The following is a 56,617-nucleotide window of genomic DNA, read 5'->3' as shown; positions in this document are numbered from 1 at the left end:
GGAGGATCCTGTGTGGTGGGATTCAAATAGGCGATGCATATTTAAATGCTACTTTAAATATGCCAATTGGCTTTGCATCCTTTCTGGGTGTGATCCGTTTCGCACCATTAGAAAGAGGCCGGGAGGATCACAAACTGTTTGGTGCCTGACACGGAACTGATTTTTAGGCCCTCACACTATTCTCCAGGATAGACGTGGTTGGAGAATCGCCCCCACAGTGTCAGTGCAGGAGGCAGTGAATATTATTGGTGGTGGATGGGGTACTGGTCAATCATGCTTCTTTACCCTCAGTCATTTCATCCTATCATTTTCTCCTTCTACCTTCTCCATTACATACTCATCCCTCTGAATATCGGTTTTCCATGGCCAGCTCCTTCAGTCCCATTAATTTTTCCAGCACTTTTAAAAATAATACAATTCCTTCAATTCCTCCTTCTTACTAGGTCCTTGGTTCCCTAGCATTTCTGGGAAGTTATTTGGGTCTTCTTCCATTAAGATGTAACGAAAGTAGTTGTTTAATTGCACTGCCTTTTCCTTGTTCTCTAAATTTTCCCATTTCAGACTGTAAGGGATCTATTCTGAGGTGGCACAGTGGTTAGCACTGCTGCCTCACAGCGCCAGGGACCCAGGTTGGGTCACTGTCCGTGCGGAGTTTGCACGTTCTCCCCATGTCGGTGTGGATTTCCTCCAGGTGCTCCGGTTTCCTCCCACAGTCCGAAAGACCTGCTGGTTAGGTGCATTTTTTTTTGTTTTTATACTTTTCCAATTCAATCAAATCAAGTCCAATTCAGAATCTCAACAAGTTGAGACATTTCCGATCCAGGCTGACAAGACAGGGCATGCAATCCTCTACCCTGTCTTGGGCCTGATCTACATGAGCCAAGCTGATTGGAGCAGGCGGAGAATTCCTCCAAATTCTCCTTCAGTGTACCCAAACAGGCGCCAGAGTGTGGTGACTAGGGGATTTTCACAGTAACTTAATTGCAGTGTTAATGTAAGCCTACTTGTGACTAATGAAGTTTTTATTTGTCTTCACTAATTTTTTTCTTTATACATACTTGTAACATATCTTACAGTCCATTTTTATATTAGTTAGAGGTTTACTCCCATAATTTATTTTCCTCTCCTAATGAATCCTTTGAATTCTAAACTGTTCCCTATCCTCAGGCTTTTTCTAGCAAATTTATATGACTCCTCTTTGGATCTAATACTATCCTTAATCTCTTTTGTTCCTTAAATATTAGTCAGTGCCTATTCACTGTCATGCCTTTTAATTAAGTTCTCCAATCTATAGCATTTGAACGAGTTATTACTTCATTTAAGAACATGAGATAAGCTGGAAGAAGAATGTGCTACTTGGACCACTGAGCCCAATCTTTGCAACAAACCCTATCTAAGGAACACTGACATGATTTTAATAAATTTATTTAATCTCCCAACGAAGCGATCAATAAGGTGGCTCAACTGGTTCCCAGTTGACCATGACTGACGTTTGGGGTACCTCTGGGTTAGTGACTGCATTAAACAGAGCAAATTATGGAACCAGGTTGACTGCGTCCTCTGCGAGCTTACATTTCCAACACTGGCATTTGTAAAAAAAAATAACAGGTGGGAGCATTTGTCAGTGAAGCAAGATTTGCAGCTGGCCCTCTCATCAATTCCTCCCCGGATCAAAAGGTTCTGCGCACACCAGCAGCCCCAGGTTTCCCACTAACCTGGTCAACTGCTTATTTATTCAACGTTGTGTTTGGCTCCGATCAATTGCATTTCAATTGTATGCTGCAAACCGCTCTAATATGATCATAACCATAGTAAATGTAAGCAAATGAAAGAAAAGTGGGTATGCGCTGGAATTGTTTGTCTCATAAAAGTGTGCCTTAAGAACATAAGAACTAGGAACAGGAGTAGGCCATCTGGCCCCTCGAGCCTGTTCCACCATTCAATAAGATCATGGCTGATCTTTTTGTGGACTCAGCTCCACTTACCCGCCCGCTCACCATAACCCTTAATTCCTTTACTGTTCAAAAATGTATCTATCCTTGCCTTAAAAACATTCAATGAGGTAGCCTCAACTGCTTCACGGGGCAGGGAATTCCAGATTCACAACCCTTTGTGTGAAGAAGTTCCTCCTCAACTCAATCCTTAATCGGCTTCCTTTATTTTGAGGCTATGCCCCCTAGTTCTAGTTCCACCCGCCAGTGGAAACAAGTTCCCTGCTTCTATCTTATCTATTCCCTTCATAATCTTATATGTTTCTATAAGATCTCCCCTCATTCTTCTGAATTCCAATGTGCATAGCCCCAGTCTACTCAGTCTCTCCTCATAAGCCAATCCACTCAATTCCGGAATCAACCTAGTGAATCTCCTCTGCACTGCCACCCCCCGCCCCCCCCCCCCCCCCCCCCGTGCCTGTATATCCTTTCTCAAGTAAGGAGACCAAAACTGTACACAGTACTCCAGGTGTAGCCTCACCAGCACCTTATACAGCTGCAACATAATCTCGCTGTTTTTAAACTCCATCCCTCTAGCAATGAAGGACAAAATTCCATTTGCCTTCTTAATTACCTGCTGCACCTTCAAACCAACTCCTTGAGATTCCTGCACAAGGACACCCAGGTCCCTCTGCCCAGCAGCATGCTGCAATTTTTTACCATTTAAATAATAGTCCATTTTGCTGTTATTCCTACCAAAATGGATGGTCTCACATTTACCAACATTGTACTCCATCTGCCAGACCCTCGCCCACTCACTTAGATTATCTATATCCCTTTGCAGACTTTCAGCATCCTCTGCACACTTTGCTCTTCCACCCATCTTAGTGTCATCTGCGAATTTTGACACTACACTTGGTCCCCAACTCCAAATCATCTATGTAAATCGTAAACAATTGCAGTCCCAACACTGATCCCTGAGGCACACCACTAGTCACTGATCGCCAACCAGAAAAACACCCATTTACCCCCACTCTTTGCTTTCTGTTAGTTAACCAATCCTCTATCCATGCTAATACATTACCCGTAACACTGTGCACCTTTATCTGATGCAGCAGTCTTTGGTGCAGCACCTTGTCAAATGCCTTCTGGAAATCCAGATACACCACATCCACAGGTTACCCATTGTCCACTGCACATGTAATGTTCTCAAAGAATTCCACCAAATTAGTCAAACATGACCTGCCCTTCATGAACCCATGCTGCGTCTTACCAATGGGACAATTTATATCCAGATGTCTCGCTATTTCTTCCTTGATGATAGATTCAAGCATTTTCCCTACTACAGAAGTTAAGCTAACCGGCCTATAGTTACCTGCCTTTTGTCTACCTCCTTTTTTAAACAGTGGCATCACATTTGCTGTTTTCCAATCCGCGGGAACCACTCCAGAGTCCAGTGAATTTTGGTAAATTACCACTAGTGCATTTGCTATTTCTCCCGCCATCTCTTTTAGTACCCTGGGATGCATTCCATCAGGACCAAGAGACTTGTCTATCTTTAGCCCCATTAACTTGCCCAACACTACGTCTTTCGTGATAATGAGTTTCTAGGTTCTCCCCTGCAACGGCCTTCCTGTCATCAATTTTTGGCATGTTATTTGTGTCTTCCACTGTGAAGACCGACACAAAATACCTGTTCAATGCCTCAGCCATTTTCTCATTTCCAGTTATTACATCCCCCTTCTCGTCCTCTAAAGGACCAATGTTTACTTTCGCCACTCTTTTTTGTTTTATATAGTTGTATAAACTTTTGCTACCTGTTTTTATATTCTGAGCGAGTTTACTCTCATAATCCATCTTACCTTTCTTTATAGCTTTTTCATGGCTTTCTGCTGAACTTTAAAGATTTCCCAATCCTCTAGGTTCCCACTAATCTTTGCCGCTTTGTATGCATTTTCTTTCAATTTGATACCCTCCTTTATTTCCTTAGATATCCATGGCTGATTATCTATTTTTCTACAGTCCTTCCTTACCACTGGTATATACTTTTGCTGAGCACTGTGAAAGATCGCTTTGAAAGTCCTCCACTGTTCCTCAATTGTCCCACCATAACATTTTTGCTCCCAGTCTACCTTAGCCAACTCCTCCCTCATCTCTTTATAGTCTTCTTTGTTTAAGCACAAGACAGTGGTATTGGATTTTACCTTCTCACGCTCCATCTGTATTTTAAATTCAATGCCTTGTTACTGAAAAGGTTGGGATTTACTGCCCTAAAGACCCTAAATGACTTCAATGAGGTCCATTAGTTGGACATGCTGGAATATGAGCTCCCTAATTGAGGCTTTTGCTCGGACAGAATTTCACATTGGCCCAAAGCCTAGACACCCCCACCCCCCAGGTCAGATGCCCCACAACATGTGCTACCTCACGGAAACGTCCTCTGTGCCTTTTTCCACCGCACGGAGGCGTTTCCTGTACGGACTGCTGCTGCACACCTTCCACGACCGCGTCCTCGCCTGTCACCCGGATACACCTTGGCGGACCTTGTTGCCGCCGGGCGGCGGAGGTCCCCAGTGGAGGTCCCTCTACGGAGGGATCTCCCCCAATTATCTTGGGGACCTGGGGTGGAGGGTGCTGCACGCAGCAGTCCTGTACAACCGTAGGTTCGTTCGGTTCACGGGCTCCCAAGCTTGACCCTTCTGTGGTCTTGTGGAGTCCATGGACCATGTCTACGTTTTGTGTCTTAGGTTGCACTCACTTTTTGTTTACCTGAAAAACCTTTTACTGATGTTTTGTTTGCACTTCAGTCCCATGTTCCTGATCTACGGGCACCTGGTGCGGAGAGGGGCGGGTCAGGAGGGCGACCTCCTCGTGAACCTGCTCCTTGAGCCTGGCGAGGTGAACCATCAACAGGTCCAAGCAGCGGGCGATCAACGGGGTCATCCATCCTGACTGTCTGCCCCTCTACCGCAGCTATATTCACAGTCAGGTGTCCCTGGAGAGGGAGCATGCGGTGTCCACGGGTGCAGTTGACGCCTTCTGCGCCCACTGGGCACCGCAGGGGTTGGGGTGTATTATAAACCCCGAAAACCACATTATGATTTAATGTTTTAAGTTTCCTTTTGACTTTGTTTTTTGTTCGGGCTGTTCCCCCTCCTTTTGGGGAGCTGCCCCTTTTAATTTGTCCCTAAGTTGATTTGAGTTTGTTTATTTGGTTGGCAATGAAAGATATCCCTAATTGAGGCTTTTGCTCGGACGGAATTTCACATTGGCCCAAAGCCTAGACTCCCCACCCCCACCCCCGGGTCAGGTGCCCCACAACATGTGCAGCCTCATGGAAATGTCCTCTGTGCCTTTTTCCACTGCACGGAGGCGTTTCCTGTACGGGCTGCTGCTGCACACCTTCCACTAAAGGGTTCTCGCCTGTCGCCCGGATACACCTTGGCGGGCCTTGTTGCTGCCAGGCGGCGGAGGTCTCCAGTGGAGGTTCCTCTACGGAGGGTTCCCCCCAATTATCTTGGGGACCTGGGGTGAAGGTTCCTGCATGCAGCAGTACCGTACAACCGTAGATTCTTTAGATTCACGGGCTCTCAAGCTTGCCCCTTCTGTGGTCTTGTGGAGTCCGTGGACCATGTCTACATTCTATGTTTTAGATTGCACATCCTTTTTGTTTTCCTCAAAAATCTTTTATTGATGTTTTGTTTGCACTTCAGTCCCTCGCTCCTGATCTATGGGCACTTGGTGCGGAGAGGGGCGGGTCGGGAGGGCGACCTCCTTGTGAACCTGCTCCTGGGCCTGGCGAGGTGGGCCACCAATAGGTCCAGGCAGCGGGAGATCGGCGGGGTCATCCATCCTGACCGTCTGCCCCTCTACCGCGGCTATATTCATGACTAGGTGTCCCTGGAGAGGGAACATGCAGTGTCCACGGGTGCAGTTGACGCCTTCCGTGCCCGCTGGGCACCGCAGGGGCTTGGGTGTATTATCAACCCCGATAATCACCTTTTGACTTCATGTTTTAAGTTTCCTTTCGACTTTGTTTTTTGTTCGGGCTGTTCCCCCTCCTTTTGGGCAGCTGCCCTTTTAATTTGTCCCTTAGTTAATTTGAGTTAGTTTATTATGTTGGTACCTTAAAAGAGATACAGGGACTCAGGTTTGATTCCCAGCTTGGGTCATCGTCTGTGCGGAGTCTGCACGTTCTCCCCGTGTCTGCATGGAATTCCTCCGGGTGCTCCGGTTTCCTCCCACAGTCCAAAAGACATGCCGGTTAGGTGCATTAGCTATGCCAAACTCTCCCGCAGCGTACCCGAACAGGTGCCGGGATTTTCACAGTAACTTCATTGCAGTGTTAATGTAAACTTACTTGTGACACCAACAAATAAACTTAAATGTGTGGATTAAAGTCAACCGTGGTTACTGTAGCATGTATCTCCTGTTGAATGTCATTCTCTACTTTACCATTATTATTTGGACGCCGATAGACAAATCCCATTAATGTTTTTCCTCTGAATAACGGTTTTCCATGGAGTCCTGTCAGAAGTCAGCCCATATATGTTTCTAGTCTCATCAATTCTGATAGAATATATATTTTCGTAGCATGTATAGGGGGAATCGATTTCACACAATTTGTCGTGGTAGTCCACATTTTTGTCGTGGTTCCTTCTATGACCCCCCGCATTTGCTTCTCGTCCTGGCGCAGCTCCGGCTGATTCCAGTCCATCGTTTGGGCTTCACCTTCTTAGCAACCGTAGGAGCTTCTGCCCTGGTTACCGGCCCAGGATGCAGCGCGGCGCCCTGGTTACCGGCCCAGGATGCAGCGCGGCGCCCTGGTTACCAGCCCAGGATGCAGCGCGGGCGCCCTGGTTACCGGCCCAGGATGCAGCGCGGCTTCCACTCATGAAGGGGAGGAAGATGGTGGCGGAGTTTACAGGTAAGCAGCTGTAGGCGGGTTGCGAAGGCTTTGTAAAAAAAAACTGTGGCGGTGCAGGACTTCCCCTTGTCGTATGGGCTGGGATTTTAATCACCTGTCCAGATACCGAGAGAGACGCATGCGCTTATAAAGCCCCCACCTCGCCATCTGTACTGAGCATCTGTTGGTGAATAGTAACCATAGAGATTATGGTGGAACCGCTAGTTGGTGAACCCATTTCCAACATTACTTCCACCAACTCGCTATTAGTTACCAGAATGAGTAACTTGACACTGAGAAAGTTCCCTAAAGTTCATCATTTTTGAAGGGAATACACTTCACTTGGGACGCTGATGTTATGCAAATCCAACTTGTCAATCACTTTCAGAGGATCTTCCATGCAGATACAGTTGTCGTTTATTACTGAAGGTGTGAATTGTCAAATACAATCTCTTCAATTTATGGTGTAGATTGTATTGGATTATATTAGCATAAACTTCTGCAATGAATTGCCTTCCATTTGTGCATTGATTTTTCACAGATGGGGGGGGTGTGATAATTCATAATTGGTACTCACATTTGATTTTATATGAAGGTTTGTCCTAGATGAATTGTTCACCGCTGCAACATTGTGTAATTCTTCTAAAGTAGCCAGCCATTTCCAACATACATGAAGTACCTATTCCATTGGCATAACCTGTGCTGCTATTAGCTTGTAAGAATAAACTCATTTAGTGTCATCCATTTATCCTTCTGTTTATAGTCTCTTATTCAGAACTACCAAAATCTTATTGCCATCTAATGAAATGATTTCCATGTGCCACTGTGAAATGGCAGATAGTAAGGAACATGATTATATTCAGTTCATAACTATTTGCAGTCTCCCATACTGCATACTTTCAGACTACTTAATCTAAGCACAACAAAAATGTTACTTTTACTTTGCCTTGCTAATTGTGCTTCATACATTCTATCAGTCACAAGACCATTTCTGTCTGAGAAATATACTTTTAATTATCAAAATACTTGCCGAATTAACTGTGAATAGCCATGGGAGATTCACAAGTATATTTATTTTGAAGTAAAATATGAAGACAAGTTAAACTTAAAAAGGACATTTCTGCTAATTTATGTTTGTGGACCAAGTGGAGGAGACCTGATGGGTTCAATGATCACAAAGGCACAGCCACTCTGTCTCTTCCCCTCATAATTTTGCACACCTCTATCAAGACACCTTTCAGCCGCCTTTGTTCCAAGGAACATAACTCCAACCTACCCAATCTCTCCTCATAGCTACATTTTTCTAGCCCTAGCAACATTCCTGTAAACCTCTGCACACTGTCCAGAGCAATTGCATAGTTCCTGTAATATGTTTATTTAGTAGTCACAAGTAGGCTTACATTAATACTGCAGCGGAGTTATTGTGAAAATTCCCTAGTCACCACACTCCGGCGGCTGTTCGGGTACACTGAGGGAGAATTTAGCATTGCCAATGCACCTAACCAGCACATCTTTCAGACTGCGGGAGGAAACCAGAGAAAACCCACGCAGACGAGGGAAGAATATGCAGACTCCGCACAGTGGCCCAAGCTGGGAATCTAACCCGGGTCCCCGGCACTGTGAATCATAGAAACCCTACAGTGTAGAAAGAGGCCATTTGGCCCATCGGGTCTGCACCGACCACAATCCCACCCAGGCCCTACCCCCATATCCCTACATATTTTACCCACTAATCTCTCTAATCTACGCATCTCAGGACACTAAGGGACAATTTTAGCATAGCCAATCAACCTAACCTGCACATCCTTGGATTGTGGGAGGAAACCGGAGCACCCGGAGGAAACCCACGCAGACACGAGGAGAATGTGCAAACTCCACACAGACAGTGACCCAAGCCTGGAATCGAACCCAGGTCCCTGGAGCTGTGAAGCAGCAGTGCTAACCACTGTGCTACCGTGCCGCCCTGTAACCAGAACAGCACGCAATACTCCAGTTGTGGCCTCATCTGTGCTTTCTACAATGCCAACATTATATCCTTATTTTTATATTCTATACCTCTGCCAGTGAAGGAGAGCATTCCATATGCCTTCTTTACAACCTTGTCTACTTGAACTGCTGCCTTTAGGCTATGATCTGTGTACTTGTATGCCGAGGTCTCTCACTTCATCTACCCTTCTCAGTATGTTCCCATTTATTTTGTATTCCCTATAACTGTTTGACTTCTAAACCCATTACCTTGTACTTCTCTATGTTTAAATCGATCTGCCACTTTACAGCCCACTCCATCATCCCATTGATATTGTTTAGTAGACTTTAGCTTTCCTCTATACTATCCACTACTCGGCCAATCTTTGTGCTTCTTCACATTTTTCAATCATGTTCCCCACCCCCATTTCAAATCATTAATACATAACACAAACAGCAAGGATCCCGAACCCTGTGGAACACTACTTGGGCTACTACCTGGGCTTACAGAATCTCACTAGCTGTTCTGTCTGGAGACAATACACATCTCTTTAACCTGTGTTTAATGTTCCCTCCACCCACATTGTCTGTACCTTTAAGACCTGGCTGGCTGTAGGATTCGCATTCTAATCAGTATTCTGCAACTTGATTTTGTCTGTTTGCACTGTTTGAGAGTACATTTCCACTCCATCTGACGAAGGAGCAGTGCTCCGAAAGCTTATGGTATTTGCTACCAAATAAACCTGTTGGACTTTAACCTGGTGTTGAGAGACTTCTTACTGTGTTCACCCCAGTCCAACGCCGGCATCTCCACATCATGAACACTACTTGAAACAACTTTCCATTTGCAAAAGCATCCATTGACCATTGCCCTTTGTTTCCTGTTACTAAGCCAGCTTTTGATCTGGTTTGTCTTATTCCCCTATATCCCATGAGCTTTTGCTTTTTTGACGAATCAGCCTTGTGGGACCTTTGTTTTTTTTTCTTTTTATTGTCCATTTTGATGTTACTTGCAAGTTTACTCCCATACTCTTTTCCCCTCCTAATCAATCTCTTGGTCCTCCTTCGCTGAATTCTAAACTGCTCCCAATCCTCAAACTATTTTTCCTAGCAACTTTATATGACTCCTCTTTAGATCTGATGCTATCCTTAATTTCTTTTGTTAGCCATGGTTGGGCTGCTTTTCTTGTTGTGTTTTTATGCCAGAAAGGGATTATAGTATAACTGTTGCAATGCATACATTTATTCCTTAAACATTAGCCATTGCCTATCCACCGTCATGCCTTTTAACAAAATTCTCCAATCTTTCGTAAACAACTCGTCCCTCATATCTTTGTGGTTTCCCTTGTATAGGAGCCTACTTTCAGGTCGTACTACTTATTTTGTTATAGTCACTGTTCTCTAAAGGACCCCACACAACAAGGTTATTAATGAACCGTTTCTCAGTTCTGTTCCGGATTTGATATTGTGCATGTTTCCTAGTTAGTTCCCTGACATTTTGGTCTAAAACAACTCATACATACTCCACTAATTAATCCACCACAGAATTATTGATAATTCGGTTTGCTCAATTTGTGTATAGATTAAAGTCACCCATGTTATGTGCATCTCTAATTTCCTGTTTAAAGTCATTTCTTTCTTTACCACTATTGTTTGGAGGCTTAAAGACAGCTACCACTAATGTCCCCCCCTCCCCCACCCCATAATTTGCTTCTTAACTCCACCTAGACGACATCTAGATTTTCTGAGCCAATATCCTTTCTCACAATTGCACTGATTTCATTCTTAATTAACAACACCACCCCACCACCTTTTCCTTTTTGCCTGTCCTTCCTAAATATCGAGTACCCTTAGATATTCAGTTACCAGCCTTTGTCACCCTGCTGCCATGTCTCCATAATCACAATGTGGAGATGCCAGCGTTGGACTGGGGTAAGTACAGTAAGAAGTCTCACAACACCAGGTTAAAGTCCAACAGGTTTATTTGGTAGCAAATACCATAAGCTTTCGGAGCGCTGCCCCTTCGTCAGATGGAGTGGATATCTGTTCTCCAACAGTGCACAGAGACACAGAAATCAAGTTACAGAATACTAATTAGAATGCAAATCTCTACAGCCAGCCAGGACTTAAAGGTACAGATAATGTGGATGGAGGGTGTTTAATGTTCTCTCCACCCACATTATCTGTACCTTTAAGACCTGGCTGGCTGTAGAGATTTGCATTCTAATTAGTATTCTGTAACTTGATTTCTGTGTCTCTGTGCACTGTTGGAGAACAGATATCTACTCCATCTGACGAAGGGGCAGCGCTCCGAAAGCTTATAGTATTTGCTACCAAATAAACCTGTTGGACTTTAACCTGGTGTTGTGAGACTTCTTACTGTCCATAATCACAACCATGTTGCACCCATTTATATCTATTTGCACTGTTAATTCATCTAACTTATTGTGTGAGAGTGCTCCGTGCATCCTGATACAGTGCCTTTAGAGTTGTCTTTTCAATACTTTTACACATTTTACTTATGCTAAGGACCTCTGCTGCTAGCCCTTGTTTCCTCTGCCTTTCACATTTGCTTTCTACTTTTCTGACTTTCATTTCCATCTTGTTTTCCTCTCTTGTCATCCCCCTGCCATTCTACTTTAAACCATCCCCAACAGTACAAAAAATAGCCCTGCGAAGATTTTGGTCCAGGTTCTGCTGGGGTGCAATCCACCCAACTTGTACATAACTCATCTTCCGCTGAATCACTCTCAATGTGTCAGGAATCTAAATCGCTCCCTCTTATATCATATCCCCAGCGACACATTCAGCTGGGCTAGGCAGCACGGTAGCACAGTGGTTAGCATTGCTGCTTCACAGCTCCAGGGACCTGGGTTCGATTCCCAGCTTGGGTCACTGTCTGTGTGGAGTTTGCACATTCTCCTCGTGTCTGCATGGGTTTCCTCCGGGTGCTCCGGTTTCCTCCCACAGTCCAAAGATGTGTGGGTTAGGTTGATTGGCCATGGTAAAATTGCCCTTAGTGTCCTGGGATGCGTAGGTTAGAGGGATTAGTAGGTAAAATATGTAGAGATATGGGGGTAGGGCCTGGGTGGGACTGTGGTTGGTGCTGACTCGATGGGCCGAATGGCCTCTTTCTGTGCTGTCGAGTTTCTATGATTTCTATTCTCCTATTCCCGATGACACTACTGTGTGGCGTAATCCTGAGATAACTACCTTTTGAAGTACTGCTTTTGAATTTATTTCCTAGCTCCCTAATATTCTGCTCTCTGGATCGCATCTTCCTTTTGACCTATGTCATTGGTATCAATATGGGCCACAACCACTGTTCACCCTCCTCCTTTAGTGTCCTGCAGCTGCTCAGTGACATCATTCACCCTGGCACCTCAGAGGCAACATATCATCATGGTGTCACATCCCTCTGCACATTGTGCAGCTGAGCCACTCGTGGAGCCATGCACTTGGTTGACTTTTGCTGCATTTCCCTGAAAAACCCAGAGGGGACAGAAAATCTACCTGCCTTGTGCTTTTACCCTGTCTGGCAATCATCCCTTCCCTTTCTGCCTGCGCACTCTTTACCTGCGGTGTGACCACCTCACTGTACATGCTATACACAAAGATCTCATCCTTGCAAATGTTCCACGGTGACTCCAGTCCCTGTCACAGCACCAGCTCCAAAGCATGGATGTGACTGCAGCTGAAGATATTTCCTGCACACGTGAAAGTGTCCTGGACTTCCCACATCCCCCAGGAAGACCATTCCTCATGGCCGAGTTGCCCTGCTATGACTTGCCCTTAAATTACTCCCTTTGCTTCCTCTTGTTTAGAGAATATTAAAGTCCCCAGGTCCTACTTATTAAGATCACTGCTCTTCTTTCTGAGGAAAGGTAGGAAATGAAAGGATCACCTTATTCACTCTCTCAGTTATCAAAATCCAACTTAATTACTCTACTGCAGCCAAAGTGGCACTCCAATGCAGACAAAGGAAAATCAGCCTGAGATCAACGGGTCATCAAATATCAAGTAGATAGGGGTGTAGAGTCAGTTGATCGGGAGTGGTGTTTGTAACCAGAACTGAAGATAATGGTTTTGTCTTCTCTAAAAATTTAAATGACAAAAAAGTAATGCAACTAAATTGGTTTATAGAATAAATAACTGGAAAGAGAGGCCTACCAGGGACACCAACAATAGTCATGATGGGATAGTCCTACAGCAATGGGGTAGTGGTGAAAGTGGCAGGTGTAAGATGACGTGTAAAACTTCTATTTTACACATAGGCAGCTCAGTAGTATGGGTCATTTGACTGTTCACCTGAAATGACAACATCAGGCCACATTTTGTCACCTGTGTGACAAAACAGCCTTCTGTAGGGCTAGCAGGGCTTGCTCTGAATGGAGACAGTCCTAGAAAAGGCCCAACTTTTGTCTCGACTCACCTGGTTTGCTTATCACAGCCAACAGGCATCTCCTACATTGTTACAAAAAGACGAAGTAACAAAAAGAAAAAGAAAGAAAACATCTGGAATCTAGCATGCTGGAATGTTCACACGCTGTCAGATTCAGATGACAGCAGACACTCTGAAAATTCATTCTGAATTCGTAGCCAGGGAGCTTGCCCTGCTAAACACTGACATCAGAGTGCTCAGTGAAATGTTTCGTAAAAAAGGAATTGTTGATGGATTATGGAATGGGTAATAAGGGAAAGTAAAGATGGAAGGATGCATCTCAAATGCTGGATTTATGATGAACACCATTGCTAGCAAACGTCAACCTCCCCATTTGTTTTTTTGATTGACTCGTATCCTTACAACCAGGATAACCAGTTTGCAATTATTATCAGCACATTCTTTCCAAGCTAATATAGTAGCCAACGAAGGCTTTTGCCGTGCCCTCCTCAACCCACTACTGGATGTTGACTTCGAGGATAAGCTCATCAGACCTGGAGATTTCAACACACAAATTGGGAGTGACCAAGAGCAAGGTGCCTTGGGCTGATATAGCATTGGCAACTAGTCATAACAGTTAACTTTGCTGGGGTTCTGCATGGACCATGAATTTAACATGACTAATCCTCTATTCCACCTGAAGGCCTCATGCAATCACCTAGAGGCATCCACTCTCAAAGCACTAGACCTTTTTGGAATGTATTCTGATGGACTAAATTGACACATGGGGCATGCTGCACAATAGTTATGCCCAGTGCTGCCTGTTGTACTGACTTCAGGCTGGTTGAAGCTAAAGTTGCCTTCAGAATCAAAACATTACCCAAAAGGAAAGGCTCGCAAACAATCAAACGATAAGAGTTTATCGATTTAATCTACCAGAAGCAAAAGCAGTTTTCCAGAGGAAGCTTGAAGATAGATTCCACGGTGACCTGTATCTGGGCAATAATAATCCAGCAAAGCAATGGGAACAGTTAAAATCTGTCCCACAAGAAACAACTCTGGGACCAGTCAGCTTCTCAACCAGAAAAAAATCGAGATTAGCTACAATAACTGTTTATTTGGGAAGCCTACAGCACTTTGGAAACCAATCTCTGAGTCATCCAAAATAACTGGTGGACAATGCTCACTGAGATGTTATAAATGTATGCCGATATGGGAGATATGAGATCAGCCTATGAAGCTTTGAGATCTCTACATAGACCTTCCTACCAGGTGCAGGCACCGCCAAAATATTCGGATGGTATAACGCTGCTCGCAGATAAATAGTCAATCTTGTACCAATTGTCAGAACATTTTAAGAGGCTATTTGATGATCAGTGGTTGATGCAGGAGATGTCCATTACAAAGTCTCCCAGAGGGAAGTGAAGTCTGAGCTGGCTCAACCACCAGTTCATGAAAAGATCAAGACCACCACAGCACAACTAAAATTGTACACAGTCCCTGGAACAGTTTGGATTCCAGCTATAAACAGGGAGGAGATGTGATCCTTGGTAGGCTTACATATTTGTTTACAGCCTCCTGGTAGAAACGGACAATTCCTCAGGACCTTCGGGATGTACTGCCTCCCTCTACAAAAAAAAGGGAGAGAAGTCTGACTGCATCACCTTGCTCTCCATTGCAGGCAAAATCTTGACCATGGTACTCTTAAAAAGACTTGTTCCAAAAATAGCTGCTGAAAGTCAGTACAGATTCAGGCCCAATCAGGGAACTGCAGACATTATATTTGTACTGAGACAGATCCAGGAGAGGTGTAGGGAACATAACATAGGCCTGTACACTGCTTTGAGATCTCATCAAGCCATTCAATAGAATCAGTTGGGACAATCTTTGGAAATTACAAACGAGAAAGGGCTGCTCTCCAAGGTTTCTTACCCATTTTTCATGAACTTTACGAAGACCAGAAAGGCCAGGTCAAGCAGAAAGGAGCCCGCTGAATAGTTTCCCTATCTTCAGTGGTGTTCTGGCACCAACCCTTTTCTCTCCAATATGATGCTTCAAGTCAAAGGCAGATCTGACAGAGGGCATATACATTCGCTTCTGAACAGACATCAGTTTCTTCACCTGCAATGACTACTGGCATATATCAAAACTACAGAAAAATACACTGTGGAACTTGTGTGCTGACACTTGCGCCCTTCTGGTACACACAGACGCAACGCAGCTCATTGTAAACTGTTTCTCTGAGGCAGCAAATGCCTTTGGTCTTACTGTTAGCCTTAAAAAAAACAGAAGTCCTTTCCCAATCATAGCCCTGAGAACAGCAAAAACCTCAATTCTGTTAAATAGTTTACCTATGTAAATAGCATTATCTCAGATGATTCCACTGTTGACATGGACATAAACAATCGACTGTCCATGGCCAACATTTCCCCTCAAAGCATGCCAGGCAAAACTATTCACTATGAATTTCTACTAAAATTCAAGTATTCAGAGATGGTATCATCACCCTCTTGTATGGGTCAGAATCACAGGTTCAGTACAGGAAACAAATGCAACTGCTTGAGTGCTTCCATCAAAATTGTCTTCAATCGATCATAAACATCAGATCCAGAGCTATAGCATGAATGAAGTCTTCAGGGCTAAGCTGCCGGCATTGGATATATGCTCTTACATTGTCAGTTGCCCTAATCAAATGTGTCATACAAGGAGAATTCTGCGGTGCGAAAGCAGTGCTTTTTTATGTGCTGGACATGAGATTTAAAACCTATCCTCATAAGCCCCAAAAGATCTTAGCTGTCTCTTTTTGACTGTCTATTTATCTGAAACAATGAAATGGGGCTCTGTGTATAACGGTGTTCATTTAACTTTTTAATCCATGTAATGAGTTAATGATTTTTGACTCTCTTTCTTCAACGGTTTTGTAGGCAAAGATTTGTATCTGCTGTATATCATGTGCAATAATTATTTTAAAGAAATTAGTCTACTATTTTTAACCTGAATGAAACATGGTAGTGTGAAATCTACCGACTTTTAAAAGTAGGCACAAGTGCATGGTGGCCAAACTCTGGTGCAAAATGCCATGGTAAAAGGCTAAACTTGAGTCCTCTGGCATGCTCTCCCTACGATTCATGCAATGTATAAATTTGCAAGTTCCAGTTCTTGGCTGACAGGAGAGAAGTTGACTTCCCCAAAGCAGGAAACTTGTAATAAGATCATTTCTAAAATCTAACTATCTCCAGGTTGATTCCATTTGCTTCCCAAATGGAGAAAGTTGTCGATGGCTACTGTATAATGATGTCTCAGTTCCAGCTCCTAGAGCTTTGTGCATGCTTACATCAAAGGATTTATAACCATTAGATAGCTATTAAAGGGCTTACTACTTTAATCATTTGAGAACCATGGGGAAGGAATGCCAGGCCTGCTTCCCATGTTTAGGAATGTGTATCATCAGGTTCCCAGCAGTACTTTTTACTGGATAGGAAAAAAAAAGCTGAAACTTTTAACAATGCATTATACATGCTATAACTTTTAAAAAAAACTTTAAACCAATTTCTTCATAGTTTAGTGCATAACCTAACCATGCCAAATATCACTGGATATAGAGATTATCTCTACAGTAAGCTGACTATAATACTCTACAATTTGAGAAGGATGGTTTTCATTAAATTAATAGAAAATTATATGCTAGCTCCAAATCTTAGTATTTATATCTTTCTTTCTCCACCTTCATCCTTTGTTTTGGACTTCTTTTTGCAGTAAGTAGTTAGTTACTTTGTATTCTTCACTCTCATCGGTCCCTCAAATGGAGGATGGTATCTTTCAAGCTTCATGATTTGTGTGCCCTCAGGGGACTCAGCAGGCCAATCCTGGAGTCACAGGTATTTGGGCAGCCAGGACAGATTTGCTCCAAGGAAGTGAGTTCTCAAGCTAGAGTTCTACTTTCTCTCCTTCTGCTTTTGTTGTTTCTCTGCAGCAGAGTTTAGGCAGTCAGTTTCCGAACGTGTTGCAGCTTGTTGGATAAGGCACTGCCATGTAGCACATAGTTTCTCCCATGCACCAATGTCATTTTGCCCCCTTTTCAGTGAGGCCTTCAGAATGTCCTTAAAATGTTTTCTCTACCCTTTTCTTAGTTATTACCTTGCTCTTTACATATTTATAAAACATGTTTAGATATTTCTTGATTTACTTTCCAATATTCTTTCTTGCCCTCTCTTTGCTTTCCTAATTTCACTCCTGCATTTTGTATAACTCCCAGGCTTCCCACAATACTGAACTCTTGGTATCTGACATAAGCTTCCCATTTTTCTTGTATCCTACCGTACGTGGTTTTTGACATCAGAGGACACTAAATTTGGGAGTCCTATTCCTTTTCCTTTCTGGAAGCCTATTTGCTTTGAACTCTCTCTATTTCCTCCTGAATGGTTCCCTCTGCTCTTGTACATTTTGAAAGGATATTTAATGAATTTAAGCCTAATTGAATTTAGTTCCATGCAGCTTAATTATTGGAACCTGAATTATCCTTTTAAACTTATTTTATTCTACAGAGATATAACCATCTGGCAAAGACTCAAACACTGAATTAGGGAATAACTTTTTATTTCATGGGATATGGGTGTCGGTGGCTAGGCCAGCATTTATTGCCCATCCATAATTGCCCTTGAGAAGGCGGTGGTGAGCTGCCCCCTTGAACCACTGCAATCCTTGTGTTGTAGGTATACCTACAGTGCTGTTTGGAAGGAGTTCCAGGATTTTGACTCAGCAACAGTGAAGTAGCAGCAATATATTACCAAGTCGGGGTGGGGTGTGTGGCTTGGAGGGGAACTTCCAGCTGGAGGTGTTCCCATGCACCTGCTGCCCTTGTCCTTCTTGATGGTAGATGTTGCAGGTTTAAAAGTTATATTGAACTTTATTTATTATAAGCCAAATGAAACAATACTGCAATTATCAAAGACCAATCAACTATAAACTAATCAACTTATTCAATGAACTAAAACTTCAACTAACTAACAAGGGAAACTCTGCCAAAGCGGACAACAACCTCTACTCTTCATGCCGGTAGGATATCCCTGAACTGCTTCTCAAGAGCGCTACAACTTTCTTGGGATCCACACTAGCAATATAAAACTCAATTGCCCAGGCACAGTACTACAAAAATAAACTCCCATCTGACAGGGAAGTTGTCCATTGTCCCTGAAGTCCTACAAACACCACATCCCCAGGGATTCTCACTTCTATCCCCAAAGATTAAATTTGTTTCCCTTGCACACAAGATTTTTCCCGTACCCTTTTAATATCCCTAAAAGGTGCTGTTATGCCACCTTGGCCAATGTTGTTGGAGATTGTTAATTGGTCAATAATGTTGTAAAGTTTAATTCGTTGGTTTCTAGCTAATTGCTCAAATTGCCTTAACACTTCAGATAATGCCTTTTTTAAACTGTTTCTTATCTTAATGTCTTTACAAGCACCCAATTCATTCAGATCGGAATCTCAGCAGGGGTCATTGTGTATTTGATAGGTGGATCCCAAAGGTTCAGGCTCTCTTTCCCAGATTATGACAGCGCTTTAAATTCGTTCATACAAGTGTTAGTCGAAAAATGCAGAAATACAAATATCCAACTTAAGTGATTATTAACTACTTATCCTTCAATTACAGGGTAATTGAGGTATTTCCTTCTAATACAATCATCTGTTGCTTCTCGGTGAATACTATATCAGGTTAGTTTCTGAGGTATAATTGTTGGCAGTATCGACTGACATCTTTTTATTTTCACATAAAATGACAACTTGACCAAGTTGGCTCTTTGCGGGTTATATGACAAGCTCCTAATGAAGAGCTTGCCGTATGAGAAATGGTTGAGGACTCTGGGTCTGTACTCATTGAGTTTAGAAGGATGAGGGGGGATCTTACAGGATACTACAAGGCCTGGATAGAGTGGACATGGAGAGGATGTTTCCACGAGTAGGAAAAACTAGAACCAGAGGGCACAACTTCAGGCTAAACGGACGATCCTTTAAAACAGAGATGAGGAGGAATTTCTTTAGTCAGAGAGTGATGAATCTGTGGAACTCTTTGCCGCAGAAGGCTGTGGAGGCCAGGTCATTGAGTGTCTTTAAGACAGAGATAGATAGGTTCTTGATTAATAAGGGGATCAGGGGTTATGGGGAAACGGCAGGAGAATGGGGATGAGAAAAATATCAGCCACAATTGAATGGCGGAGCAGACTGGATGGGCCGAGCGGCCTAATTCTGCTCCTATGTCTTTTGGTCTAACATTATGGCACGTTTGAGCAAATACACTAAATTCTACCAAAATAAAATCTGAGACCGATTACAGTTTGATGTTACGGATTTACCTTCAAGTAACTATTTCCACTCCACTTTTGCCAAATCATGACTCTGGCCTTTTCCAAATGTAAACCTTTTACTCTTGGTCTTTATCCTTCTCTATAACTGCACGAAGTCAAACTGAATTATAGTCACTAGCACCAAAATGCTCTCTCACTAATTCCCTTCCTCCTGCTCGGCTTCATTCCCAAAAAAACTAAGTCCAGAATTGCCCTTTCTCTTGTTGGAGTTATTGCATGCTGGCTACGAAAAAACATTTCTGCTGAATGCATTTCAAGAGTTCTGTGTTCTCTATACCTTTTGCACTGACTTTATCACAGTTAATGTTAGGATAGTTGATGCCCCCTAATTTTGTTGCCCTTATTGTTTCTGCATTTCTCAGCAATTATCTTACTTATTTCTGCTTCCAAAAGGTGATATTGTATCAGATGTCAACCATGGTTGATTTTACATGGTCCCTAACTCGGGGCACTCTGGCCAATGTAGCATCTCAACGCTGAATACTTCAATTGCAAGATAACCTCGGGATAGACATGGGATCTTCCTAATCTGTACAGTGGAGCTACTCTTTAGTTAAATTAATTGAAGCATGAGAATTGGTGAGACTGCACTTTAATGCAGAACATGTAGTTCAGAATGCTGCGATTAACTGTACAGTAGTAGTAGTAGTTTCTGTGGTCAGGTGTGTATCTTAAATAGTAATAATAATTTTGTACGAACTGAACCATGACCAAATTCACACAGCTTGTATCTGAAAGTACAAGTCTTCATCAGTTTTAGCTTTCTTTAGGAAGGATAACTGGCATGTGGTTATGTTTGAATTCAAATTCTTGCTTGCGTTTTTAGCATTGTGAAAATATATGATCACAGATAAGTTGTCTTTCTTTTAGAAAACCATGGAGAAGGAGCAACGAAATACTATAGTTTTTAACGCATCAAAGAAAGAACTCTTTACTGCCAGTAGTGGGTACAAGTCATTGCAGAAGAAACTTCGGGCCAACTGGAAGATACAAAGGCAGGTGTCTGTTTGCATTTTTAACTTGTGATTGCTTTATTTGAGACACATCTGAGACATTCAAGTATTTAAGTCAAAGCACTTTTCCTATGCTTTAAGTAGGAAAACACAGTAAGAAGTTTAACAACACCAGGTTAAAGTCCAACAGGTTCATTTGGTAGCAAAAGCCACTCGCTTTCGGAGCCTTAAGCCCCTTAGGTGAGTGGGAATTCTGTTCACAAACTATTAACTTATCATTCCCACTCACCTGAGGAAGGGGCTTAAGGCTCCGAAAGCTTGTGGCTTTTGCTACCAAACAAACCTGGTGTTGTTAAACTTCTTACTGTTCCAAATTAATCACAGGTAGCTAATGGCTAATGTATTTGTCAACAATTGCTTTACCTGATGCTGATACCTTATGGCAAATTCTGCTAGCTCCATGTATATATAGCAGAACAATGAGGTGGACTGTACTGAGCACTATCAGTCTTGAAGATTCAGAAGAGACTCAAGATTCTTTTTGAAGTCAGGCTAGTACAAAAGGATAGGCAAAAATACAATTAGTTAAAAATAGGTTTCAAAGACGCCTCTACTGTAGCACCGGTTGACTTGGTCCACTCATCTCATCCAATTAATGATATGACAAAGCACTGCTGCCTCACAGTGCCAGGGACCTAGGTTTGATTCCCGGCTTGAGTTACTGTCTGTGCGGAGTCTGCACGTTCTCCCCGTGTCTGCGTGGGTTTCCTCCGGATGCTCCAGTTTCCTTCCACATTCCGAAATATGTGCTGGTTTGGTGCATTGGCTGTGCTAAATTCTCCCTCGGTGTACCCAAACAGGTGCCTAAGTGTGGCGACTAGGGGATTTTCACAGTAACTTCATTGCAGTGTTAATGTAAGCCTACTTGCAACTAATAAATAAACTTCATAGAAAGCAGGAGCGGATGAGCTTAGAAGATAGCTGGCTGGTTTGCCAAATTATGCAGTGAACATCTTCTAGACAGCATGCCTCCAGCATTTTGTGAATATTAGGAAAACAAAACTTTATTATGGTCAGTTCAAATACATGCAATTTCTCATATAATTACAGGTGTCAGAGAGCCATTGTCAGTTTAAAAGGTATTTGGGAGGCTATGAGTTAGGGAATCTAGGCAACTAATTATAAATAACTAATCCTTCCATCTTTTAAACTCTTAAAACTAGAAAGCTACAAGTACCTAAAATAATATACATACAAAGTAGAAATTTTTAAGATCTGAAACAAGATTGCTATGTCTATCACTGATGTTTCAAAGACACTGGGTAATGACATTGAAAATAGTTTAACCTGTAACCTGTTGGTTTGGAATTCATTTATATTTTGATGGCCCATATACTTTTGGCGGGGGGGGAGGGGGGACTATGTTTTATGTTGAGATGATGGTCCCTTTAAGAAGTAGGTTTCTCTGAAAATTTTCTTGTAAAAAGCAACTGGCTGCCAGTAATTGATCAAACAGTTTGGCTTTAGTTTAGTACAAGCTGGCTAGAGAGGATGTTTCTTTCAAGTAGGTTTCAATTGGAATTCTGGGTGTTGGCAAAAAGGGTTTTTGAAAACTCCTTGATAATGGAAGGATTCTGTCGGCAATAAGTTGGATTTCTGGGATAGCCAAGCTGAGAAGAGAGAGCAAGAGAGTGGAAGAACTTTAGAACCAGGGGAGTTCTGACCTGAGAAGGCTATGCTTGAGAGGTTAGCAAAGCCTATGTTGAATGGGGAGTGTACATTCATGGGACAGTTGGTGCAGATTTGAAGAAACAGCCCCGCCAGAATAAATGGAAGGGCCATAAAATTGCAGCTCTTCTATGAATCTTTGGAACAGTACTCAGATCAGTGGTTAATCTTTCAATTCTGGATAACCATCTGACAAGTTATTTGGAGTACAAGTCAAATGAGTATGGAAGGAAAGTTGAGTTAAGAAGTTTAAAGTATAAGTATCTGTGTTCATTGTGCTTTTAATTTTATTTAAGATAATGTAGCTATTAATATTTACATTCCTTGATTTTTGTGTGTAGTAAAATTATTTTCAGTTAAATTATGAACTTTGTGGCCTCATTATTTTAGTAAATACCTGAGTTTTCAGATTCGAAAGAAAAATAAACAAATATATGTATTGTTATGATCCGGTTAGGGACTGTTAACATTTAAAGATAAATCTGAATATTTGCTTTCACCAGTAGAGCTACGCCACAAGATTTCATTTTTAAACAGATTGCAAATTGTATTGTGTATAAAAGACTTGAACAAAACCAGCACTGTTAACTTAACAATATGATTGCTAAAGACATACGTTATGCACTCGCGTTCAATTCTTACTTTTCTCTGAGAATTCCCTTATACTTTGATATCCTGGAGTTGTTTACTTCTGTTGAGACAACCGATATAGTTTGCCATAATTCTCCGGAAAATCTCCTTGGCTGCATCTATTCTCAGAGGTAAAACTTTCATTTACCATCTCTTGACTGGATGTATCAGTTCCTTGTTCTGATTTCCATTTCAATACTTCCAAACTAATCATTTTGTTGCTTTCTTTGCCACACCACTGTAGATTCATTGTAGATTCTTCTGCTAGTTTCAAACAAACCAATATTCCAGTTTCTGTTCCCTCACCATTCAAACTGAGATCAAGCCTCACTCACATTCGGTAGGTCAAATGATGAAGTTAGTTTTTTTTACTCTGCTTACAGTGCAGGTACATCTAACTTTCATTTACTTTAGCTATCTTCTGTCAGTGTGCTGCAAATCACACAAGGTCCTAATTGTAACTAACTCTCTCAGCAAAAAATCCAGATAAGTTGAAACCAGAAAACTTTGCTAAGCTCCACTATTCTCCATGGTGATGCAGCATGATCTGGGCTGTCCTCAAAATCAACCTTTAGATTAATTATCCGTCATTTACAATTTCTTCTTTGATATGATGAAGTCAATGGGTTTTATAACCTTTCAGGGTTTGCTGAATGTAAACTAATTTAGTACTAATTTCCAAAATAAAAATGTTCCCCTGGACTGCTATTCTTATAAGGATTGTCGACATCACGTCTCCAGTTCTTTAACTAAAGTAAGTCTACGTGCTGTTTTATGATCTTGCCTTTCTAGCCATTAGCCCATTAAGACAAAACATAACCCCAAACCTGTTGAGTGTACTAGACTCCAAGCTTGTTTTAATTGCATTTATCCCATTTTCCACAGTTAAACTTTTAATTCCTATGACAAAAAAACCTAAATATACTAAATACAAGAACCATATCCGCAACAATATCTTGGGTTAAGTTTAGTGTTACTGCTAAAGATCAACAAGCTTGTATTGGATATGTTTTTGAGAAAGTAATTTCAGACTTGATGCATTTTTGTATTTGACAGTTTTAAAGATGAAATCACCGAGGAAAAGATGATAGGTGTGAAACTGTGGATCACAGCAGGACCCAGAGAAAAATTTACTGCTGCTGAAGTAAGAAAGTGCATTAATTCTATGAATGAAGTTTACTGTTTTGCGAGTATTTGTCAGTTTATAATCGGTGTTATGATCCCACGGTGGAATTGTAAACCAAAACAACCAAGTTTACCGAATAACCCCTAAGTGATGAATTATCAACAAGATTCCACTTTTTGTAGCTTTTACTTTAACATGGAACCAATGCAAATTAAACATGAATTAGCAGGCAAATTATATTTCATATAAAAAGGTAAATTTCACATTTAATTGTTGATACAACACATCTTACACAACCACAAGAATTTCCAACTCTTCGTGTGCAAATGGGGCATTGTGTTGGCATTACATCCCCACAACATGCAGCGCAAATCAGGAGTCCGAGCTTCACCTCCGAGTTTCATAGGTGCATAAGCAAAGCACACGTCTATGAGCTCTTTCCCTCGGGTCAGGACAGTTCTGATGATGTAGCTTTCCAAAGTTCCTTTACAACTGAGCAAACTATAACACCCTGGTTCACCAGTTGGCCACTTCTGTGGAAAAATATCCAACATCTTTAGCACCCCTGAGCTGTTTACATAGTTTTCGAGTATTTGGACCTTTTTATAGTCAGTTTGCGCATTGCCTCCAGGAACTGTCTCCCTTCCTGCCAAATCGAAAGCTGACCTCTTCCTGAGAGTGATATCCTCACAAGAATTCCATGTGCTCCTCTTTCTGTCTTTGTCTGCTTTATCTTTCTGCCTGCATCTGGACATTCACTCTTCAACTCTTCTGCTTCTAGCTTTCCTTTGTGTGTGACCGCATGCTGTCTATATCTTGACTTCCTTTCTGTTGGTACTGCTTCCAGGTCACGGGTTGCCAGGACACGAGCAATATTTTATCCAAGAAAGGTACAATAGATCCCTTTAAAATTGATGCCAACTCTGTAAAGTCCTTTGGAAACGTATTTTAAAATAATTACAGATTCCACAGACATTTTAAATTACAAATTTTCATTGATTCTTGATTAACAAGGTGGCACAGTGGTTAGCACTGCTGCCTCACAGCCCAGGGACTCGGGTTTGATTCTGGCCTTGAATAATTGCCTTTGTGGAATTTGCACATTCTCCCTGTGTTTGCATGGGATTCCTCCCACGGTCCAAAGATGTGTAGGTTAGGTGGCTTGGTCAATTGCCCCCTTTAATGTCCAAAGATGTGTAGGTTAAGTGCACTAGCCATGGTAATTGCTAGAGGATGAGTAGGAGGGGTGTGTGTGCGTGCGTGCGTGCGTGCGTGCGGGGCCTGGCTAAGAACATAAAGGAGCAGGAGTAGGCCATCTAGCCCCTCGAGCCTGCCCTGCCATTCACTGCCTGCTCCCCATAACCCTTAATTCCCCTACCAATCAGAAATCCATCTATCCGTGACTTAAACATATTCAACGAGGTAGCCTCCACCACTTCAGTGGGCAGAGAATTCCAGAGATTCACCACCCTCTGAGAGAAGAAGTTCCTCCTCAACTCTGTCCTAAACTGACCCCCCTTTATTTTGAGGCTGTGCCCTCTAGTTCTGGTTTCCTTTCTAAGTGGAAAGAATCTCTCCACTTCTACCCTATCCAGCCCCTTCATTATCTTATATGCCTCTAATAAGATCACCCCTCAGCCTTCTAAACTCCAACGAGTACAAACCCAATCTGCTCAATCTCTCCTCATAATCTAAGATGCTCATTCGGAGAGTTGGTGCAGAATTGATGGGCTGAATGGCCTCTTCCTGCACTGTAGGGATTCTATTGGAAGGAGGTGAAAAGGTTATGGGGTAGGCAGGAATGTGGGGTTGAAGTTACAATCAGCCTCGATCTTACTGAATGGCAGAGCAGACCTGAGGGGCTAAGTGACCTACTCCTACTAATTTACATGTTTGTATGTTCTTACTGCACTGCTTTTGGATCAAAGGTCAGCACAACAGTCGCAAAAATAGACGACCAGTTTACTTAAGCTCCTGAATTCTATATGGCATCCTATTTTAGATTTTAAAGTGTTCCTTTTTTGATTATACAAAACCAGCTATTTCTGATAAAACTCCGGATACATATAGCTTACATAATGAACATTTTAACTCAAACAAGTAAACCTCCTGGGAGTAGACCATTTAGTCCTTCAAGCCTGTTCAGTCATTCAATTAGATCATGGACGATCTGTACCTCAACTCCACTTACCCATCTTTGCTCCATATTCCTTGAAAGTCTCAATGAACAAAACCCATTAATTTCAGTCTTTCAACGGGCCTAGCATCTGCAGAAGCTTTGGAGAATTCCAAATTTCCAATCTCTTTTATGTGACAAATCCTTCCTGATTTCGCTCCTAAATGTCCTAGCTCTAATTTTAAGATTGTGCCACCATATTCTACATTCTAAACGAGTCAGTTTATATTTATTTATTATTTTATATATTGGGAAATGCATCTAGCAAAATTGAATTATTCGACCATTGAGAAACATATCAGAAGGAGATTAACCAGATGTCACTGTAACCTTCCTTAGATTTGAAAATTGCACTATTCAGCAATTTTTATGACCATATTTTATTTTCTCTTCTGTTTACCGTGATTTTCTTTAGTCTTTTAAATAATCAATACACAATGCACAAACCAATTGTTAATAAACTAAAATGTGTGCAGTTGCATAAATAATAGTTTGGGAACTGTAATAAACTTCAATGATAAATACATGTCCGTGCATATCGCATGGTCTAAATACATTTCTTACAAATCATTTCCCGATGGTTTCTATTAAGGTAGTGGAATGGAAAGGCACATGTTTGTGTAAATTGTAATGGTCATGAAATTATGCTGTGCAGATATTAATTAACAAGTTTTTAATAATGTACAAGAAAATGTGTTCATGTTTGTAGCTGATTTTGGTGGCTAAGTGCTTCAGCACTGCATCATAAAGTTGAAATACGGGCTAATTTTCTGGACCCTGCCGAACAAATTCAAAGAACAAGGTCCTCAGTTGAGCTTTCACTGCTACATTATTGATTTCAATGCTACTGGGTTCCATTACACCAGAACCATAAGACTATTACTGATGCAGTGCATTAAGTAACAGGATGTGAATAGGCAAATAGTACAAGCATGTACAATATATGCAGGCTTCTTACAAGTTGCCTCCTATTAAAACACAAATCCTTCCTTCAGTGAAAAACTAGTGAATTGTCTTTATCTCTATGCGCACTTACAAAATTGTTTGGTCAAAAATTGTACGTTGCAAATTTTCAAACTATAGGCTAATCATTTCTATGTGCTAGTAATTATGTAATCATAGTGAATCTTATTTTCAGGCTATGATTGGAACCAAGTTTTATTTTGAAGAATACTCTATTTACTGAATTCAGAATTGATAATTGTAATTTTTTTCCTCTATTTTACAGCTTGAAATATTGAAAAAGTACCTAGAAAGTGGAGGGCATATTCTTGTGATGCTGGGGGAAGGTGGAGAATCTAAATATGACACAAATATAAACTTTTTGTTAGAGGAGTATGGAGTTATGGTAAATAATGGTGAGCATTGTAAATTTTCTTCAAATTCTATTTTTCCATTTATATCTTTCTGTTTAAATCATAATTTTAAATATCTTTGTCCTCAAGATGCTGTTGTGAGAAATATGTACTACAAATATTTCCACCCTAAAGAAGCATTAATATCAAATGGAATTTTGAACAGGTAACCTTATGTTTCATCTACAGCTTAATCTAATCATTTTCATTCTGCCTGTGAGATGCTACTTGTAAAGTACTTTACATCTTCAGTTGATAAATTATTTTGGCAGAGGATGACAAAGTTATACTTCAATGATTCAGTCGATACTTCAGAAAATACATTCTGATGTTATCCCATTAATTGTCAATTTTTTATGTACAGATAATGTCTTCTGCCTCCAAAAGAGAAAATGCTGTAAAATCTCAGCAGGTCTGGCAGCATCTGTAAGGAGAGATAAAAGCTGACGCTTTGAGTCCAGATGACCCTTTGGTGACCTGCTGAGATTTTCCAGCATTTTCTCTTTGGGATTCAGATTCCAGCATCCACAGTAATTTGCTTTTATCCAACGTCTGCTGGCTGTTTTTTTTCCATTCAGGTTCCATATATATGTACCAAATGTTTTAGGGGAAAAGGAAATCCTTTCAGTTATATTAATTTTCCTCAGCTCAGTTGCTACTGCGCTTCTCTTGAAACCATGCTCTGTTGGCCGATCCATGTTTTCTGCCATGGCAAATGCTCTCAAATCATGATTGAGCTTTCATGCTAACTTACTTTCCAATAGAAAAATGATAACACAACTGTGGAGGCAATAAGATTAGGCTATTTTGCTGAACAGTAAAAAAAATTTGATTAAAAGTAGGTTACCACCTTTCCAGTGGCTCTCATGGTTTTGAAAAATTACTTGCTTCCTCATTGACAAGGCACTTATCTTGTCTGTTCTATTTCATCTAGTGAATTCCCACTATTAAAATGACTGCAGCCTATAAAATGGGCCACAGATTGACAAATGACTCTACTCCCAGATGAAAAAGCTTGTTAAACTAAATTTTTATTAAACCGAAAAGAGTTTCACCTCAATTAGTCTTCTCAGTAACTTGCTATTGCAAATAGTAATATACTGTTGGGGAATTTTAAAACCATTTACTGCCACAAAATTATAGCACTTGATGCAGAACTTCATCTAATCCTGCAGTCAGAATCCCAAAGGTTATCATTGTGCGGGATCACGAAGAGGAGAGAGAGAGAGATTTAGTTATGGATGGCAAGTTTAGTTTTCTAAAATGTACAAGTGGGATTTGACCTTGTGTATCTTGGTTATAAATGGAATCTATTGCTCTAGAATTTGCTTGGTAAAGGTGCTTCCCCTCCAAATTATATTGTGGAAAATTAATTGTTGTTCACAGGGAAATTAGTCGAGCTGCTGGGAAATCTGTGCCAGGTGTGATTGATGAAGACAACAATGGCAACAATTTACAGTAGGTTTTTCAAAAGTCATCAAATAGAAGCATGGTTTCTGTCTCACAGAATTTTAATCTACTACTTAATGTTTGTGTGGTAATCTTACTTAATAATTGCTTTATGATTTGAATACAGAAATTGACCACTTAGAAACGATTTTGCAGGGCGACATTTTAATAGGCAAAACTAAAGTTCAACAGAATACACACAGTGGTAGCTACATTGAAAACCAAGACAAAGGAATTTGTTTTACTATCCTACGTGTACCCTAAAACATTTAGCGACAAATGAATTACTTCCAAAGTACAGTCGCTATATTACATAAGTAAAATAATGCATTTAGTAGCAAAGAATTTGAAAGACCAGTTTACTGAAATTCAAAGGATAACTTTTCCTGATTAATATTGTTTATTATGGAACTATAATAAAAATCAAAACGCATAATTAATGAATGTTACTTGCAGTGTGTGTCAATGCAATAATTTAGCTGTCTCCAAAACTGATCTTTTTTCATTCTCCCATGTGCTTGTGCAGCTACTCTGTGTGCTATTATAATTACTTGTTTTTAGTGGCAAAGTAGATTAGTGCTGAGTATTAGTATTGTGCCATAAAGTAATAAGATATATGTTGGTGATTGCTAATTCCATATTAGTTCCAGTGCTAAACAAAATATGAAATGGGGGAAAATGTTTTTTTAAAGATGTATTTTGGCAATTGAAATGTGTAATTATGTATCATAATCACATTTATTCAAATTTAAAACAAAATTCTAGAATTGTGCTAACCACCAATAACAGATGGGTAGCCATTGTTTGAAAAGGTAGGATTTAATAGATTTCTGGAAAAGATCTTCATTAAGCTAGGTCGCTGCATACAGGATGACCCCATTTTTCTCAGCCCCAGAAATTGTTTTTGCATACACCCAACATTTCAGTTAATACCTCTCCCTTTTCAACCACAACATGTTATATACCCACATTAGTAGTCAGTCTCAACTTTTCTCCTCACAAATGGATGTTTTACGGTATCTTATAACTGGGTGCAAGAGATCAAGCAGGTGATATGGGTATGCAGGCATTTAAGACATTCCCACACAGAGCAAACCATGCATGGCAAATGATAAAGACGGCAACCACACTAGCAGTTCTTTTTTTATATTCTAAGTCTAAGATATGTAAGTCTGATACAACTTCAGAGTGCACACTCGTCCAGTTGTCTCCCATTCTCTAACTCCTCTACCCTTCAACACAATACTTTATCTTGGCTCCTCATGCAACGCCAATGGAGATGAAGTAGTATGTTGAACGACCAAAGTACTTTTAACTACTTTGCCCATTTCTAGGGAAGCAGTAGTTAAAGACATCGTTAGTGACATAATTGATGCTTATCAATGAACTAGCAATATTGCAGTATTCTCTGAACCACTTTCAACCAATCTATTGCTTACTTTTTCCTCTTTGAAGATACTGGGAAGGATATTTTTGTTAATGTTTTTATTATTGTTTACAATGCACCTGAGAGAGAAACCTTTCCACCAAAGGTCTGATTGTGCTTTTTTGGATGCCTTCATATTCATTCTAAATAATTTTTAAATTGTTGGTATAAAGTTTTCAAGTTTCACATTAACTAGAGGTGGCTTTTCATCCAGTTGTTATATATTGAAAAAACAATTGTGGCAATTTGTATTTACAGTATTTTATTTCTGTTCGGCTGTCTTTCTGTATCTTATATTGTTTTTGGATGGATTCTTTGAGGCATCACTGACTTATGTACTAACATTATGGTATTTTGTTATGTAAGATGTATCATGTATTGACAAGTTGGCTATCTTCTTGTACGTTTAGTAACTTCATTTTTGTTATGTGCTGCAGGGCCCTAACGTTTGTCTATCCATTTGGTGCTACACTGAGTGTAATGAAGCCAGCCATTGCAGTGCTGTCGACTGGTTCTGTGTGTTTTCCCCTCAACAGGCCGATTCTGGCATTCTACTACTCCAAGGTATTGTTTTCCTCTAGAGAAAGTCAACCCTCTACAGCAAGTCATCATTACAAGGGAGGAAGTGTTAGGTGTATTAAAAAGCAATAAGATAGACAAATCCCCAGGGCCAGATGGCATCTGTCACAGGTGGCACAGTGGTTACCACTGCTGCCTCACAGTGCCAGGGACCTGGGTTCAATTCCCGGCTTGGGTCACTGTCTGTGTGGAGTTTGCACATTCTCCTCGTGTCTGCGTGGGTTTCCTCCAGGTGCTCCGGTTTCTCCCACAGTCTGAAAGACGTGCTGGTTAGGACATTGACCCGAACAGGTGCCAGAATGTGGCGATTGGGGAATTTCACAGTAACTTCATTGCAATGTTAACGTAAGTCTTACTGGTGACTATTAAATAAACTTTAACTTTTAATTTTTTATCCCAGATTACTGAGGGAGACGAGAGGAAATTGCTGGGCCTCAATAAAAATCTTTGGATTGGAGGATAGCCAATGTTGTCCCGTTATTTAAGAAGGGTAGCAAGGATAACCTGGGTAATTATAGGCCAGTGAGCTTGACGTGAGTGATAGTGAAATTATTGGAGAGGATTCTTAGGGATAGGATCTATACACATTTGGAACTGAATGGTCTTATTAGCAATAGACAACATGATTTTGTTTGAGGGAGATCATGTCTCATTAATTTGATTGAGTTTTTTGAAGAGGTGATAAAATGATTAACGAGGGAAGGGCCATGGATGTTGTCTACATGGACTTTAGTAAAGAATTTGACAAGGTCCCTCAAGGCAGGCTGGTGCAAAAGGTTAAATCACACGGGATCAAGGGTGAACTAGCTAGATGATTCAGAACTGGCTTGGCCATAGATAGCTAAGTTCCGCACACATGAGGACGGCCTCAACCGGGATCTTGGGTTCATGCCACACTATCTGTAACCCCCATGACTTGCCTGGGCTTGCAAAATCTCACTAACTGTCCTGGCTGGAGACAATACATACCTCTTTAACCTGTGCTTGGTCCTCTCTCCACTCGTATTGTCTGTACCTTTAAGACTTGATTACCTGTAAAGACTCGCATTCCAACCATTATCTTGTAAATTGAGTTTGTGTCTTCATATGCCCTGTTTGTGAACACGACTCCCACTCACCTGATGAAGGGGCAGTGCTCCGAAAGCTTGTGGCTTGTGCTATCAAATAAACCTGTTGGACTTTAACCTGGTGTTGTGAGACTTCTTACTTGGCCATAGGAGACAGAGGGTAGCAGTGGAAGGGTGGTTTTCTGATTGGAAGTCTGTAACTAGTGGTGTTCCGCAGGATCAGTGCTGTGACCTCTGTTGTTTGTGATATATATAAATGACTTGGAAGAAAACGTAGCTGGTCTGATAAGCAAGTTTGCGGATGGTACTAAGATTACTGGAGTTGGGGATAGTGATGAAGATTGTCAGAGAATACAGCAGGATATTGATAGGCTGGAAAATTAGGTGGAGAAATGGAGAAATAATCCGGACAAATACGAGGTGATGCATTTTGGTAGATCTGATTCAGGTGAGAACTACAAAATAAATGACAGACCTATCAGGAGCATAGCACACAGAGAGATCTGGGAGTACAGGTCCACACAGATCCTTAAAAGTGGTAACACAGGTGGAAAAGTTGGTGAAGAAAGAATATGGCATGCTTACCTTCATCGGCTGGGACATTGAATATAAAAGTTGGCAAATTATGTTACAGTTATATAAAACATTGGTTAGGGCATATTTGGAATACTGTGTCCAATTCTGGTCGCCACACTACCAGAAGGACATGGGGGCTTTGGAGGGAGTACAGAAAAGGTTTACCAGGATGTTGCCTGGTATGGAGGGTATTAGCTATGAGGAGAGATTGAATAAACTGGGATTGTTCTCCCTGGAAAGACGGAGGCTGAGGGACGACCTGATAGAAGTTTATAAAATTACGAGGGGCGTAGATAAGGTGAAGAGTTTGAAGCTTTATCCCAGGGCAGAAATGATAATTACAAGGGGGCACAAGTTCATGGTAAGGGGGGGAAGGTTCAGTAGAGATAGAACATAGAAAAGCTACAGCACAAACAGGTCCTTCGGCCCACAAGTTGTGCTGAACATGTCCCTACCTACTAGGCTTACCTATAACCCTCTATCTTACTAACTTCCATGAACTTATCCAAAAGTCTCTTAAAAGACCCTATCGAATCCGCCTCCACCACCACTACTGGCAGCCGATTCCACGCACCCACCACCCTCTGAGTGAAAAACTTACCCCTAACATCTCCGTACCTACTCCCCAGCACTCTCAACCTGTGACCTCTTGTGGCAACCATTTCAACCCTGGGTAAAAGCCTCTGAGAATCCACACCTCTCAACATCTTATACACCTCTATCAGGTCACCTTTCATCCTTCGCTTCTCCAAGGAGAAAAGACCTAGCTCTCTCAACTTATCCTCATAAGGCATGCCACCTATGTGCCGGGGAAGTTTTTTTTTACACAGGGGGCCTGCAACGCACTGCCAAGTGAGGCAGACACGTTAGCAATATTTAAGACTTATCTGGACAGACACATGAACAGGAGGGGAATAGAGGGATACAGGCGGTTGGTCTAGATTGGACAACGTGATCAGCGCAGGCTTGATAGGTTGAAGGGCCTGTTCCTGTGCTCTACTGTTCTTTGTTTTAAATAATTTATCTGTTAAATGCTTAAAAGCTTTGCAACAGTACATATTTGTCTACAAGACCTTACATTTGTGTCAACCCTTTTTTTTCCACGAGAAATCCCTTTCTAGTTTATAACAGAAACTGCCGTTGAAACGTCTTGTGCTTCAACCGAACTTTCCTGCCAGTAGTCGCACCTCAATTTTCCAATTCTTTATTCCTTAACCTTCTCCTGAGAAATATCTAAACTCCCAATTAACTCTACTTCTCTGTTTTCCAAATTGTGACAGTTCTGATATTTAACTACAATTAATTAATATAAAATTAATGTAATGTACAAAAAGACCAAAAATATGGCTTCAGAATGAATCCTTCCAGTTGTTCCGCATCAGCTAACTCCACTTCGCTTCAACGCTATACTTCATCTTGACTCCTCACATGCAACACTATAGGAGATTTTTGTTCATGTTTTCCTAATTGTTTACAATGTATCTGAAAGAAAGGCCTTTCTATCAAAGGTCCAGTTTCAAATGTCGGAATAAAATTTTCAAGTTTTGTGTTAAATAGAGATGTTTTTCCTTTCAATTTGTTTTTCCCTTGGGGCGGCATGGTAGCACAGTGGTTAGCACAGCTCCAGGGACCTGGGTTCGATTCCTGGCTTGGGTCACTGTCTGTGTGGAGTTTGCACATTCTCCTCGTGTCTGCGTGGGTTTCCTCCGGGTGCTCCGGTTTCCTCCCACAGTCCAAAGATGTGCGGGTTAGGTTGATTGGCCGTGCTAAAATTGCCCCTTGGTGTCCTGAGATGCGCAGGTTAGAGGGATTAGCGGGTGAATATGGGGATAGGGCCTGGGTGGGATTGTGGTCGGTACAGACTCGATGGGCCAAATGGTCTCTTTCTGCACTGTAGGGTTTCTATGATCTATGAATTATTATATGTACTGAAACATGATGATGGCAATTTGTGAAACTGAGCAAGTCAAATACTCTCAGTATTTTATTTCCGATGGATTATCTGCCTTTTTTGTAACTTATATTGTTTTGCTTGGGGAACACCACAGTGGTTAATGAGAATGGTAATAGCTGCACTCCTTTTATCTTGGAGGTCTTCACAAGGCAGAGAGGTGTACACCAAACAAATATTGGAGAGATTTAGGGTGATTAAAGACCAGGAGGAAGAGATGCATTTTAAGAGACTTTGAAAGACAAGAGACAAGGTCACAAGGCAAAGTAGTTCTGCAACAAGTTCCAGAAAACTGGAGCAGAGTGACTGGGAAAAAGCTGTAGACAGTGTAGGGAGCAGGAAATAAACGAATCCAAAATCCAAAGAGCAGGGGAGACAATTCCTCAAATGGGGAAGAAGCAGATATCCACTGCTTAAATCAAACTATTGCTTCAATAATTTTACAGCTTGTTACTTCATAATTACCAACTTACACTTCTGTTTCTTGCATGTAAATTTCATAATCTTTCAAAAATATGCATGTCCTGGAGTGATCATTGTCCTGCACCCAGAATAACTGGCCACTATTTTGGTCTTTGATTATCACAGTCAGAAGGGGCACCATAGAATAGCTCTTGTAGTGAGTCCTAAACCTTTGTAACTGGAATTGTCCTCATGTTTTAACAAAAAATACTGCTTATTTGCAAAATAGTTTGTGAGGATAATTAATAAGACATGAGTAGTAATAAATTAAAATGCCTAGAATGTAGAAACGCCCCCATTTACTTTAAATTTTGTTCAAAGAATTGGAAAATAATTTAGCTATATCTACACATTAAATTTCTACATAGGGCTTGCCTTGCACTTACTGTTGTCACAATTGTTTGGTACAGCCTCTACACCAACATATATCTTTTAGTTTTGTCATGTCAGCTGTCTGGATTTTGCCAACAGCACTCACCTTTAACAGCTAAATCAGATACCACATTTGATTTGATTTATTATTGTCACATGTATTAGTATACATGTGACAATGTATACTAATACAATGCATACCATACTCAGAGAAGAGTGCAGAATCTAATGTTACAGTCATGGCTGTCATGTAGAGGAAGATAGTTTAAAAGAGTTAGAATAAAGTTTGAGAAGCATAGAATGAGAGTAAAAGATACAATTGGAGGATATGCTGGGCACAGCTCGCAAGAAGTCGCCACGTTCTTCTGGCATCTGTACACGCTGATTAGACCAGGAAGTTGCTGTCTGACTTGTCCTCCTCCAGAAATGGCACTACACCAGTACCTTGCTGAGAAACGTGGCACGTCACAAAGCTGCAGTGTTTTGCCACAAAACACGCACTAAACGCTTCAAAAAAAGCTAGGGCTTCTCCATAGAAGCGTAAGTGATTTTTTAGCAGTGTGCCAAGTCTTAATTATTACTAAACAACCTCTCTGATACCAAAAATAACTGGCACTTTCTGGTTTATACTCTGTGCATCTCTGTAAGAATTCTTTATTCTGACTGGTTAAGGAAATACACAATTGCTTGCCATGTGTTCACATATGTCCCAGAACCCCTGTTAAGGGGATGCTGAGCTGTTTTTGATTTCTAATCACCTCTAGCTCCAGTGGAGAAATGCACAAAATATCTGTGGTTCAGAGTAATGAACAGCTAGCTCTGCTCATTTGCCACTAAATGCTAAATCTGGGTCATTAAGTACAAGCTCTGGCAGCCAGTTTGCACTGCAGAGCAAGTTACTGAAATCTCGCCCTACTCTGCCATCATCTTGTATATTTTTTAGCAAAAGCTTTTATTTGTTGCATACTGTGGGTAGACAAAGCCCTGGACACTTTGCTAGTTTTTTAAAAAAAATTAAAATAAAACACAGGACATTTCCTGGGAACAAAACCTTGCTGCTTCTACCAATTCTTTCACATCTTTGTGTAGAGGTAGTTCAGCACCAAAGTGCCTTAATGACAATACATTAATAACAATATACATAACCCTTTAGTTAAAGAACAGTGTAGGATCTCTATAATGTACCCTTTTAGGCTCCAAATAAGTTGATAGCAACTTGCTGGAAGAACCCATGTTTAAAAATAATTAGACATGCCTTTGCAAATAGCCTGATTTTAGGAACAACTATAACATACTAAATAAATCTTTTTTTTAATGCTTTAATTTTTAGACAAGACCAATTATAAAACAACTGAGAATAGGAAAGTACCATATTTTCCTACAAGAAATGTCACCTTGGATTTAACCTTTTTTTCGCATTATAAAGGAAGGTTATGCATCTGCTGGCATATACTATATGATATTTTCTTATAGTCATTCCCACCAAGGGAAAGATACCACCAACACCTTTAGGAAAAATGCTTGAAACGAGGCGTTAAGAATGGAACTGGTGGTTAACACTGCTACCTCACAGCGCCAGGGACCCAGGTTCAATTCTGGCCTTGGGTGACTGACTATGTGGAGTTTGCACATTCTCCCGTGTCTGAATGGGTATCCTCCGGGCTCTGTGATTTCCTCCCACTGTCAGAAGATGCGCAGATTAGGTGGAATGGCCATGGTGAAAAAAATTGTTCCTTGGTGTCCCAAGATATGTAGGTTAGGTGGATTAGCCATGGTAGATATGTAGAGTTACGGGGATATGGTGGGGGAGAAGGGCCTGGGTAAGACACTTTGTCGGAGGGTCGGTGCAGATGCGATGGGCCAAATGACCTCCTGCACTGTAGGGATTCTATGATTCTAAAAGCTGATGGGTCAGAATAATGAACTTGAGCTACAAATTATCTTAGTAATTGAAAAATATGTGAAATTTGTCAACAGCTCCAGAGTGGAAAATTGGCTGTGCTGGGATCTTGTCACATGATCAGTGACCAGTACCTTGACAAAGAAGAAAATGGCAAAATCATGGTATGCTGTTTTGGGAGGTTTATTAATTATTTAATTGATAAATGTTGACTATTATGCACATAATTTCTCTCTCTCTGATTTAAAATGTTCAGTTTTACGAGTGAAAGAGTGCTGTAGCAAAAATATTAAAGTGGAAACCAATTGATTCAGTAATCAGAATTAGCTAGAGAATGAAGAATGAGTGAATTATATACCTGTTTGGATATATTTTCAACATAAGCTGTGTGTGCAAGTTGGTTGGCAATGATTAATTACATGTTTCTGTTGGAGAAATGTTTAATCGCTTTGTGATTTCTGTTATTAGTTAATGCATTGCTACTCTAAGATTTAGTTTCCTGGACGCCTGCGGTCTTTCTCTGCAGATGAAGAGAGTAATTAAACAAGAATCCAACAGAGTATAATAACTGCAATTCAGTAACTCTCACTTTCCTCACAAAGATAATTTAGGAATGCAGAGTTCATCTAAGATACATTTAAAGACCTAAACTGACACCATAGTGCGGATTTTCTGCACACACACAGTTGGTAGGATCACGCTAGTCTTGCTTTCACCATCCACTCCAAATGTAACCCCGGGCAGCACGGTGGCACAGTGGTTAGCACTGCTGCCTCACAGCGTCAGGGAACCTGGGTTTGATTCCCGGCTTGGGTCACTGTCTGTGTGAAGCCTGCACATTCTCCCCGTGTCTGCATGGATTTCCTCCGGGTGCTCAAGTTTCCTCCCACAGTCCGAAAGACGCACTGGTTAGGTGCATTGGCCATGCTAAATTCTCCCTCAATGTAGCTGAACAGGTACCGGAGTGTGGCGACTGGGGGATTTTCACAGTAACTTCATTGCAGTGTTAATGCAAGCCTACTTGTGACACTAATTAATAAATAAACATATCTATCATGAAATGATTTTCACAACATCTTTTAGAATCTTGAAAGTCTGAGATGGCTTTCTCCAAAGCTAATACTCCCAGCTTCTGCAGCCTCTCCTAATAAATCAGCTACCAAATTCCAAATATGAAATTATTGCACCCTCATCAGTCCCTGGATGTCTTTGTTATAGGAGGAAGACCAGCATTGTAAAAATGCTTCAAGTGGAGTTCTACAGCACCTTGTTCAAACTCTATCACTTTTTTGAGATGTTTCTTATACTCCTGTGGCTATCCAATTTTCTTCCTTTGTTGTTGCATAACATGCTGATGGCTTAACTGATCTTCCAACTCTGCCTACATGTTTTTGAAAGTTCTCGATCAGATGCAATCAGTCTATGGACTCTGAAGATAATGTCAGAAAGTTTATACTGTGCTTTGCTGATCCTCCATCTCTTGTGCCTTTTGTCTCAGGATGTTGTTTTTCAATGGCTGACTACAAATGAAATCCAGTTGAACCAAATTGACGCAGAAGATCCGGAGGTAAACTAGTTATTTAGAGCAAATGCTGCATGCCTTTTTTAAAAACTATGCACTTGACACAGTGCAAAAAAAAAGTTGATAACAGCAAATTGCTGCGGATGCTGGAATCTGAAACCAAAAGAGAAAATGCTGGAAAATCTCAGCAGGTCTGGCAGCATCTGTAAGGAGAGAAAAGAGCTGAAGTTTCGAGTCCAGATGACCCTTTCTCAAAGCTTTGACAAACGGTAATCTGAACTTAAAATGTCTGCTCTTTTCTCTCCTTACAAAAAAAATTGTTGTCCTGAAAATGCAGGTGTTATTGTTTAGAAAAACTAAGGAAGATTTCTTGCATTTATGAAGCACTCTTCACATCCTCAATGAATAAACTTGTTGAGCCATCAGGGCAGCAATGTAGCACAGCATCAATAATACTGTAACTGTATCATGCACAGGCAGAACACAGTTGATATCACTGACACCCCAGGGCACAAAACAAAAAATGGAAATTGGAATAATTGTGGGATAGGATGGGGTTAGAAGGATCTGCTTGTCTCACTTTTAAATGTATCTGATGCTGAAACAGAATGTATACCTTTATCAGGAACCATTTGTTATTAAAACATAAAGATTGATGTTATTTAATTCAATGAGAACCGTAATATTTTGTTTTGCATTGCTACTCTTCCTGTATTATTGATGAAAAATCTTTATTATAAGATTTCAGATTACACCATGCTTCCAGATACAGCTAAACTATCTGACAGATTGAGAGTGTGTCTGCAAGAAGGGGATGAAAATCCAAGAGACTTTACCACTCTATTTGATATGTCGGTCTTTAAACTGGACACAATGGCTCTTCCAAAAGTTATCACGTTAGTATCAGATTAAAACTCATTGTGTATGAAATGCATTGCACTTTGGAGAGATATTTAAGTAGCAGTAGAAAAGAGAGTAGAATTTAAAATAGACAATTATTAAATGTTTTTTTTAAATTCAATCAAATCAAGTCCAATTCAGTCTCAACAAGTGAGACATTCCCAATCCAAGCTGACAAGACAAGGCTCTCACCTCCTGACTTGGGCTTGATCTACATGATCCAAGCTGATTGGAGTAGGCATTGCATTTCCTCCAAGGTTTGATCTCATTTGCATCTTAGCCAAAAGGCCGAGATACCGCTTTTAAAAATTGCTTCAAATGAAGCTAAGATGTAACCTAATGACTTCAACCAAGTACAGCATGTCGATACTACACTCGATCTTAGCCAAAAGGTTATTGCTGAAAAAAAGACATGCTGTTGAAGCTTTTTGTCTTGCTCTCATCAAGAGAGAAGGAGCAACATTTTATACTGCATGAGAAAGGAGGTGCTGTTTGGTTGGCAAATTGGCTCTGATTAGTTGAGGCGTTGCCATGACAAATGCACCTGGGAGCTATTGTCCCCTATGGTTTGTTTATTCGAAAAGAATGCAATGTCTAGACATATTCCTTTTGCCTGCAGAGACTAGGTCCCTGCATATGAATACGCGTAGCTTCTAGCAAGCATGAGTGAGCTACATTGTGAGTCCGACTGATAATCTTAATTTGGTTGTTTGTGTAATTCTTAGAATGCTTGGGATTGTCCAGCAATCATAATTAAGACAAAATTACTTTGCAAACCAGAAGAAGATGGTAAATAAACTGATGAAATGTAGTTCCTGATGAAATGTAGATGATTAAACACTTTATATGATAGAACCCCCAATCCCATCAGATTTTCAATGTTTTTTTGTTTCCAGGGCGTATGAACAACTGAATGTGAAACATGAATCACTCCAACTAATACAACCTCAGTTTGAAACACCACTCCCTACACTGCAGCCAGCTGTAAGTACAAATTCACAGACAATGTTACAGAACATTTGAAAGGGCCATGTTGGTGTCTTCAAATGTAATGACCTAATCTTGTGTGTTCTTTAACACTGGGTGCTCCGGTTTCCTCCCTGGTTAGGTGCATTGACCCAAACAGACGCCGAAGTGTGGCGACTTGCGTAGGTTAGAGGGATTAGCAGGTAAATATGTGTGGTTACGGGGATAGGGCTTGGGTAGGATCGTTGTCGGTGCAGACTCGATGGGCAGATATTGTAACACGTCGTGGTGCAGTATTGCCTCTTTGAAAGTAATCCAACACTCTTGTGATAATTAGGCTCTAGTGGTGACAGCATGGCAAGTCTACTGTTAAGTCATTATATTGAGACTGTAAGACCTACTTTGTGCAAACAAAACAAAGTATTGCCAGCTACGAAAAAATAAAATTGCATGATTCCAATTTTATCAGTGTGGGTGATTCTCTTGTAATGCAGTATATGAATACATTCTTTTAATTTTTATCCGACAGGTCTTTCCTCCCTCTTTTCGAGAGTTACCAGCACCGACTTTGGATCTCTTTGATCTTGATGAAACATTTTCATCTGAGAAAGTCAGACTTGCACAACTGACTAACAAATGTGAGCTAATAATTCATTTTGTAATTGATTAATTATTCCTTGTTTCTAAGCCACTGTTCTCCAGTATATGTTTTATTTGAACATTGGCCATTTTTAAAGGTTTTAAGGATTGCACTGATAATTTTGCTTGTGTTTGTGCTGTATGAATGGACTTCAAACAAATGTGGGTTTTAAAAATATGGGTTTAAAATATAATTCTCTTTGATTTTATAATTTGCTCCAGTAAAATTAGAGTGTGCCCATCTCTGAAAACAACCTTGACCAGCTCTTCTGCTATTGAAATCCTTATCCACATCTTTATTATCTCTGAGTTGTTTCTTCCAACACTCCTGACCTGTTGCTCACCTTGAATTCTACATAAACTGGCACCCATCCAAAATTCTGCTACCTTTATCTTAATTCACTCTAAGTCAACCTTCACTGGCTCCCAGGCAGACAATTCTTCAACTTTAAAATCCTTGTGCTTATTTTCAAATCCCTCCATGACCTTGCCCATCTATATTTCTACAGCCTCCTCCAATCCTACAAGTCTTTAAGATCTCTGCGCTCTTCCAATTCATGTCTTTTGTGCATCCCTGATTTCAATATTTCCACTGTTGTGAAGCTATGCCATCAATTGTCTTCACCCTAAGTCCTGGAATTCTCTCCTTAAACCTCTCCATCTCTTTCTTTCATGATGCTCCTTGAAACCTACTTCTTTGATCAAACTTTTTGTTCTGTCCTGATGTATCCTTTTGTGACTTGGCAATTTAAATGCAAGTTATTGTAAGATCCATGAAATGTCTTGGAAAGTTTTTAATCTGAAGTTCACAATTCTGTCTTTGTAAGGGCTGGGATAAGATAGTACACATTCTTTGACCATGAGCAGAGTTTTTTTTCAGCTGAATCAATGTTGAAATAATTAATGGCTGTTGCGGGCTTTGATATCAGCCTTTTAATTGATCAAAACTTTACCCTTCGAGTAACAGAGTTCTCTTTAAACAGCTGTTTTAGTGCAAGCTGAAGCAAGGATGCTGGAAAGCTACAGTTCACATCTCTGTAACTAGCCAGAGTGACGAATTCAGAGATACATAGGCAATTATAGATTTCAAAATCAATTACAAGTAATTAGCATAAGTCAATCACAATCGCTTTATGCTTGCTTCATTATAATATCCAATCAGTGTGAAAACTTAATACACCATTGTATTTTATTACAAGTTATCATGGTACAGCTTGTTTCTGTAACTTAGTGCAACAACCTACCATGCTTGTTCCTTTGACAAGGTACCGCATGGTAGGTTGTTGCACAAAGTTAAATGTCACGGGATCCAGGGTGAGGTATCTAAATGGATACAAAATTGGCTTCTTGACAGAACACAGTAAGAAATCTCACAACACCAGGTTAAAGTCCAACAGGTTTATTTGGTAGCAAATACCATAAGCTTTCGGAGCACTGCTCCTTCGTCAGATGGAGTGGAAATGCCAGAGGGTGGTTGTAGAGAGTCGTTTTTCAAACTGGAAGCCTGTGACTAGTGGTGTGTCTCAGGGATCAGTGCTGGGCCCACTGTTATTTGTCATTTATATTAATGATTTGGATGAGAATATAGGGGGCATGGTTAGTAAATTTGCAGATAATACCAAGATTGATGGCATGGTGGACAGTGAGGAAGGTTATCTTGGATTGCAGCGGGATCTTGATCAATTGGGCCAGTGGGCTGACGAATGGCAGATGGAGTTTAATTTAGACAAATGCGAGGTAATGCATCTTGGTAGATTGAACCAGGGCAGGACTTACTCAGTTATTGGTAGGTTGTTGGGGAGAGTTACAGAACAAAGATATCTAGGGGTACATGTTCATAGCTCCTTGAAAGTGGAGTCACAGGTGGACAGAGTGGTGAAGAAGGCATTCGGCATGCTTGGTTTCATCGGTCAGAACATTGAATACAGGAGTTGGGACATCTTGTTGAAGTTGTATAAGACATTGGTAAGGCCACACTTGGAATACAATTCTGGTCACCCTATTATAGAAAGGATATTATTAAACTAGAAAGAGTGCAGAAAAGATTTACTAGGATGCTACCGGGACTTGATGGATTGAGTTATAAGGAGAGGCTGGATAGACTGGGACTTTTTTCTCTGAAGCGTAGGAGACTGAGGGATGAGCTTATAGAGGTCTATAAAATAATGAGGTGCACAGATCAGCTAGACAGTCAATATCTTTTCCCAAAGGTAGGGGAGTCTAAAACTAGCGGGCATAGGTTTAAGGTGAGAGGGGAGAGATACAAAACTGTCCAGAGGGGCAATTTTTTCACACAGGGTGGTGAGTGTCTGGAACAAGCTGCCAGAGGTAGTAGTAGAGGCAGGTACAATTTTATCTTTTAAAAAGCATTTAGATAGTTACATGGATACGATGGGTATAGAGGGATATGGGCCAAATGTGGGCAATTGGGATTAGCTTAGGGGTTTTTTTTTTAAAAAGGGCAGCGTGGACAAGTTGGGCTGAAGGGCCTGTTTCCATGCTGTAAACCTCTAGGACTCTATATGTGGATCACTCCCATTTTCCAGTTACAGATGTCTGATTTTATGAGCTTTGCCCAGACTAATGGCCTTGGTGCCTGTCTGTGAAGGCTCTTCTAAGAAGACCTTTGTTTTTCATAGCAACTTGTGTAATTTTTAAACTTGAGATTATTAACCCTCTCAATGGGTGTAATCATTTTTCCATTCTCATGGAATTCCTCTGATTTTGTGAATTATTTTGTCCAGGTATAATCTCTCTTTCATTCAGACAGTTTGGAAAGTCATCACCAGTTTTCAAACTAAGTTAGTAAGAAAATGACAAGAGGCAGAGTTTGTCTTTCCCCAAATAGTGTGCATCCAAGTTCAGACAGTAGATTGATAGAATTAGGCATCCCTGCCCCCACCCCAAAACGAGGGGTTACAGAGAGCTGCTGGAGTCAAGCCAGTCTTATGAAGTTTATCAGCAGATGATCAAAGGTTAGGAATGCAAACCCAACCTGACAAGTTGACCTAGCCTCCACTGCTTTCCAGGGAAGAGAATTCCACAGACTGACGACTGTGAAAAGATTTCTCCTCAATTCTGTCTTAAAAGGAAGACCTCATATTCTTAAACTGTCCCCCCTAGTTCTATTCTCTCTCACAAGAGGAAGTATCCTCCTGGTATACATCCTGTCAAGTCCCCTCAGGATTTTATGTTTCAATGGGATCACCCCTCATTCTTCTAAATTTTAATGGGTTATAGGCCCAACCTGTTCAGTCTTTCATAAAGTAAGCCTTAATCTCAGAATTTCACTGCAGCAATTCATCAAGTATCTTTAGACAGCACCTTCCAAACCCACAACCACTTCCATCTAGAAGGACAAGGGCAGCAGATATGTGGGAATACTACCATCTGCAAGTTCCCCTCCAAGCCACTCACCATCCTGACTTGGAAATAAATTGTCGTTCCTTCGCAGTTGTTGGGTCAAAATCCTGGAATTCCCTCCTTAATGGCATTATGGATCAATCCACAGCACGTGGCCTGCAGCAATTCAAGGCGGCAGCTCACCACCACCATCTCAAGGGCAACTGGGGATGGGTAATAAATGCTGGCCAGCCAGTGATGCCCATGTCCCACGAATGAATTTAAAAAAAGTTGTGTGAATCTTCCCACACAACTGTATCCTTTTTCCAATAAGGAAACCAAAACATGTATACAGCACTCTAGCTGCGGTCTCATTAAGACATTGCAGAGGTGCAGTAAGACTTCCTATATTATCTATATCCAATAGAAAAACTGGCAGAGTCAGGGTCACTACTTATTGGGGTTTTAGTATACAGATCAACAGTCACCTGGGGAATTTCCGGAGTAGTTCAATCATTTCTGTAATGCACCAGTTTAATTAATGAAAAATGCTTTTACATGCATACAGTGGACCCATTCAGACATTAGTTTCCAACAACTGTCTGAGCGCACTCTGATTTTCCATTGCCAAGCATGATAATTTGGAGGAAACTTGACCTAGAAAGATTATCCTCTTCTGCATAATCATTCCGGCTGCTATAATAGAGATGTTGCTATATTAATATGACAGTAATGGTTTATTCTGTTAGTGTTGATTTGTTTCTAGGTACTGATGATGATCTTGAATTTTACGTTCGTAAGTGTGGTGACATTCTTGGTGTATCAAACAGACAAGACAGTCGTAGTGCAAAAGAAATTTTAGAGCACATCTTTTTCCAGGTGGTGGAGTTTAAGAAGCTGAATCAGGTATAAAAAAAAATTAAACTTGCGGTGAAGATGTTTTTTTAAAAAAATGTTCAACTTGCACGATTGAAATACTATCTGATGCATTGCAGTGTTCTAGCACTTACACTTGTTTCCCTCTACAGGAGCATTACCTAGATACGGAAGAAGCAGGCATAATTAGTTTGCCAAATAACTGAAATCAGCGCACTATCACTGATATTGAACACGGTGTCCTCTTGGTGATACAGCAGGACTTGGCTCTTCTACAAGTTGTAACTTCCAAAATGTTAGATTCCTTATTCAAAAATGTATATTTTTGTATTGAAAGGGTGAATCATTATTTGTCTGTATACAACTTCAAGGCATTTTGTACACTATTGTTACATAGATGATGGTAAACGTATCCTATTATAAAACATATGCTTGTAAATACCTTCAGTTACTAATTTGTACTTAAGATTAATCTCAAGTCTTATTGTTCCATAGCATTTGATTTAAAATAAGTGACTAGTATCTAAGTCAATTTTTATTTTCAAATTGCATATACTTTCTCTTGAATTTGAGCATTACTGTTTATCTATTTGTTAATTTTCCCATTTGTACTTTAATTTGTAAATAAAAAATTTTATTACTCATTCGTGTTTGTCATTTGAGAGATCACTTGTAGGGCAGTAATGGTGAAGTTTGCGCTTAACTTCTGTGATTACAAAGACACTTCAGGATAGTCAGGATTTAGATTCACAAAGCTTGTATGGAACTCAGTGGCTGCATTTTTTTCTTGCCAGTTGACCTCAAAATATTAACATCTTAACTCTAAAGGATCTGGTTTCCTCAAATCATTATTCCTATGCAAGAATTAAGAAGTTTCATGCAACATAACGGGAGAGACAGCCAATTTTCCCCATCCTGATCTTAAATCCAGACTGGATTTGCCTATTTTCCTTTCTCCACCATGACAATACCAGATGATAGAATTAACAGTTCATGCTGCTTTACCTAGAAACTACTTGGCCTGAAAAGAAAACAGGACTAGATGTCCAAATGCAGAAATGTAATCAAAGTTTGCACCAAAATGCCCAGATTCGGAATATTTATGCAGTCGGATTGATCTAGAATGCAAGTTACCTAGTGGCATCAAAAGTGAATTGGGTATTATTGGCCTATTCGAGAAAGCAGTGGTGGAACTGACTGCATATCTGGCAATCGTATAGGGAAATTAGAGGTATCAGATTCAAAGAAGCATACAAATTGGCAAGAAAAAGTAACAGGCCTGAGGGTTGAGAGCAGTTTAAAATTCAGCAAAGGAGGACCAAGGGATTGATTAAGAAGGGATAAATAGAGTATGAAAGTAAGCTAGCAGAGAACATAGCTGACTAAAAGTTTGCAGGTATGTAAGGAGAAAAAGATTGAAAGAAAATGTAAGCCCCTTACAATCAAATGGGAGAATTCATAACAGGGAATAAAGAAATGGCTGAGGAATTAAATTCGTACTTTATTCATGTCTTCCTTTGTGAAGACCAAAGCAATGTACCAGAAGTTCTGAGAAACAAATGAGTGAGGAGCTGAAGGAAATCTGCATTAGTAGAAATGGTTTTGGGGAAATTGGTGGAATTGAAGGTGGATAAATCTCCAAGTCTTAATAATCTTCATCCCAGAATACTTAAGTGGCCCTGGAAATAAAGATCCATTGGTGGTTATTTTTCAAAATTCTTTGGACGAGTTTGGAGGGTAGCTAATATAGACCCACTATTCAAAAAGGGAGGTAGAGAGAAAACAGGGAACTATAGACGAGTGAGTGTAATGTCAGTAATGGGGAAGTTGCTAGAGTCCATTATCTAGGATTTCATAATGCAGCATTTGGATGGCAGTGGTATAAGACAGTCAGCTTGGATTTACAAAAGGGAAATTATGCTTGACAAATCTATTGGAATTCTTTGTGTAACTAGTAGAGTTGACCGAGGCTAACCAGTGGATGTGGTTTTAGACTTTAAGGCTTTTGACAAGGTCTCATTTAACAGACTACCTGCAATCTCATGTGCTTTAACTTTACATTGTAATCTCTTCAGGGGCATAACGATCGTTAGCAGATGGGAAGCAAAGAGTTGGCATAAATGGATATTTTTCTGATTGGCATTGTGACCAGTGGGGTTACACAGGGATCTGTGCTAGAACCTCAACTGATCACCTATTAATCTGGAAGAGGGAACAATGTATTATCTCCAAATTTGCAGGTAAAGTTGGGTGAGCTGTGAGAAGGATGCAGAGATGCTTCAGTGTGATTTGGACAGGCTCTGAAGGCATTTGCAGTATAATGTGGATAAATGAGGTTATCTACTTTAGTACCAATGATAGGAAGACTGATTACTTGAATGGGTGTAAATTGAGAGTTGGCTACTCAAGACCTTGGTGTCCTTATGCAATCAGTCATATAGGACATTGGTGAGGCCACTCCTGGAGTATTGGGTGCAGTTTTGGTGTCCTTGCTATAGAGGGATTACAGCAAAGGTTTACCAGGCCAGTTCCTGGGATGACAGGTGTCATATGAGGCAAGACTGGAGTTGAGAGAGGGAATCTCAAACTTAAAATTCTGACACGGTGGCTTCAGAGTGTTCCCAATGGTGGGGGAGTCTAGAACTAGTGGTCATAGTTTGAGGATAATGGGGTAAACCTTTAAAAGGTGAGAAATTTATTCACCCAGAAGGTGGTGAATGTGTGGAATTCACTACCACAGTGTAATGGAGGCCAAAACATTGTCTGATCTCAAGATGAAATTAGGTATTTCTTTCGACACCAATCAAGTAAACGAACTCAAATTAACTTAGGGACAAAGTAAAAGGGGCGGCTCCCCAAAAGGAAGGGGGAAACAGCCGGAACCAAAATCAAAGTCGAAAGGAAACTTAAAACGTCAAACCAAAAGGTGATTATCGGGGTCGATAATACACCCCAGCCCCTGCGGCGCCCAGCGGTCGCGGAAGGCGTCAACCGCGCCCGTGGACACCGCATGCTCCCTCTCCAGAGACACCTGGCCGCGAATGTAGCCGCGGTAGAGGGGCAGACAGTCGGGATGGACGGCCCCGTCGATCGCCCACTGCCTGGACCTATTGATGGCGCGTCTCGCCAGGCCCAGGAGCAGGTTCACGAGGAGGTCTGCATCCCGACCCGCCCCTCTCCGCACCAGGTGCCCGTAGATCAGGAGCGTGGGACTGAAGTGCAAACAAAACATCAGTAAAAGGTGTTTGAGGAAACCAAAAAGGGTGTGCAGCCTAAAACACAGAACGTAGACATGGTCCACGGACTCCACGAGGCCACAGAAAGGGCAGTCTCGGGAGCCCGTGTACCGGAAAAACCTACGGTTGCACGGCACTGCTGCGTGCAGCACCCTCCACCCCAGGTCCCCGAGATAATTGGGGGAGATCCCTCCGTAGAGGGACCTCCACTGGGGACCTCCGCCGCCCGGCGGCAACAAGGCCCACCAAGTTGTATCCGGGCGACGGGCGAGGACGCGGTAGTGAAAAGGTGTGCAGCAGCCCGTACAGGAAACGCCTCCGCGCGGTGGAAAAGGGCACGGAGGGCATTTCCGCGAGGCGGCACACGCAGTGGGGCACCTGACCCGGGGGGGGGAGGTCGAGGCTTCGGGCCAATGTGAAATTCCGTCCGAGCAGGGGAACGCTCGGGCGGGATCCCACCGCACGCCTGCGCCGCCTCTAGACCGCGTGCGCACTCGGGGCCGAGCACGACCGTCCTAAGGTCTTGGATGGCTTTGGCCGCGCGCCGGACGGTCACCCCCGTGCGCTCAGCCAGCACGTCGGGGCTCATCCAGCCCGCTCCTCCGCCATCCAGCACGTCCCCGATCCTGGTCACCCCGGCGTCCACGGCCCTCCTCTCCGCCAGCCACCTGAAGTCGTAAGGCTGGAGGTGCGGATTCCTGAGCAGCAGCTCTCGCACGAGAGCCGCTACTCCTGACGGGGGAGAGCTGCGTCGCGAGGCGACCGTGTTCCAGACCGTGAGCAGGTCCTGGTAAAAGACGGGCAACTCCCGCAGAGAGGTGGGAATACGCCCCAGGTTGATGTGCAGGAGCTGCACGTCGTAATTGAGGCCGTGCAAGTGGCGGAAAAAATACGTCGCCATCGCACGCCATCGTGGAGGAGGCTCGACGTAAAGGTATCGCTGCAGGGTCTGGAGGCGGAAGGTCGCTAGCTGCGTGCAGAGGCACACCAGACCTTGTCCGCCCTCCTCAATCGGGAGATGCAGCACCTCGGCAGCGACCCAGTGCAGTCGGTTGTCCCAGAAAAACCGCACGAGGGCTTTCTGCATATCGGTGACAAAGCCAGGGGGAGGGGTCAAAGTGACCAGCCGGTACCACAGCATGGAGGCGACCAGCTGGTTTATGACGAGAACTCGCGCCCTGTAGGACAGCACTCGGAGCAGTCCTGTCCAGCGACCCAGGCGGGCGGAGACTTTGGCCTCCAACTCCCGCCAGTTCGTCGGCCAGGATTCCTCGGCTGGGCAGAGATGGACCCCCAGGTAGAGGAGGTTGGTCCTGCTCCAGGTGAAAGGCCTGAGCTCCTCCGGAAGGGGGTCCGTCTCCCACGGACCGACCAGGAGTCCGGAGCACTTGGCCCAGTTGATCCTGGCGGAGGACGCGGCGGAGTACACCGCCTGGCATTCTCGCATCCTCCGCAGGTCAGCCGGGTCCGTGAACACGAGGAGCACGTCGTCGGCGTAAGCAGACAGGACCACCCCTACGTCCGGGCCGCGCAGAGTCAAACCCGACAACCTCCTCCGCAAGAGGCACAGGAATGGCTCCACGCATATAGAATAAAGTTGGCCGGACAAGGGGCAGCCCTGCCGTACTCCTCTCCCAAAGCGAAGGGGCACCGTCAGGGACCCGTTAACCTTAATCAGACACTCTGCGGCAGAGTAGAGTAATCGGATCCGGGTGAAATTAGGTATAGCTCTAGGGACTAAAGGGATTTTTGGGAGGGGGGGGGGTTGGAGGGAGGAAAGAATCAGGATATGGAATTCAATGATCAGCTATGATCAAATGGCAGAGCAGGGCCAAATGGCCTGTCCTCATTACGTATAATTGACTTCTGTTCTCATTAGCTCAGTTAGATTTGAAGCATGTCACCTCAGCCAGAAAGACTCACATTGGACACAAGATTGAATTGTGCTGGCTGGGAATAATTTTGACCAGCTGCTGACGTATTGGTCAAGTGGAGCAAGTGAGTTGTTACCTTCAGCCCCAGCATGCAATTGAGATTTTAATCCAATTGGCTATTTAGTCACAAAAATGGTTATGTAAGCCACCAACCATAACCACCCTTGGCCTCTTAAGGTCAAACCAAATAAACAAACAAATTAAAATTAGGACAAAGCTCTCCAAAAGGAGGGGGAACAGGCCGAACAAAAACCAAAGTACAAAGGAAACTTAAGAACATCAAATCATAATGTGATTATTAGGGTCGAACCCACACCCCAACCCCTGTAGTGCCCATGGACACCACATGCTCCCTCTCCAGGGACACCTGGCCACGAACGTAGCCACGGTAGCAGGGCAGACAGTCAAGATGGACAGCCCCCTCGATCACCCACTGCCTGGACCTGTAAATGGCGTGTTTCGCCAGGCCCAGGTTCATGAGGAGGTCACCATCCCAACCCACCCCTCTCCGCACCAGGTGTCCGTAGATCAGGAGCGTGGGACTGAAGTGCAAGCAAAACATCAATAAAAGGTTTTTGAGGAAAACAAAAAGGGAGTGCAACCCAAGACTCAAAACGTAGACATGGTCCACAGACTTCACAGGGCCACAGAAGGGGCAAGCTTCGGAGCCCGTGAACCCTACGATTGTGCAGCACTGCTGCCTGCATCACCCTCCATCCCAGTTCCCCGATGTAATTGAGAGATCCCTCCGTAGAGGGACCTCTGCTGCCCGACGGCAACAAGGCCCACCAAGGTGTATCCGGGCGACAGGCAAGGACATGGTAGTGGAAGGTGTGCAGCAGCAGCCCATACAGGAAACACCTCCACGTGGCGGAAAAAGGCACAGAGGACATTTCCGTGAGGCAGCTTATGCTGTGGGGCACCTGACCCGAGGAGGTGGGGGTTGAGGCTTTGGGCCAATGTGGATTTCCATCCGAGCAGGGGAAACACTCAGGCGGGATCCCACCACACGCATGCGCTGCCTTGTTATCAAGTGTCAAAATTCTGCACTACCCTAAATTAGATCAGGCTAGGGGAATAAAAACAGGTTTGATCACATTACATTGAGAAAATCAAGGGCAGGGTGGTCTTTACTGAAGTTTACCAAAACAAGTAGAAGCCAAATTTAAACTCAATACAACATACACCTGAGCTAGGAAAGTGATGTGGAGATGCCGGCATTAGACTGGGGTAAACACAGTAAGAAGTCTAACACCACCAGGTTAAAGTCCAACAGATCCATTTGGCAGCAAATGCCACCAGCCCTCAGTGTGCTGTCCCCTCATCAGGTTGAGTGGGAGATGTCCCATCTCTCACTCCACCCGAGTGAGATGGGACATCTCCCACTCCACCTGACCAAGGGACAGCGCTCTGAAGGCTGGCAGCATCCGCCACCAAATAAACCTGCTGGACCCCAACCTGGTGTTAGACTTCTTACTAGGAAAAAGTGATCCAGAGAGATCCAGGAATGGCACGAGTTAACAAGGTTAACACTTAATAGGATCGGGAGATGCCAGTGTTGGACTGGGGTGGCCACAGTCAGAAGTCTCAACGCCAGGTTAAAGTCCAACAGGTTTATTTGGTATCAGGAGCTTTGGAGCGCTGCTCCTTTAAACCTGTTGGACTTTAAACAGGTTTATTTGGTTTAAAGGAGCAGTGCTCCAAAACTCGTTATGTAACCTGGTATTGAGACTTCTGACTGTGCCCATTTTAAAATAAGCTACACAAACAAAGGGACTCGGGACATAGGAAAAGTGAGTGGGCAATTTCTGGTACAAGTTAATCCCCATTGTAGAGACACCAAACCAGAGGAAATTTCTAAGACGAGATAGGGAAAACATTAATGAACGATTCGGTATGGAGAAATTGTTTCGTTTCGAGAAATACGCTTTTATTCAATACCACAAAACAGGATTACAAAAAGGTACACAACACTAAAAATAACGTACGATTTAGTCGTTGGCAACAGTCGGCTGGGTGGGAGTCTCATTTGCAGTGGTCTTGTCCGTCCCATCTCGCCTCGGGTACTATTGGAGAAGAGAGATGCGAGACAGAAGCAAATCCACAGGGGGTTCAGTGTTGCCCCGCAATTTCAGATACATCTAAAGTTAAGACGACATCTATGCTGGAAAGGTCACTTGGGATTTCTGCAGCCTGCTGGAAATCCTCAAACTTCTGGTTGTCTTCATCCCAGAGTGGAGTGGAAGATGCAGTACCCAACACATCCATGGAGAAACTCTTGGATTCCGAGGGAGAAGCACAAGGTCGGTGTTCTTGGGCGAGGATGCTCAGATCAGCATTCGGCGGGGTCACGGGAGACCTGCTCAGCAAGGTTGAATTTGCCAGTGGTTCTGGCTGAGGTGTGGAGACTTCCTTTCTCACTGGGGCTTTGGGTTTACAAAAAAAGTCGTCAGCTTTCTGACAACCGCCGTCACTGCCGTTTACACCGCATTCCCACTTGGAGGGGAGTAGTCTTCGCTCTGCATTCGTGAGTTGGTTTCCATCAGTTGCAGCCGAGATATTGGCTAGCTGGTCAGAGCTGGACAAAGATATCGTTCCGAAGCCATCACCGATAAAACCTCTGTCCAGTGTCGAACTCATACTTGTCCCGCTCAGATGGAAAAAAAACGCCCCTTTGCGTTTGGAAGTGTTTTATATTGACGAGGTTTAGCACAAGCCCATGCATATCACGGGCAATTAATCGCACCCACGGATTTACTTCATTGGTTTACTGTCTGGGATTGGTTATTTGTGCAAAATCTGAATATCAAGTATAATCTAATTAGCTCAGGAGGTCCAGTTGTGTGATTGATTATTGAAGCAGGAAAGAGGAACGTTCTGCTTCCCGGCTGGTTCATTGCTTACCTGCCCGCCAGGATGTGGGTGATTTTCATTCATGAGTAAATCAGCACATGTAGAATCCTAATCATCTTGAAAGCCCCTTCAAACACATTTCTAAAGGTGCAAAATAGGCTTTGGAGCCTTTTTTTTTATTGTACAGTTTTTTTTATTTGATTTCAGGATGCGAGACAGAGTCAGCATCTCTTCAGCGTTGCAGCCTTTTTATGCTACTCAAGTGCCTCAGAGACTCATTAAAGATGGGCCAATGTCTTCAGCCTTCTTTCTTGCAAAACCCAATTGCTACTGCAATAAAAGCAAAATACTGTGGATGCTGGATATCTGAAATAAAGCTGAAAATGCTGGATAAACTCTGCAGGTGTGGCAGCATCTGCGGAAGCCATGATGTGGAGTTGCCGGCGTTGGACCGAGGTGGGCACAGTAAGAAGTCTCACATCACCAGGTTAAAGTCCAACAGGTTTATTTGGTATCACGAGCTTTCGGAGGACTGCCCCTTCATCGGGTGAGTGATACCAAATAAACCTGTTGAACTTTAACCTGGTGTTGTGAGACTTCTTACTGTGCCCACCTTTGCGTTTGGAAGTGTTTTATATTGACGATGTTTAGCACATGTCCATGCATATCACAGGCAATTAATGGAATCCACAGATTTACTTCATTGGTTTACTGTCTGGGTAACCTAGTGTTGTGAGACTTCTTACTGTGCAGCATCTGTGGAGAGAAACAGAGTTAATATTTTGAAACTAAATGATCCTTCTACAAAACTACAGTTCAGTTTTTGTTTTAAGTTTTACAGTTTATTAGTATCACAAGTAGGCTTACATTAACACTGCAATGAAGTTACTGTGAAAATCCCCTAGTCGCCATACTCCAGTGCCTATTCAGTTACACTGAGGGAGAATTTAGCATAGCTCATGCATCTAACCAGCACGTCTTGCGAACTGTGGGAGGCACCCGGAGGAAACCCATGCAGACACAGAGACAACGTACAGACCCCGCACAGACCCAAGCCGGGAATCGAACTCAGGTTCTTGGCACTGAGGCAACACTGCTAACCACTGTGCCACCCTATGGATCGGTAAAAAGGTCATTTTGATCAACTGTGACTGCGAATCAGGCAGGTCTGTGGATTTAGCATGTAGTAACGGATGACCCTCAGCCCTTGATATTGACCATCTGTGTGGATGAGAACAAGGACTGTAGGACGAATCAGAAAACGAACTTTGGCAACCTAATGCAGGATGTCATTCAAGTGGGAGGTGCAAAAAGACTATGGTAGTATTAGGGGACATTCTAGATAGGGGGATTGATACTGTTTTCTGCAGCACTGACCTGGAGCTCCGAACGTTGTATTGCCTGCATGATGCTGGAGTTAAGGACATCTCCTTGCAGCTGAAAATGAACTTCGAGTGAGAGGGAGAGAATCTAATTGGTGTGGTACATGTAGGAAACAATAACACAGATAGACCTGGGATGGTCTGCTAAGAGATTTTGAGAAGTTAGGCTTCAATTTAAAATACAGAACCAAGAAGATAACCATATCTGAATTCCACCCTGAGCAATGTGCCAATTGACATAGAATCAAGCAGATTAGATAATTAAATGTGTGACTCAAAAAGTGTTGCGGGAAAAAGATTTTTGGTTCAAGAGGCACCACAGGAAAGAGGGATATGAACTCCACTTAAAAATTCTAACAGGATTAGAGATGGTAGATTCGGAAAGAATGTTCCCTATGGTGGAGGAGTCCAGAACTAGGGGTCATAGTTTGAGGATAAGGGGTAAACCTTTTAGGACTGAGGTGAGGAGAAATTTCTTCACCCAAAAAGTGGTGAATCTGTGGAATTCACTACCACAGAAAATAGCTGAGGCCAAAACATTGTGTGATTTCAAGAAGAAATTAAATATAGATCTTGGGGCTAAAGGGATATGGGGGGAAAGGGGGTCAGGATATTGAATTCCACCATCTGCCGTGGTGGGATTCAAACCCGGGTTCCCAGAATATTAGCTGAGTTTCTGGATTGATAATCTAGCGATAATACCACTTAGCCATCACCTTCCCCTTAAAAATCCAAAGAGAAAAGTCAAGATAATACAATAGTATAGTGATGTTAATAAAGATGAGCAGAGTGGGCAAGGAGTTTATAATGGTAATAGTGCATCAGTAAATAAAGATTCATGCAGGCAATGGTAATTAAAAAATCAACTAAAGTCTCTTTATGTATGATGCATCGGCAATAAGAGATGAACTAATAGCACACCAAGAGATGAATCTTGAAAGATCCTCTTCTGTCTCTAAAGGTTCTTTTGTCTTTACTCTGGGTATCACTGACACAGCAACTTGGATAAAGTTTCAACAAAGGTGATATATTTATTAAATCACAACTCATGACAATACCAGTTGTTTAGCTTCCCTGCGAGCAGGAGTCAATTTCGGTGGTCAATCCGATGCCAAACCTCTGTGTGTGTCTTCTGAGCAATTCACCAATTTGTTGTAACCACTGCAGCAGAGATAGTTCTAGGGCTCTTTGTTTATTCCTTTTTTTGCTAAGGCCTTGTGCCATAAAAGGTGAAGCCTGCTTTTTCTTTCCATTTCATTGTTTTTTAATTACATCACAGTTCATCTCCATACTTTCTCCAGACATTCCCTGACTTCCCTTTGAAGATCACAAATGAGGTACCATAATCAGCTTTATTCCACTTTGTTATCTCCAACACCGTTATCAATCTCCAGAGCTGGGAGAAGGTGGCACATTTATTGTCCCTTAACAAAGCTCAGTCTATTTATCTTTCCTAGTATGAGCCCTCCTACAGTTTAAGTAAGTTTGCAGAGCTTGCTGATTCTGGAAAGCCTTTCACTGAAGTAACCATTTATGTTTTGCATTTAAGCCCACAGTGCAGTTCAGTACAGTTCTTTAAATATCTCCTTCAGTCTGTGCTCCTCTTCTGTCCATGCTACCGTGCAAAGGGACCTGGGGGTCCTTGTGCATGAGTGCCAAAAACTCAGTC

At 42.0% G+C, this 56,617-nt stretch overlaps 1 protein-coding gene across 6 annotated transcripts; it reads left to right on the top strand.

Moving 5' to 3' along the window:
• The first annotated feature begins 6,809 nt into the window (after window positions 1–6,809).
• On the top strand, window positions 6,810–46,189 carry ift52 (intraflagellar transport 52 homolog (Chlamydomonas)). 6 transcript variants are annotated; one of them, XM_078236153.1, is made up of 15 exons: window positions 6,812–6,858; window positions 18,837–18,898; window positions 20,419–20,543; window positions 23,916–24,003; window positions 27,390–27,519; window positions 27,607–27,682; window positions 28,903–28,974; window positions 30,829–30,955; window positions 37,376–37,462; window positions 38,797–38,865; window positions 39,562–39,716; window positions 40,617–40,704; window positions 41,216–41,324; window positions 45,434–45,573; window positions 45,696–46,189. In XM_078236153.1, the coding sequence occupies exons 3-15, from the start codon at window positions 20,425–20,427 to the stop codon at window positions 45,747–45,749; spliced, it is 1,314 nt and encodes a 437-aa protein (XP_078092279.1). In that variant the 5' UTR covers window positions 6,812–6,858; window positions 18,837–18,898; window positions 20,419–20,424; the 3' UTR covers window positions 45,750–46,189. The 6 variants fall into 6 exon arrangements, with proteins under 6 accessions (XP_078092280.1, XP_078092279.1, XP_078092281.1 ...); XM_078236154.1 differs by lacking the exon at window positions 18,837–18,898 and having other exon boundaries at window positions 6,810–6,858; XM_078236155.1 differs by lacking the exons at window positions 6,812–6,858; window positions 18,837–18,898 and adding an exon at window positions 16,776–16,799.
• Window positions 46,190–56,617: the final 10,428 nt, after the last annotated feature.

The sequence above is a fragment of the Mustelus asterias genome, chromosome 20 (assembly GCF_964213995.1).
Source record: "Mustelus asterias chromosome 20, sMusAst1.hap1.1, whole genome shotgun sequence".
In the NCBI taxonomy this organism is placed as follows: Eukaryota; Metazoa; Chordata; class Chondrichthyes; order Carcharhiniformes; family Triakidae; genus Mustelus; species Mustelus asterias.
The sequence above is the reverse complement of the archived record's forward strand: the minus strand, read 5'-3'. Positions and strand labels throughout refer to the sequence as shown.

Coding starts and splice junctions, on each gene's coding strand:
- ift52 (XM_078236154.1), top strand. CDS start 20,425: ATGGAGAAGGAGCAACGAAATACTATAGTTTTTAACGCATCAAAGAAA. Junction 24,004..27,389: donor AAAAATTTACTGCTGCTGAA/GTAAGAAAGTGC, acceptor TCTATTTTACAG/CTTGAAATATTGAAAAAGTA. Junction 40,705..41,215: donor TCCCTACACTGCAGCCAGCT/GTAAGTACAAAT, acceptor TTTATCCGACAG/GTCTTTCCTCCCTCTTTTCG.